General features: G+C 40.2%; 1 protein-coding gene across 1 annotated transcript; it reads left to right on the forward strand.

Annotated features, from left to right (window-relative positions):
• Positions 1–36,492: 36,492 nt before the first annotated feature.
• Positions 36,493–45,657, forward strand: meox1 (mesenchyme homeobox 1). The gene is made up of 3 exons (XM_038736207.1): positions 36,493–37,452; positions 42,166–42,338; positions 44,872–45,657. The coding sequence occupies exons 1-3, from the start codon at positions 36,951–36,953 to the stop codon at positions 44,992–44,994; spliced, it is 798 nt and encodes a 265-aa protein (XP_038592135.1). The 5' UTR covers positions 36,493–36,950; the 3' UTR covers positions 44,995–45,657.
• Positions 45,658–72,089: the final 26,432 nt, after the last annotated feature.

Raw genomic sequence — 72,089 nt, forward strand, 5'->3', positions numbered from 1 at the left:
TAATGAACTTACACACTATATAGCCGTATGATATGTGAATTAATTTTACGACATAAAAGAACTCTCACACTAACTAATTTGTATGTCACTTTAAGTACATCATCAAATCACTGTCACTGTCAATGAGAAAAGTGGTGAGCCATTATGCCAAACAAAGACAGTCCACCATGTTGATAAAAACTAAAGCTATTTTAACAAAAAATTTCAGCTTTAAGAATAAGCCTTTGCTTTGGGAAGTTTGCACACAAGCAGCGTGGAGCCTGTATCAACCTCTAAGGACCTTGCACTAAACCACCTGGCTCAGAACAGATCTCTCACCACCAGAAGAGAAAATCTGGTCCAGTGTGGTCAGGTCTGGCTTGGACTGGGCTGGACTAGAAAGAAGTAGGTGCAGGTAACATGGATAATGGTCCTGTCTTCTGGACAATGATGTGCAAAACATTAATGGGTCTGCCCATTCAGATCACACTCAATCATTCAGCCCTTAGTGGTTGATCAGCATCCAAGAGGGTACGTCCAGCGGGATGCCCTGGAGGAAATTAGGTCATTGAAACAGATCATGTGAAGTAAATGAAGTAAACCATGCCAATCCAACTCTTTCGCCTCTGCATTTGACCTGTTATTCCTTTCAACTGGAACTCAATTTTTACTGTTAGAGATGACTTCATTGATATACCTCCTGGTTGTCTCTGAACGCCTACGCCACCATAGACGTGCTCGCCAGAGGTCTCATGCTCAAACAAAGCTCCTACACATATGTCCATTTTAAGACTCTCTAAGGTCTGGTGAGCACGCTCCCATCGTCCTTACTCCTGTCCAGCTTCCAAACAACAAACTCAGCAAAGAGGGGTGGCTAGGAGAAAAGAAGACCAAGGAGGTTATTTGTTTTTTTATTACTCTGTTTACAAAGGAGAGCATCAGGGAAGATGACTGAGAAAGAGAAAAGTAAGAAAAAAAGCTAATGAGCCGAGGTCCAACATTTGACACTAACACAGTTTGCACCTTAGCCTGTTGATCCTCTAGCGCACCCCTAAGTGAGGGAATTTGGAGGAAGGGTAAAAAGAGCTTGTGTCTTTGTGCCAAGCATTACATCTTGCCTTAGTCACCATCCCTTGAGCCTTCAGTCTCGGCTACATTTGGCCACATGGCCCAAAGGAGGACAGCCACTTAAACACATGATTTTTGTTTTCAACACAACCACAAAAACTGGAGGGGGAAAAAACAACAACTTTCAAATGGCATGAGGATGTCAGATTTTAGATCAAAAACTGCTGAAAGAACCCACATATACAAGGATTTCCTGTTTTATCATTTATTTGTGTGTTTGTTTTCCAAGTCACCATCAACAGTATTCTCTCACTATCATTGGGCTTTGATGTTTTTTTTTCAATATGCATTATGAACTGGCGATGAGTACGGCTGAATGTTGGCACAATGAAAACATTTTTGAAACAGAAATGTTTTTTCTTCAATTAGAACTGGCAGTGAAAGCTGGTGGGTTGTACCGTCTCACAGAAAGAAAATGTTATGCATAAATGTCCCCCATTTAAGGGCAAGGGTCTTTTGGTCTTTATTGGGCATGATGAAGATACAGCAAAAAAAGACTATTTTTGGTTACAAGTTTTACCACTTTATTATTGCATTAGGGAGGATTTGACCACTACAAAGGCAGATTAACACATGGCAATGGAGCCTTTATATACAATTAAGTTATCAAATTCTTAGTGGGAACATGTTGACAACAATCGACTATTTACTGTTCCATGATAACCGACAGCACTAGAAATCCATTCCCATTGCAGGGACTGATTCAGTTTAAACACATCAGTTTTAAAGAATACACACTCGATCAATAAAATGTATAAAAATGATTGATGTAGATGTAATGCAGATACACTGCATGATACAGATATAACGCTTAAATAGAGAGTTCTAGAGAATGTATAGCAGGCTGCTCATAACATATGTTTTGCAGAGTCCCTCATTGGCTTTGTAGAAGTAACAGAGCAAAATTGCTCTTGACATAGATAGGGCCCACTTTGGAGTGCGTTCAAAACATGCTATATCTAACAAATATGTTTGCTTGCAGTGTGTGAGTGTGTGAGTGGTATGGGAACAATTGCTCTGAGAAAAGCCCAGCAATATGCTTACCATCATGCAAGGCAAGCTAGATTGAGATAACAAAACTCCCTAAATTACTCTAACCCCAGCATGTAAGATTTTAGTTTTCTTGGAGTAAATGACAAACCAAAGTAATGATGATAGCAGGGCACATGTGCTGTTAAAGTACTGTAGCTCCAAGCGAGGATAACTGTTTAGACACAGTGTGACTGCCTCAAGTAAAATATATATAGAGAAAGAGTTTCTTTAAAGGGTTCTGTGTCTGTAGGAAGTGCACAAGTATACTTTAGCTCCTTTTTATATGCATAGGCACAAAGAAAAGCCATCATTTCGTAAAAATATGTCATGAAACGGAAGGTCCCACCCATGCTTTACCTGAGTCCCATTGAAAGAAAGTGTGCAGAACAGGATATCATACTATTAAAGAGGAAACAAGGCTTAACCAGTGCCAACAACCTGCTATTAAAAATGTGAATACCTTATTGTGTTGGTGGTCTACGGCTGAATCTTAAAATAACAGGGGTTTACATGGTTCTCACTCCCCTAGGCGGTGAGTTGTAGCCACACTTGTCTTTCAAAGGCTTTCACTTTGCTTGTAATCGACGCCCTCATTCATATGCTTCCTCACAGAAACCCCAAAAAAAAGATATAAAAAAGAGGGTTGGCACCCTTACTCCTCGATTAGTATTCTGAGAATCACACAAAGAGGACTGCTGCAGAATTAATAGCCTTTGACACTTTCAACTTCCTTTCCAGAATCCAGTTTGATTGGTGGGGAGGTTTTGTGTGGGTGATGATAAGAATGCCGGAAGGCAGGCTGACATTGCAAGTCCCCAGACAACCGATTTCATTAGTAATGTCTGGCAAGATAGGTTTTAACCTGAGTCCTCTTCTTGTAAAGCTCGCTTTCTCTCTCTCTGGGGCAGAAGAGTACAAATTCCAGCGCATTTATCACCTAAAAGCAAAAGCCAAGAAAAGAAATTGGGGAAAAGGAGGTTTTGGTAAAGAGGGCCAAGCTTGATGAATAAAGCGCTTTTTTGTTCTCTATGTATCAGGTTGGTTATTTCTCCAGGCTGTCTGAACTGTGAACATGATCTTATCCCTACGGATGTTGTATGTGACTTACAGTATTTCATCACAGTCTGGTCTGCGAAATGATCGAGGCTGATCAGTAGTGATGTATGAGAAAGATACGCAGGCAAGATGACTTGTTGTACTCCCATTTACTGATAAATAACAGCTGCAGAGAAAAACAAAAACGAATTGTTTCAACCATTTCTGTGCTCACAAGAAAGTTTGACACTGGACATATAACAACTCATATGTAGTGAGTATTTTGTTGGCTGATTCCACACTTTACGCACAATATTTAAATTTTTATGCCAACAAAATGAACTGCACAGCTGTTATCAATGACTATAACACCACTTTGAATGTTATGATTAATTTTAACCATTATTTGTCAAATAGGTATGTTGCTGATGTAATCTCCCTAAATGTTTTAGAAATGTTTACTTATGTTTGACTGCTATGCATCTTTTCACTGACCCCATGGTGTACCAAAAATAAGCAACTGCATCTCATGATTGTTTTCATGTAGAATTACTTTGGTAATTATGTTAAAATATGATAAAAATGTACCCTTTTTAATCTCATGTAGATGACAAAGAGAGACCAATACGAAATAAAAGAAAAAAGACAACTTAATTTTAAATTCAAACCTTTTGATTTCAGTCAGCCCTTAAATTATTCGGCTCTTGTAAGTAAAATATGAAAAATCATGATTGATTGACTTGATTACAATTAAACTTTCTGCGGCATAGGATGCATTGAGAAGTTTGGCACTAAGGAGATTTCCCAAATTCTGGCCACAGCCCTGCACATGATGGAAGCATTGATTTTCCATTGTTTTTGCTGACATTTCAAATTTGCTTAGAACCTAAATCATGATTTTAATGGAAACATAATATAATAATAATATTGTCTGCTTAGGTGGCCTGCTTGCAGACTTTTCCACCTGCCCAGCCTGCTTCACTGTTTGTCACACAGACACCCTTTACTCTCACAGGCAACAAATGGCCTCGCCAAGTTTGTCTCCTCTCCTCCAGACTTCTCACACCCTTCCCTCTCCATTGTGCCAGCCATTAATAAACACTCCCCCTGCTTAGCCAACGAATGCAGCCCAAGACAAATCATGCCACATATAAACAGGAAAGTCAGTGAATAGACCTCCCTCCGTTTTAATTGCCAACCAGCATTCTGTCTATCAGTCAAGTCCTGCTGGCCCATAAAGAGCTTTTCGTATGCGTGTGATGTTTATAGCGTTATATTCCTGTGTTTGATCTTAACATGTCCTGGCTTTTACTTTTTTTCCTTCATAATATTTTCTCCCACTGCATTTGCGAGGCGACGAGTCATGTGAGAATGCCTGTATGAGAGTGTAATAGTTCTTGACAGAGGAATATCTGTCATAAGGGAATAACAGCCCTGTGGTCAGATTTACACTGAGAGGAAAGTTGTCTATGTTAGATGGAACGATTTGCATGGGAGTTTGGAGTTTCCACCGAACATGCTGACTTTGAGGGTACACATCCAGCACAGTGAGATTCATCCTTTAATTCTAGGCATTATTTTCACTGCCAAACACTCTGGCCAAAAAAAATGATCAGAATTTCCATACTTATACTGAAAACACAACAAACATGGACAGAGTCTTCAATACATTATTGAAGATTTAAACAGCATTACCGAATTTCATATCATTCCCACAATGTAATAATTTTCCAAAAGAATGTGTGGCTGCACTTATGTAAGGGTGGATCCCCTTAATGGTGCACATAAATGTGAGGTAATGTTCACCATGAAGGGTGTGTGCGCAGACAAATTTTCATCATATCCACAAAACACAATTGTTTTGCCTATTTCCTTATTTATTATATATTTGTTATATTTTCATGTGATTAGTCATATTTCTGTTGTTGCAAGGAAATGGATTATTATTATTTAGGCCAAATATTTAATGTTCCCATTATTTGAGCACGTATAAACAAATGCGTCATCAGCAATTCATTGCGCGTACAATAACACAGAGGCTGTTTCCCACAGTGGGGCCAGGTCTGGCAGCGGGGCTCGTCTCTGCCTTGGAACTGCTGGGAAGGAGCCAGCTCTGGGTTCAGACCACCACATCACTGACACATACACAGACCGCCACTGCAGAGTCATACTCTGCACTACAATACACATGCACACAGCAATACATATGAAGCTCAGCGTCAGTTCAACCAGGACAACTATCTTTATGCTTCATTAATTTACAGCTCTTCACAATTGTGTCTTTCTGTCAATCTTTATATATGTTGTCCTCTCTGCTGCTGTCAGCTGTCATTTCAGTGCAATATTGCTGCGGCTCGCCTTCACCCCATTCACCTCCAGTTCATCATATCCAGGCCAGCGTCAAGCTCATCAGAATCCACTTCTCATCATATCCAGATCTTCATCCCATCAACACCACCACCTTCACCAGTATGTAGCCTCTATTGAGGGGAGTAGGGGGGTCTTTAAATACCCCCTTTAAATACCATGATGTCACAATGGGGTCTAATTGCCAAAAACTATTCACATTTTCCATATTTATTGTGCACACGTCGATAAATTTATTAGTTCACTCAGATGAAGTCTTTCCCGATTGAATTGTGGTCACTGAAGACACACACACACACACACCACCACTGCTTTGCATCAATAATAAATATTCATTTGTAGAGGAGATAGTAATGACGTAATGTAGTAATAGGTCAAATAGTGTGATGATGATGGCTTGAGAACAATGTTTCTTTTTAGCTTTTCTGTAATTCAGTTAAGACTGGGAACATCTTGAAAATCAAATGGAGAAAAAAAAGGAGTTTTTGACTTGCAACAGTATTCAGTGTGGACAGTGAGATCTGAAAGCCAGACATTAAATGTTTTTTTTAAGAAGTCTCTGGTGTTGATCAATATACTGCCTATATTGGTTATTTTGCACTATGGGAAACATGGCCCCACTTGTGCGTCATTCATCTCCACTGGTTAAAAACACTGGTTTAAACTTTTAGCTCTCTATTGACAGACCAAAAGGTCACTACCAGAATGGGTCTTGGTCATCATTACAGCTCCAGGGAGTCATGCAGAGGATGGTGATATCACCATATGGGGCCTCCTACACATTCCTGGATCAGACCAAAACCTCCAGCAAGTAAAATGACATACGACTGCACTCTCAATGCACGCAAATGTCACTGGCTACATTTTCACATTCAGCATAAACCTGACATGTTACCCATAGGACTCAGGCTGCATTGACACGGTAACACATCTGTTTTTAAGCATTTGTGGTACAAATGCGGCCTCTTAATAACATCCTAACCTAGGGGGGAAAAATATTTTCACGTGGTTTCCCATTTATTTTTTCAGTGAAGAGAAGCTCACACATAAATATCTTAAAATTTTATGTCAAATAATAATAATAAAAACTCTTTCAGCATGGGTGCACATCTGATCTGCGCAATTAAAGAAATGCATGAAATTTGTTGTTTAGACAACTTGATTTCTAGAGATAAAACCACTCTACATTTATTTCTCAGAGTTAACCAACAGAGTTAAACATCTAAGTTTTGACCTGTGTAAATAAACCCTAGCTAAGACAACAAATAAAATATCAGATGCGTGTCACCTAAATTGAGGGAAGAAAAAGAGATTTGAGTCAGCAGTGCAGCCATAGCGGAGCCATTGTATCCTGTATCATCAAGATTAACAGCTACACTGTAGTCTGGATGTAGCCTCTGGGACTGGGGAAAGTGTGTTGTGAAGTTATCGTAGGATCTCAGTTCATGTCGTGGGAGCCTTTCCAGAGTGTAGAGACTACAGCGAGACCCTGCTGATCACTTCTTCATTCTTATGTTCTGACATTTTACGCTCGCATAGAGGAAAATCTGTAATCTGAGCGAGACATATTGACCAAGGGGAATACAGAGCAGTGCCACAGCACTGGTCATCTAGTGTAGAATCTAAATCAAAAGTGTGAATGGGACACGTCAAGAGAGACCGCAGTGATTCTCCTTTACTGGCAATATAGTAGTGCGGGAAAAATTAGATTAGATGTACTTAGTTGCTTGTTAACATGATCCTAGCAAAGGTGTAGCTGAGTCATCATCTCAGCAGAAGACAAGGTAGGCATAAAAAAAAACTTATGTCTGTAATGTGTTTGTGCATGGACAGTATTCATGTAGTGTGTGTGTGTTCTGATTTGATCTGAGATATTTCCTTTAGCAGCATTTCTATTTACAGAACTGCTGTAATGACTCAGGGTGAAAATGCAAGCAAGCATGCCGATACCCATCACCAAAGCCTGGCACACAGCCAAGTCTGAGCATTTGACCGGGTGCACAGACATGCAGCATGATCTCCAAATAACAGTATTATTGTCTGGGTTACAAGGCAATAGGAAGGAAAACAATAAGAATTTGTTTGTTAGTGTTTAATACTTTTTGCAGTGTACAATGCTTAGGTGAATTATGCTTCTGTGCTAGTCCACATATGCTGGCTAATTCATCCTTAAATGAATAGTTCAATATTTTGGAAAACTTGTCTCTTCTGAAAGGTAGTTTTGTTCAAAACTTACAATATCCACCTACCAGCACCTGTAAAGCTCACTTATTAACGCATCATTTCTTATTTGTTAAATGCGTGCACAACCCAAAGTGTAAAAGATAAGTTGTGGTTTTATTGGGGGGTGGTTATGTGCCAGACTTCTTGGCCTGTAGAAGTGACTTTCCTGGAGGTTTGAGGTGGAAGTTCCCTATGGGGTTGTCAGGCAATCAGTGGAGCTGGGTGAAGGGCGGGGTTACCAGTATGTAGCCTAACATTTACCGTACAGACAGAGTGATATCAATCTTCATTCTATCTATCTATCAATCTATCATTTAACTCTCAGCAAGAAAGATTTCCTTAAATGTCAAACTATTCCTTTACTGCTTAGTCCACCCACTCATATTTTTTGTTTGATGTTTCTTGAAGGAACCACAGCTACCACAGCACTTTATAGTGCACAGGAGTTTTTAGATCAAGTCTTCCTAGTGCTCCCTAAAAATAGCATCCAACTATCCCACACACACACACACACACACACACACACACACACACACACACACACACACACACACACACACACACACACACACACCTTACTTTGTGCTCATCAATCATCCTTTTTCCACAGGAGTGTCCTCCAGGATTGAGTCTTAATGTCTCTTATGAAATCTGGACCATGTGTTGTAAACCAATATTAGTTTACAGTCCCTGGGCCTTTCAGCCTAGTTTGGTCCTGTGCCTAAGTACTTCTCAAAATCAAATCCATTTATAATGCAGTGGTGCATGAACATTTGCTTTCCCTTAAAGGCCCAAGCTGGAATTGAAACGGCATCATTAAAATCACCCTGCCGGCTTTGTTAGAGCATGCGTCATTGTGCTGAAGACATTCTTTGACTGACTGACTGACCCACACATTGGGATTAACAGGCATTTTGGAACTGTTTACAAACACAGGAGTAAAATATATATATATTTGTTTTTAGTTGCGACTTAAAGCTGAAAGTTGTAGAGAGCTAATTTTCCACCATAAAATCATCCCTCATAAAATGTTTGTGCCTTTCTTCGACCCATGATGTGGCTTTAATGCAAGAAATATTTACATGAAGATGCAATCTATTTTTCTCACCCTTCCCTTCGTCTTTCTGTACTAGCGGTACCTTCCCTCTAACCAAAATCCAGAAACTGTGACAGCGATGAGGGAAAAGGTGTGGGAGACATGAGGGCCTTCAATGGGGGTGAAGTTGCAGTCAACTGGGCTGACGAGAGGAAGACTTTTCCCTCAAATTTGCATTATTTAGCTGACTGTCTGTATCATTAACAGATACTCTAGCAGCTGTCTTGTGTATAACAAGTTTTTTTAGTTAGAGATCACTACATCCCCTATGTTACCATGATTTTCCTACATACAGTATATACGTTTACATGAGACATAATAGTGAACAAAAATGAAAGAAAGAAGGCAGAATAGAAGAGACAATGCACGAAGAGAGAACGTGATGGAAATCAGACAGATATATCCGTGTAATCATTCATTTGAAAGCATGCCAGAGATTTGATCTACACATGCAACAAGAAAGGGTGTCATGATTTTGCTTACAGGTATGCATATGCAAGAATAAGAATAAACATATGCACATACTGTCTGTTTGAGTGCTTCTACCCCACTTCGAGGCCATGTTCGTATCCACCCTGTGGGGTTTTCATGCATGGACCCCTCCCTGACGCCGCACCGGGAGAGAAGACAAGAGAGCAAAGGAGGGTCCCTGCCTGACTGCACCAGTGAATGACTCCCTCCAAATGCTATGCAGGGTGACATCTGCAAACCATAACAACCCCTTAAAACCCCCCCGAAAATGTGATACAAAGAACAGGGCCACGGCCTCTTTCTGCTCACATAATGAGGCCACGGGATAAGCATCTTCACAGAGAGAAGAGGAGAACGAAGTTCAGCTTTGTTTTACGTAGTTGAATTAATAAGATGTCACTTTTTTGCTAAACATTTATATTAAAACTCATTGCATGTAATTACAATGCATGACATAAACTATAAGCATCATCGTGTTGAGTGATTCAGTATGGTTGGTCCTGAATTATCCCAATTGTCACCTTTAACGGGATGATATTTATCAAAATTATTTATTATTAGTTTTTCACTCTTGCTGAGCTCCACTCAAAACTTCACCCTGCTGTATGGTGGCACCGACTCCACTAGCTGCATCCAGCCATCCCCCACCCCACTACCCACGCAATTGTACCCATTGTGTGGGTGAGTCGAGTCATGGTAGATTTGGGGCCAGGGCAGTCCTTAAATAGAGGCTGGCTTCTTCAAGGATCAACTCCATCAGACGCCAAAGCAGCCTGAGGGCTTACTGGTTCACTGCCACAACATTTGAACATGGAGACCACTTTTACCCAGTTGTTAAACAACTGATACAATCCACTGGACCTGGTTTCATCTGACATAAAACGTTATCTGAGTACCTGAATATTGAGAATTATATGTAGTGAAAAAATTTAGAGGTCTGGCTAATATTCCAAGCTGCTGGGATGCTTGGTATCAACTTGCAGAAAGTGTTAAAAGATCTAGAATATCTGATGCAGACCTCAAATCTGTGCAAACTAACCCTGCATATCAAGGTTTATAAAATCAGATGAGGCATCATTCCCTGTCAAAGACAAAGTGACATTCAATCAGACTGAACTTGGATAAAGTTTGCTCATCTGATCCAGAAAGGGAGTCGACCAGAGTTCTTATCTCTGTTTAGTCAGTTGAGGATCAGTGTCAGAAATGCCAGCACCCTCCACCAAAGCCCCTTAGCGATTCCCGATGCAACCCTACCTCGATGGCCGACTTACAGACAGCTGAGGAGAAGCTTCGCTGCTCAGACTTCACCTTGGCTTCCTCTCTCATTTCCTCCTTAGTTGCCATTTTTGTTGAACACATGTAATTGCGGTGTACTTTTCCCCTTTTCCTTCTTTGGCAAACAGGGAAAACCCTGTGGATTCATAGGCACTGAACCCTAATTGGGCTAATGGAGGCGGTATATCTAAATTGCCTCCCTCCATCCGTGAGGGTTGCTGTGTTTATGTCTGCTGCCTTGGGTAAACCCCCACCCTGTCCTGTCATTTATCGGGGCACTTGTTTGTTGAAGAATGCAGCTCCACAGCAGATCTTTATCAGCTTGGCCAACTGACCCGTCTGGTCCATGCAGTACTGACTTTTTTTAAGCCTGTATTTTATAACCACTGTTTAACCAGAGACGTCTTTCCCTGAGAAGTTATATTTTGAAAGGTTTAAAAAAAAAACAAAAAAATGCAGCCATTCAACATCATTTTGACTGTGGATGTTATTTATTATACATATATACAACCTGGAACTCTTTAACTATGAAAATACATAACGAGCAAATTATGAAATTAAAGCTATGATAATTTAAAGGAATAGTTAAACATTGTGGGAAATTAACTTACTTCTGAGAGTGAGATGAGAAGATTAATACCAATTCCATGTTTGTGCATTTAGTATGGAGCTGGAAGCAGTAGGCGATTAACTTAGCTTAGCATAAACACAGGAAGCGGGGAGAAACTGGTCACCTGGCTTGCTCCAAAGTAAAAAAAAATAAATCCAAATTCCAGATCTTACAGATATCACAAATGAACACAATTAATAATTTTTGTTTAAATTTAGTTTGGACATTAACATTCCTTTCAGTGGTATTGTATTAACTATGTTGACATTTAAAATAGATATATATTTTTTTATTTGTCTACTGCTTATGACCTTAAAAAAACTAGCAACATTCCCATCAGCCTCAGCTATACTTTGTGTTTAGTGATAATTGCCAAATGTTGGCATACTAACACACTAAAATAAGATATGGTAAACATTAAACCTGACAATCATCACCAATAATGTGATGAATGAGCTTGTTGCCACACACACCCACAGATGCTTGGAGCTACACAAGATCAACTTCACACACGTCTCACCTCAAAGTGTTAATGCAGCGCAAGCTGAGCTGCAGTCTGAATGTTACAGCTAACAATGAAACAAGAGAAAGCTGACCCCTGATGAAGCTCCAGCTGAATGTATTTATATCATGGATTTATTAAAGAGAACCATAGACATATTTATGACCCTTCGCCACCTCTTCAGACAAGAATGCAATTGAAAATGTCTATACTGGGGTCATGGAAACGCTCTGATTGGCTTTGTATCGCCACTGTCATTTGCCTCCATTTCCCTCCACTGGTGCACAATAGCGAATATTGAGTATGTTCACCAGGGCTGTGCGTTTCTGCCAGCTGGGCCAGGCGTAGTGATTTGATTACGTCCTTGCATGGACCACTTTTTTTTTGCGTTGTTCTTGCAGTCCCAGATCACAGTAATTAACTTGGTGCAGTGTTATTACCAACAGAAACAATGGCCAAAGCCATGAAAATAAGATCCAAACTGTAAAATAGTTTGTTTTTTTTCTTCAATATGAGCTTACTTGGTTATTTGTCTTGAGGCAAATGTATATATTAAAAAAAGTTCACACCTGGCAAGAATGACTGCAGTTTATGTGATTTATTATTTCTTTTATGCAGAGCTGCTTTTCCCAAGTGTGATTAGATCATATTTGTTAAACTGAAAGCCAAATGACAAAGACAAACTCAATGCCAAAATCTTTTACAGTAAAAAGCAAGCAGCACAGGCAGTCATGGTACATTATTTATCTACTCTGACATCCACTGTACATTTAATGACATGTTATTGTTCTCCCACAGTGAATTAAGCAGAAATAAACAGTGAAAAGGGCAAAAATGTGTCTTCCAGACTTCTAGTTCCCATCGAACAGAAGTCATGTTTATAAACCCTGCACTTGAATACTAACCCAAATAATACTTGTGACCCCAACAAGAATGAAAACATAAGAAAAAGGAATCACAGCCATGTTCCTCTTTGGCCATCACACCGTTTTCTTCCCTCAGGAAACAACCACCACTGCTTTTCCCTCATAACTTCACTGTTGCATGTAGTTTACTCCTGCCAGTGAGGAGGAGTAGTTGCACTGACAGATGAGATGTGTAGGCCCGCATCAGCAAAGCCTTGTTAGGCTGCAGAATCACATCCTCCTGCAGTGCCTGCCGGTGACCTGAGGCAACCCCTGGCTACCCCTCCTCTCCACGGGATCCATGTGAACACACTCTGCCTCCATGAATCCTTCAGTTGACACCAAGAGTTGTGTTGAGGGAAATCCTTCAAATAGAGCATGCTCCAGCAAATTGACAAGAGGAGAAAAGGCTGTTTTGTTTAAATTTTGTTTCAGTGCTTTTTTTTCCACCAGCACAAGCCTACTTCCTCTGTCATGGCTACTTTGGGAAGACAAAGAAAACATACAAGGACTGGTGTCCCTTTTCCTGCCCTTGTCCCGTCTAGAAAGTGAGTTTGGAACAGTCTGCCCTAAACATTAAAGATTCAATTTGACAGTGAATGCCACTTGGATAATGCATGTGATTTTGCTCTGCAATCCACTACAGCAATGAAAGAGTGAAAGAGGAACAGAAGATGCATGTGATTATATAACCCGAAAAAGAGGAGAGAATAGAAGTTGAGACAAAAGGATACAAGACAACAGGAGACAAGGCAAGAAGATAGCAGAGAGGAGGAGAGAAGAAGAGTAGAGATGAAACAAGATAAGACGAGACAACGGGAAAGGAGACAAGCTATGGGAGATGAGAGCAGACAAGATGAGAAGAGACGAAAGGAGGAGAAGAAAGGGCGAGAGAAGATACAAGACGATGATGACATTAATAAAAAGGAGACAGGAGAGAACAAAAGCAGACAAGCGTAAAAGCATTAAAGAAGAAAAGGAAGACACGGCAGAAGAAAAGGAGACAAGAGGACATGGGAGGAAAGGAGACAAGACTACAGAAAAGGAGACAAAAAGACATGAGGAGATAAGATGAGACAAAATGACATGAGACAAGAGAGTAAAAGAGAAGAGGAGACAATGACACTGGACAAGACTAGAAAAGAGAATAGCATATGAGAAAAGAAAAAAGGAGACAAGACTAGAAGCGACATGAAGAGATGAGAGGAGAATAGACAAGAGCAGACGAGGAGGTTACATGGGAGTAGATGAGAGGAAAGGATAGGAGATGAGATGAGACAAAAAGAGACAAGACTCAGGCTAGATGAGAGGAGAGGAAACGGGGTGTGAAAACAAATTTTTGTCCTCTTACTCCCTCCTCGCTTCTTCCTTTGCCTTCTTTTCTTCATTACCAGTCGTTTCCTTGCTCCCCAGTGCCTGGCCTGGTCCAGGTTGAGGAGTCCTGGAGCGAAGATCTGCCTCAAGACCTGCAAGGTCTGCAGGAAAAGGTGATTGAAACCATGTGAGGTGAAGCAAGCTCTGGAATCAACTTTCCATGTGAGCTAACCTCCGAAACCTTAGCTGACAAAAATCTGGAGAGGATGAAGCATAAATAGAGACACAAACAAAAAAAGACATAATTATCCTATACTTACACTGCCGGAGTAAATTTACTTGTATACTGAACCCAGGTGCCAGTACACAAACTATATACACAGACACTTGACACAGATAAGTTGATTACAGGGAAATTTGATCAAAGTGACATTAACTAACAAACTCTGGTATCAATTGTACACCCTCGTGTACAGTCACACACCCTTCCCTTGGCGACTTTGTACCTGGGTTTCCAAAACATAGCAGACACACATCAGATGCTGAATTTGCATCACAGCCAGTAGAAACGGTGACACGTGACGTTCAGTGTTAGGAATGTGATGAACGAGTATCCATGAGATTCCCAACGAACTGAAACACTGCAAGATTTCTCTAAGCCCTGTGTCATTGATACCTTAGGCGGAAAAATCCATCCCTGAGAAGTATGTGTCATTACAGATGAGCGTGTGTGTTTGTGTGTGTGTGCACACGTGAGACAGTGAGATTCACTGAGGTTTCGGAGATCTCACTCACACACACGCGCTGCCCAAACTCCTTTGTTTATTTGTTTTGGGTGTAACTCTGAAACCATGGTGCCAGGCCACACATCACTTCAGTTTCAAATGGCAGGCATACCAATCTGGTATAGTTGTCTTACAGTATCTACTTCGTCTTTTTCCCTGTTCTTATTGTCTCTGAGTCTGAAGCTCTTCTCCTCTCTTTCACTCTCTCCCACCCACACACACACACACACAAACACACACACTGACAGATGAGAACTGGCTTCAGTGGAGCTGGCGAATCGCCACTGCAGCTCAGCTAATCACGCTCAGGCACCGTTTTCTGTGAACTCAACTGTTCCAGTGGTGTGGCCAAACTCCCATCTACATCGCCACCTTTTTTCTTCTTCCGCGTCATGCAAACAAATGCCCTGCCATCGATACCAAGAGTTGGGGCAAAGCAGGAAAAAAAATTCCAGCAGGGAGTAATGGTGTCATCTCTAGCAACTTTGCTGAGCATTTAATGTTGTCTAGTAATTAGTCATTTGTCGCATTACTCATTACGTTACTTTTTGTTATTCAGCTCAGCTCTCTCAATGGTGCCTTCTAACAACTCCAAACTTGCCACAGAAGAATTTTATGTTTGATCACTTGAAAAACATCACCGTGTCACATGACATTAAAACCTCGTGGGAGCAAGGTGGCTGCAGTTTTCTAGGTCTGGCGACCACAGTTGCTTCTCTGCGGCTGCACCTGGTGGGGACCACTTCTTGACTGATTTCCCTTTGTAAATGTCGTGATATCGGCCATTGTTCTTAGCTCACGCACTAGTAGACAGCTGTGTTTTATACTCCACCCTTGCTAAACGCTTGAATGAGTTCATCAGCTAGTCACTAACTTTGTTTGTCTGCCATTTAGTACTGGGCAGGTAGTGTACAGGGGGCTTTTCAAAGATTTATTGTGCTGAAAATAACTTCCAGAAAATCTAAACAATTAGTGTAGCATTAACAAATATAGACAAAGAAAATTAGATCTTGTGGATTACCAAGCAGCCAGCGTACGGTTTGGAGGTAACTGACAATCAACAGCTAGCTTAGCCCCAGTGACACGGAAACACAGTGGCACAAAGCGCTTCAGGAGTCCAAACATCACAGTGAAGCTGTGATTCCAAAATGCTTACCAGGGGCTGGCTAGAGACAGACAGAAAGAGTTACTGGCAGGGATATTGTCCCCACCCCAGCCCGGCCCCTGTGCCATCCTGAACCAGTCTCTCCACTCTTACTCTTTACTGTAACTCATAATACACTGTAACTCATAATACACATAATACACTCATAATGTATTACTGTTCCACACTGGTGTGTGATAACTCAAACAACTGGGCAGTGTGGTTAAGCACACTGCACACAGATTTCTTGATCTTCAAGTGCATTTGTTTGGCCTTCATTGTCAAGTCTGCCTCTTCTAACAGAGCAAAGTTGTCAGTAACCAATCACTTCCAACGGATACTCGAGTGGTGTCTGATCATTGTGGCCTACCGCCATGTAACCAGCCCAGGTTATACAGCTCATATTTGTGGTCAAGTAATCAATCCACCAGGTTATCCCCCCTCACTCATCATCAACCAGAGGATTAGTTCAAGATGGGTTGCATCAATTTAAACTCTTTTAAAGTGGTCAGCCCTTGGTTGACCGCGACACAACATGTGGTGCAGTCCCCCTTCAACTCAGGAAAGCCAAATACCGCAGGGCTGTGGCTGTGTATTCCTGGGAGGAAGAAGAGAAAATTAAATTTTGACATATTGGCTGATGTTTCACAGAGGGTTTGTGTGTGGTGTTTTCTTTATCAAGGTCATGGTAAGCAAACAAAGTCATGTGCTAAGTATGAGGAATTCCTTTTAAGATGTAACATGTAAATATACACTTGTATTCCAGTTCTAAAATAACTCTAAATATCAGTGTTACAGTGTCAAACACATGTCTTTCAAGAACATCACTGCTATTTGTTTGCATCACCATTAGGCTTTAACCAAAGCTGAAGCTGAACTATTCCACTATCCCAGATTACATCACCTTAATGATGTTTTGTATGTAGGAAACATAATGGAGCAAGCCTCCTGCCGATACTGTGTGCTACATGTGAAAAGTATTGTATATTTCAGGGTATAATGAGCATACTACAGTCTCCGAGGGACTGTAGTATGCTCATGTGTTCAGTAGAAGTCAATGATTTCCCCCTCGGTTTTGGCATGAACGGGAATGTGTCTGCCTGTGTCTGTCTATGCGTGTTCATGTACTCCTTTGGGTTTTTCTTGTGTGTCAGTGTGGAGGTGGGGCCGTTCTAAATTTGGAAGGGAAGTCAGAGCAAACTCACTGCTAAGAAGGAAAAGTCTCCCTATCAGAGGAAAACAAGCGTGATTGGAAGTCAGCAATTACCATGTTGGAGATAACAAAATGGGAGAGATAAGAGTGCCACGATTTAGCTCAATAGGCAAATCCCCCGTAGGCTTCTGTGAATGCAGCTCCACACGCACAGCACACGCAGACTGAATAAAGAGACACAAGTCCTTTCTCTAACATTCATTTACTATCTAGCAAGAGATATCATGCTGGATGAACATATGTCCTAATTAGCATGCCTTATTCAATAGGAACTCATGTTAACATGACCTCAGACTAAGAAGAACGGCATCTTCCAATTTGGTGATGTGGTCCAACAAACAGAATTAGTTTGTGGCTGGGAAGCCGGTGAGGGATCATGTCCATTTTGCTGCACTGCTGATTCTTGGTTGGTCAGGGCGGATGAGATTGGGATTTGAAGGGATAGCAGGTGATGGCACGGATAGAAATGAGAAATAGAAATGGTGACACTATGTGTTTTATTATATTGCTATTTATGTTGATTATAGAATACAATAAATTGCGATATTAGGTTTAGCAATTGCAAACATTTGGCAAAAATGTGCTAGTGTGGGTGTATAAACTCCACCCTCTCAAAGCTAGAGTAACATAACTTTTAGTTGGCTACCTTTAATGGGAATCAAACTTTGGGAATTAAATGACAGCCATAGTGCACATGTGTCATCCAGTAAGAAGTATTTAAGGTAAAGAGTTGATGGACAAATACACATAAATGAATAATTTATGGGTCTCTCTCTCTCACACACACTCTCTCTTTTGTCAGCTGCAGTGCAGTCATAAAAACACTGTTGCTGTTGTGCGTCGAAAAAAACTTTTCCGTGACATGCCTTTTTTTTTTTTTTTTTGCTGTGTTGTGTTTGCTGTACAAATACAGACATATTCAGAAGGACTGTTTCAATAGCAAACTTAACTCTAATGTGAAATATGATTTTAATCTTGAAGCTTGTTTTAAATGTCTCCTCAATTGTTCAAACATTATTTTTGATATTAATCACTTCATAACATAATATTGTTAAGCCTGGTGAAACTACATCACAGATTGTGCAACACTGTTAGTTTTGAAAAGGTGCCATATAGATTTTTCCAAATATTTAGGCCCGTGTATTAAATTGTTTGTATAGTGCATTGTGTATTTTTCAATAAAACATTTAATCGAACAAACACAAGGCCAGTTATCCAATTAGAGAGCAAATTGCGCGTGTTTGTGCGTGCGTGCATGTGTGCATATGGTGTGTTTTTATAAATATAATCTTTAGCTGTGTTTCTATATATTCTGAATCTGTGCCTAGATGTCAGTTTCTTTACATACATCTGTGTATGCTGTTTTGCTTTTGCATGTGTGCACATGTGTACTTTGTGTATCTGTTTCCCAAAAAAAACAGTGTCTGTTGGCATCCTGCCTTTGCTCTCTGCCAGAATAACCACACACTTAATCTCTCGCTCTTCTTCTTCTGTGCTGCCTCTCTCCTTTCTTCTTTTTGTCTCTCTTCCTCGAATGCCAATCCCTTCATCAAAAACAAGACCGTCTCCAAGTCCTATGTAAAAGAAGACTCTTGCTCTTCGACAGCACATAAACAAACAGGAGTTGTTGTCATTATATTCACTGTCCTGGCCCGAAAGTCACAAAGTTGCTTCTTCACTAATCCATGATTGTATTGTTTCTTTTCATGTTTACGTCTTCACTGGGGTCAAGCTTCTGGTGAAGGTTCTGATCAGCTTTTTATGATGAGCTCTGTCCTTGCATTTTGGCCAGAAAGTGTGCTAGTGAGGAACGCAGACAAGCTTTGAAACAGTTTGCCATTTTCCTCCAAGCAATGACATAGCTGACAAGCAAAGCATATTTCAAAACACAATAAATCAATGCAGATTTCAATGGGATAACGATAAGAGGAAAAAAATGACTAAAGGCACTTTGACTTATGGACTGTCTGGTTTCACCAAGAGCAACGGTCTCAAACCTGAATCTGTATAAATAATCATCGGGAAAATTAGGATTGCTTAAGCATATAAGGTATCGGTCAAGGCTGTGAGCACCATATGTTTTCAAGCGATGCTGAATAGCAGCGGTGTTACGACCCGAGTCACAATGTAAAGTGTTCTTTTGACATGACGCAGCTGCAACAGATTCACAAAACAGACAAACACCTGTTAATATCTTCCGTGAGCCAGCGGAGGCTATTCAATGCACACACATAGCAATAAAGGGATTCACTGCCTTACAAAATCATGACGCATGTCAAGCTGACATTTGAGTATCTGAAACATGATTGGGCCATAATTTCTTTACAGCCAGGAGAGGCTGTTACTATATTCAGACACCTTCTGCTGCTTTTCTGCAGATCCATGAGGGCTTGCTCCTACATCACTGTGATGGATTTCAATCCGCACTCTATAATGGTAATCCAAGCTGATCTGGCCAGCAGTGAGAGAGGTACTGTGAGGTACACCTGCCTCTCAAAATGATGAATATGATTTTAGTGGAGAAATCTATAGAAATATTAAGGGGCCGAGACATTAATATCAGAGAAAGCTCGGTGTGTTCCCAGCTGATGTCTCTTTTTTTCCCCTTCATTTTATCTTTATCTTTACATCTATGAGCAGTGGGTTACATGAGGATTAACAAGGAGGGATCACAAGCCCTGATCTTTCCAAACACTGCAAACCAAACAAGCACATCAAAGCCTGCAAAAAGCTTTTGACATGAGGACTCTCTCTATGTAAAAAAATAAATAAATAGCAACTAAGAGCAGTAAGTTTCCACTAAATCCAGAAAAAAAACATACATAAAGGCAGCTAGAAGTAGAGTGATAGAAGACCTTTATCTATTGTGTACAGTACATGTACAGTACGTTCAACACCACTACACATGATATCACATGATAAAAGTTATAACTAACTACATTTTCTCCTACTTGCTCCATTTGTGGAGCAAATTAGTGAATACTGTATGATCACCCCATACTTGACTCCTCTCTTTCTTTGTATGACTATATACACGGACAATAACATAAACCCCCCAACACACACAGGAAATAGAGGGCATCCGCCTGACAACTAATCACCCTTAATTGTGTGCTAATAGTGAAAGCAATGCATGTGGAAGGGAAAGGAGGAACACAGCAGGAGGGGAAAAAAAGAAAATAAACAACAGTAATAGGAAGGGGAAAGGGGCAATTTTAACCAAAAAAATATTAATGTAATCAGGGTAAATTAGTAGGTTTGGGATAACATTCCTGTGGCGCAGTGTGTTTATTTTGCAACCAAGTAATGGAAAGTAGGTAGGGTAGAGCGAAGGCAAGGGCATAGCTACACTCACCTACCAAACTGTAAGAATGCTTGCACTATAATTGTCACTTTATAGTCCTTTTCCTGTTCATTGGAGTAAACTAAAGCTGTATATTATGTAATAACTGGCAAGAAGATTATACCAATTAATGTGCATGTTTGAGGCTTGTGATTCTAACATGTATACAATTGTTCCTTTTCAGTCAATCACATCACACATCTGGGCAAAAAGTGGATATGCGTCATAGAGAATTGTAAAGTTACTCTGATTGTCATGTACTTTCAAATTCAATTGTGAAGAGGATGGTGATTTAGCTAGGGGAGCTGTTATTTATGATCGACTTTGAGTACATCCTGTTTTGTTTGTGTATGTGCCTGTGTGTGTGCACATGCATAAACGTTACGGCGTTAAATGCATTACGGGGGGGGGTCTCAGTCAGTTTTATTTCTCCCCTGTTAGCAGGGGCTGAGTGATGAGCAGGGGGGAGGGAGGGTCAAGACAGCAGCACAGCAACACTGTGATGCTTAACTAAACAAGATGTGCTTTAGGGCTTGAACTGTGCACCGTCCCCCGTCTGAAACACAAGTGCACAAGGCTGTCAGACACACACATAACCCACACTTCCCACTCCTCAATTACATATGCACTTCTGCGCACACGTGCAAACACACCAGTGACTCCCGTTTATTGAGTCGGATGTTAAATTGTCCTCCAGCGAGGAGTGCAGAGGTTCCCGAGTGATAAAGCAGACTGTGCCTTGTGTGAAAGATATCCAAACACACGTCCAAGTTCGCTCTGGAGACCTCAGAGGTCCTCTCAGAGCAATTGTAAGAGCTTGACCAGGCCATATCACAGTCCTTTTTCTAGATCGATTCAAGCTTCTTGTCCAAGAGCTACAACAACCCATCTGTGAACTGTGTGATGTGAAAAAAGACACTGGCCTCTAGACTCTGAAGTCCTCTATGAAATTCAATGTATTTATATTTGTCCAAGAAGTACATGTGGAGCAGGCTTGTTTCCCACATACCAAAAAATATTCATTCTGTGTCTTTAACATGGCTGGATTCTCTAAATACACTTAGTTGTCTTTGGCATCTGTGAAAATGCATGATTGACGAGCTGGATTTCAGCAGAAAATATCGTTTCTATTTTCTCTGTAGGTAGGAGTGAAGGTGGTTCGGGTTAGATAGCTGAACATGAAGTTGAGTATGCAGTCATACAGCTCCCACTTGTGGTTGGACAAAATACAACCTCCCCTGTCCAGATTACATGGGCCCTAACTCAAGAGGTGCACTTTAAACTCTGTTGTCCCTCATCACAACAAACTCCAAAACAAATGACAGTGATCTAACAAAATCACACTTGCCACTACTCTTTGTAAATCAGGACAACCTAAATCAAGAGGGAGTCCGTTTTGGGAAATAAAACCAAGTGTTTCACAATGTGTCCTTTTCAGTCGGCAGGGGCTCGTCGTCAAACAGCATAAACAAATATGACGTCACTCGCCTGGTGTAAAGCACGAAAGTTACTTGTCTATGAATAATGACTGGTCATGGTCTCGGTTGGTTTGCCGTCAATTGGAGGCAGATGTGGGAGAGACAGCAACACATGGGTGGCGTAATCTTGGTCAACCTCACATGGGGAGAGACAAGCAAATCCAAACAGAGGGGTCCTCTCTGAGCATCGCGTGACCTTGCTCTGGTGGATGTTGAGTCATAGTTAAGCTGTAAAGAACACATCGAGGTAAAGACTGCGACTATATTTAGACAGTTTCTCACATCTTCAGAATGGTATACAACGTACCTCAGATTAACTAAATTCTATGGTGTGCCAGATTGCCACATGGCCAAAATCTATTTTATCCAAATCTGGCTTGATGTGTTCCACCATTTGGCCTGTGAAGGTGTTAAAAGATAATGTTTTTATGATGAATGAAAAGGGTGGTTATTACTGTTAATGCCCATATTACCAGTTTTTCTCTCACCAAAGGTTTGATGAGGGTATGATTCCCTGTATGTAAACTGTCTTGTTATTTTATCATTTTTATTGGATACTGCAAGAAGTTCCGGGCTCCATTCATACTGGAGAGTATCTCAAAAAGTGATGCATGATTACCTCTGCCAGGTTCCATTACAATCAGAATGATGTTTCAACATCCAGCTGTGGAATGAGCGTTGGAGATCCACAATCGAGAGCATTTCATTTGGCCTATGATAATTGTCAGTAGTTTTTCTTGTTTCTTTTCGTTCTCTGCTTTGCTTGAAATGCTCTTTTGGAAAAACGTTCATGGGTCGCTGTTCTCGGGGTCAGTAAAAAGATCCTTAAATTTTTCTATTGGCATGGCCAAGCATGTCAACAGGAGTTTGGCTGAATCAGAAGCCTGCACAATTCATGCTCAACCTATGAATCTACATACCCCAGGCTCCACGGTGCACCTGACCTGCAGGAGTTGGAAACAGAGGAGGAGAAGGAGTTCTAGGTTTGACTGCTTTTTTTTCTCTTTTTGTCATCTAGCCATCACTCTCGCTCCCTGCGGGGAGTCTAAAGGTCATAGCGAAGGCTTTTTTTCTGGCTCAGGTTTAGCAACACAAGGTTCTGGCCTCTAGAAGAACTCCTATTCTCTCTGGCACATGTTAAGGTGCTCTATCATCTCTCTCTTTCTTAAACTCTCTTGTGCTCTCTCTTCCCCTTTCTGTCCTGTCAGATCTGTCTTCACAGAGGCTTGTAAAATTACCTGGCAAGAACAACTGAAAGCACTGGACAGGACCACTGTCCCCAGTGTCCCACAAACTTTTACAAACTTTTTTGTTTCATTAAAATGAAAAGGTCACTGAAAAGAGGTCCACTTTTTTTGTGCCAAAGGGTCAATTATTACTGAATTTGCTGCAATGTTACAAGGTGATTCAATATAAATTTATCCAGTTCCAAACTTTTCTGAACAATGGGTATAAAATTTAATTTATTAAACATGTTGAAGCTATTGTGGCCCAACGGGTGTGCATTTTTATTTCCTGTTCTTGGACAGAACTGCTGCTTCACCATGGATTCTAAAAAAACAGGTTTGCACTGTTTGGGTAATTGCTTTTACAATGTTCCTTGTGAAGACGTAAAAGGATGATCAGGGGTTCATGCTTCAATAAAACAGTTTCAGCTATTACATTAGTAGGAATTAAATTAATCTGTAATGTATGCAGTCTCTGCTTACAGTACAATACTGTGTATACACTGTGTACTGTATATTGCATAACAATGAACACAGAAAAACATTATTAAATGGGATGACCATCAAAGGCCTACTGATACCATTCATGCAGTCTTTCTTCAGAACCGTTCACTCCATCACAGATGACTGTTATAATCCACCTTTGTCTTCACATTGTTATTTTAATTTAATACATTGTTATTATAAAATGTCTTATAGCCACTGTAAGCAGTTAATTTTACATATGGTGAGAATTTTTTTTATTTCTGGTTCAAAACGTGTGACTTGTGACTTGTACATTTCATTGGATCTGGTGGATTAAAACTACCGTATACTATTAAGAGCATAAAATGAAAATTATTTCTCAGCAGTCACACAAATGTGTCCAAGGCTTCCACCTGAAAATTATCCTACATTAATGTAGTGTTATGTCCCCGCTCTCTAGGGGTAGGAGAGACGTAAACATAAACCAGATGGTTTTGGTATGGGTGGAAAGATTATTTATTAAACAGTCTGGTACACACAAAAAGGTCAAACAGAAAATGGGCAAGTGGGTGTTGCGTAAAACAAAGAACCAAATATAACAAAAAGAGATCCCTCCTAAATGAGGGATTACTAAACTACTTGCAAAAGAACAAACAAAACCTCTCTAGCCGTTGTTCAAAAGCAAAACACATGGAGCGCAGCACCCCTAAACCTAGTGTATCTAAGTATTTGCTAACAGGTGTGTTTGTATATTAGGTTACATCTAAATTTGTTAAAGTATTTATTATAAATACTGTAAACTAAAACATAGTGTGCTGAGTGAGAGCAAAGCCAGAGCTTCTCTCCTATTTATCCGTGAAGCTGCTTCAACAGTAGGTAGAGGGCAGTGTTGTATAAAATCTTGAAATGATGAAGCACTCCTCTGTTTAAATGTGTTGGTATTCTAGTCCGCTGATCCTTAAGCTGTCATCAGGTTCAAACAGGCCTAACGCAGGTTTATATTTATATACAACAGAGTGTCTTTCCTGGACTGTGGAATTAGCCATTAGTTAGGTCCATTTGACCAATAACATCAATAGATTCTGGTGAATAAGACAACATGCAGAAAACAGGCTATGAAACTAAAGTTCCATGACAACACTTGTTATGCCTGTGTGTTAAATCTACAACAAATAAGCTGGAATCTAAGAGGAATGTGAAAGTAAACCTGTAATATTGAGAAAGAAAAAGGAAAACAACAAATTACATTCAAATGCATCTGTCAGGGTAAACTTGAAAGGTAAGGTAAACTGTGTTGTGAACTTGTTCAGATATTACAGACCAGACAATATTCTGACTTGAAGTCTGAACTGTGACCAAAGACAATCTCTTTTTACTTTACAGCATGGTCTATGAAAGATGAATTTCCCAAGGTGGCTTGACTGCTTTCTTCCCCTAAATAACTGTAACAAAAAAGGGAGTGACATCCATGATTTTAGCAGAAACTATAAAATGCTTTACACACAAAGGGCTAAGAAATCACAAAAAAATCACTTTGTTTAATGTCACTTTTGTTATACAGGCCCATCCTTTAAAATGCACTTTTTTTTTAAAGATGAAAACAGTTCCATTTCATTACCATCATTTGATTGTTGTAACTTTTCAATTAATTCATCATTTTGTTACTTGCCAACACAACTTATTTTATATTATACTCATACATTTTAACGCTAGCACTTTTAAAAATGGTTTTATTTAAGAGGCATCATAAGAGTGTCATAAAATGTTTTATTACAGTATTTGGTGTTTTTTATTTAAAAGCAGTATTTAAAATGTCGTGTCTTTTGCGTTGTAAAATTTTCACCTTTCCACTACAAAAATCTATTAGAAACATTCATGGTATATCATTAGGTAACATTCTGAAATCCATGCTCAATGGTGAGTTTAAAGAAACAGTAAATGATAAGATGATTACCACTAATGTCTTTGGCAGTCAGTGCTGTAACAAGCTATGTATGCAGCATCATATTTCCTCTTGTTTGGCAGTTGTCTCTCATTTTGTGGTTGCAAAAGATCTCTGAGAGAGCCCCCAAGGGAGCCCATGGTTGGATTAGATACATGCGAGAGCCACCCAGTCTTCATCATCACATTATACAACACTCAGCGAGCAATGTCTGGTTCAGCTCAATTCAAAGTGAAAGTGATGGAGACCATTTTCCCCTGTCCAGAAGGGATGTTGCATGGAGGAGAAGGGGTGGTGCTAGTGGGAGGGGGGTTTGATTTTGATTGTGGTTAAAGCACGGCCATGGGAAGAAGAACATGGAAAAATCTTGGAAATGAAGCATGTCCATCCACAGGGGTGACAAGCAAACTAAACAGGACTTTGGAGGACAGGATGATGATTTTGGAAACCACAATCTGACCTCCCCTCCAATCTTTTATTCATGACAGCCACACACATACAAAGAAAAATAACATGCAGCAAGCGCGCACATACACACACACATACACAAACAGATAAATATAAGTAGGCAGGCACACAAGCCAAATCCATGGTTTTCCCAGATTGATGTGGAAGAACTCGACTGGCCTGTGCAGAACCCTGACCTCAACCCCATCCAACACCTTTGGGAGGAACTGAAGTCCGACCGTATCACCAAACATAAAGGCCAACCTCTCTAATGTTCTTGTGGCTGAATGGTAGCAAATCCCCGCAGCCAGGTTCCAAAATCTGGTGGAAAGCCTGAAAAGGGTGTTATAGCAGCAGGTTAATGACCTTGATAAATACTTTGGTCCATATGGTATAATGTAAAAGCTCATCAAATGGTTCAGGGTAAAATTTTAATCTGCATTTAGTGCTAGTAGTCATAACCATCAAATAATTGTAGTTAAGTAAAAGGTACAGTATTTTTAATTAAATGTAGTTGAGAGAGGGCAAAGATGTGTGTAATGGAAATTCTCAAGTAAAGTGCCTCAATTTTGGACCATAGCACAAGTAAACTTTTCACCGCTGCATCTTATGTACTCACATACACACATGCAACAACCACACACTCTTTACTTATCTGAGGAGGTAGGGGACATGCTCAAATATTACACAATGCAACAGCATCAGGGCACACACCTTCATCTTCTACCTCATTTCCACCCTGTCAAATTAACAGTGTGTTCTTAGGAGAGGGAGCAGCAACAGTGGCCGAGAGCTTGATTGAAGGGCTTCCGAGAATTCTCTGGCTTTGTTGTGCAGCTTCCCCCCGTGCAGCAGCCAGAGGTAATGGCTTTAGCAGGGGCAGGTACACAAAGCTCCAGTGGCCACAAACCAGAGCTGGACAGACTTTACTGTTGACATCTGGAATTTCTTCCCTCCCTTTCCCTTTTATTTTCTTCCTCCTCTTCTTCCTTTTTCCCCCTTTTTTGATTGAGGGCTGACTCACTCGGTACAGTATCCATCATCGTAAAAGCGTCAGCCAGCTAAATATAGACATTTGTTTTCTTGTGCCTGTTCTGGCACTGCATATTTTAACACACATGATATAGTGCCCTCCACTGCTGCTGGCTTCACTGAACCCCTAAATTGTTTCACTGGTATATGTACAAACCAGGTAATTATAATAATAATGGAGTTTGTCACTGACAATTTATCTCACATCACAGATACTTTGTGTCTTATCATACACTTGTCTGCTGTGGCTTTGACAGGGCAGACAGTGCCCTAACATTACTCTCACTGAAACCCCAAATTTTTAATGCTCACACATTGTCATTATATAGTAAATAATATCAATGGCAATCCATAACATGCCTTGGCCTATCTCAGCCAAATGTTCTGCTCTTTTCTTTTCTCTTATTTACACTGCAGTGTAAATAAGCTTTAATTCAGCACATTTCATATCCCAGAAACTGTAAACTAATGTATCCTGCTGTTGTGGGTTGGTGTTTGACTTAAGGTTGTTTTGTCTTATTGTTTACTCTTTCTTGTTTTTTTAGCACCCATTCCCATACTATTTATTGCACAAGATACTGGTACCAGTGTTAACTTTCAGTGAGAAGATGTGGAGCCAATCAGCTCAAAGGCCCCCAGCTATTTAAAATATATGATAAGGGTGTAATTAAAGATAAGGTTATGTGAGTAATGTTCAAGGCTAGACAAGAGTCAGTAATACAGATTATGTGTAAAAGGATAACAGTTAGTTGCTTGTCATTTTTGCCATAACAGACATGAGATATGACACTGAAGCATACTCCAAGTAGACCCCAACTCACTAGCTTTTTCTGGAGCTTTCAATTATCAGACATTTGTCAGCAGATGGAGTTTGCTCAGTTGTTATGGAGATTAATCTGGTAAATATTAAGCCAACTACTGAATGAACTACTGATGTTGAGGCATCCATCTTTTGATGAAGACCGTTATTAGACCGCAACTATGAAAGCAATCGTAAGTGCAACCCTTAGTTGGGATTGCTTTGTCAAATCAATTAAAAAATAATCCCAATTACAAGTAATTTAATAAAAAATTACTTTACAATACTTTTTGGTTGGTATTGGTCACAGATTAATAATTAATATTTTCACAACAAAGGTGAATGTTGTTGTGAATTACGTTGTCATAAAACTGACATACTTTAACATGGTGATCAATAATCTGGAAAGATTGATTTGCATAATTTATTTGGTCTTCTGTGTTTGAACTAATGCAAACAATTCATATGTATGTGTATAGTGTACATAGTGTATAAAACCAATTCTTGCCTGGTATCCTGGTGACCCTGGGCCTTAAGTCACTGATTGCAACGTTCCTGGTTAAAATCTGTCCGAGGACCTTTGCTGCATGTAATCCTCCTTCTTGCTCCCCTCATTTCCTTTCATATATGCTGTCAAAATAAAGACTAAAATGCCCAAAATGTACATATTTTTTAGGATTTACGTTTCCTTATCAGCTTTGTCACAAAGATACCAAAGCATTATATCCTTTCTTTCAGTAAAAATTAATAATACAAAAAAGTCCTGCATTAAAGTATATATGCACCCCACTAATAATGAAAAAATGCATGTGGTCATTAATGGGATGCACAAACATAAAACCCAGAGACACAGCCATATACAAATATAACAAACAAACTTGAGAATGTTGTACACGGTAGTTTACCTGCAGTGTCAATCATCTGCACACGCATACACACAGTTACATACAATACTGTACCACACATAACCAAATAACTCACAGAAAGTCAAACAGGATGCTACTGTTAGGACAGGATTTCCTCTTGTTCATCTTCCCGCCTCCCTCCCTGCATCCCTCCTTTTAGTGGAATTACAGAAGGAAACATTTTTTTAAATGTAAACACAAATCACTTTCTTTAGTGACACCACTGCTGATAAAATACATCACTTCCACTAACACCATGTCCATCCACAAGATGAAGTTCCTTTCCTTTTTTGTGTTAATATCTAGGGATGTTTATTACCTGCATGTGGGTGTGTGTTTGGAGGATGGTTCCATTGTGTGTGTGTCTTTGACATGAGAATGTCCATGCTACAAGGTGTATGTGCACACATGTGTTCTTGCTGTCGTTTTCCTTGCGTGTGAACAGCTACTCCTCAACTCCCACATTGAGCATTTGGGAGTCGGTGCGCCTGTGCCTTGGGAGTGTAAAACCCAAAGAGTCTGTTCAGTGATTGAGGAAATGTTTGGCCCAGTGAGTTTGCTCCCTTTTGAGGTGTTTGTTGGCCAAGGCTGATCCTGACAACTCTCCAGGGAGCACGCTCAGTAGGCCTCTTCAAAGAGTCCCAGCTCCCAAAGCAGGAAGTCCAGCCCTGCGCTGCCTGGAAACAAGATGAGGCAGACAGGAAGGAAGGTAATCCATGAACACGCAATAGTGCTACTGTCCACACAGCAACACACACACGTACAGGCATGTCCGATCAGTCCCTCCTGACACCCACAAAAACAGGGGTATTCCTCGGACCCCACAGACAGAAAGCTTGATTTATCTTGTGTTTTGTGCTGTTAAATAGCCAAGGTGATCACAAGCAGTTTGGTGTAGATGATTCTGGTTTCCTGTAGTGCAGTTTTGGTGTGTGTGTGTGTGCAAGTACACTAAAGGTCACAAAAGAAAGCAATTTCACCGCAATAGCAGCACTCAGCCCTGCGGCCAGATTCTTACTTTCTAAAATAACATGAAATTTGAATCAAATTTGGTATGCACTCTCAAATATGATGGATGGGAGGTTACTATTTGGAGCAAGACTGATTTATTTGTATCTGGCAAAACCACAAAAGCACATCAGTTGCACAACATTGGAAGCAAGTGAAAGTATCTGATTGTTCTTTACGGCAATAACGCTGTATCCTGCTGCTAAGCTGTTCCGCACAACACCTACCCTTCAGAAAAAGATTGATGACAAGCATTTGATGGACTTCTTGAGTAAGACAAACAACCGGTTCAAAGTTTAAAAAAGTTCTTCTGTACTGAATACATGTATATGGAAATTATGACAGCCACTAATCCAATCATTGTCTGAAAAAAAAATTGTACCATTGACAGTTTATCCATAAGGAGATAAACTGACTCCTCCGTGAGTGAAGGTGTGGACTTATTTCAGCTGTTCTAACTGAAAACCACTAGAGAGCAGTCTTCAATTGATTTTCCATGAATGAAGTATTAACTCATGCTGTGGCCCACAGCTGAGTGAGAATGTGGCTGGAGCAAAAGTCTGATGTTGTTGCCAATGATATCAGTAGCCTAGTTTCCTCGGACTCAGCCTGGCGCTGCTCATATTATACTGTATGTGGTAATATTGTGGCAACAGGGAAATTAGTTTTTGTGGTGTAGTGTCGGTGAGTTAAAGATTAGCTGTTTTCTTTGTTGTAACATGACCCAACATGGAAGCTAGAGACCTATAAAATCAGACCAGACAACATGTTTGGGTTCAGTTCATTGAGAATTGAGAAATTTGACTCATTCAGTGCAGTACAAAAATAACAATTTATTCTTAAATCCACCACATTTTGATCAGATCACTCTCAATTCTAGTATTTAATATATTTGTGTTTCATTAAAAAACATTTGCCATTAAAAAAAGTTAATACCTTCCCAGTTATTGTGTGAAAAACATCAGGAGAAAGATTTAAATTTACAATTAATCATACTTTGCACAATTTGGGTGACAGTTTTGCTTGAAGACAGTATCTTCTTTTCTTTTCCCTCATAAAAATCTTTTGATATGAAATCCATTTTTTGGTGTGTCAGTGAAAGGCAAAGTAATTTTTTTACTAATGGATCTGATTATTTTAATTACACTAAAATAAAGCAGATTTCAGTATGATTCATACCCTTTCCCAGAGGCTGAATGTTGCCTATCAAAGGCATGGCAGGACTGTAAACAAAAATAAATCTAAAAGGTGTGGTTTTCATCATTTCCCCCCCTAAACAAAATTGCATAGCAGCTTCTATATGTTGCTATAATCAATATTTTTATATTTGCAGAAAATAAGACTACTTTTATGTGATAGGTGTTTCCCGTAATGATGAACATAAACATCAACTCTGCAGTTCCTCTCACATGCACGTTTTAGTGTCTTTCAGCTCGTTGTTTTCATTTTACAGCCTCTAACTTTACTATTTTGGTTCACTCTCATTGCTCATCATTGGGTCATTTTTAGCCACAGAAGGCAGCTGTTTGCAGGAAAACTTGACTTAACCACCACCAAACAGCAGAAAGACAAAGTTTAGGAGTAGGTGGAGAGCAGAAAGAAGAGTGAATGTGGGACGTGGACACAAACATGACTCCAAATGAACGCAAATATTCATAATCTGCCAGATGTGTGAATAGGCAGCTTCGCCACATGAACTTGAAAGTTGATAGTATTTAATGTTGTGTTTACAACTTGTTCCTACTTCATCCAAGTGACCAAAAAGTCAGTTATTGCAGGTTTAAAGTAAATCTGTGTCAAATAAATGTACTACTTTACTTTCATAAACTGACCACCTGACTGATGTGTTCTTTCTTAGACCTCCACGCTCTCGCTTCAAGAATAATCCAGTGGCTACAATTTCAGACAGATATATTGTGGTATAAACTGGCTTTAACCTGCAAGACAGTCTCTGAAAATCTCTGACTCTGGAAAATGGTAAACAACTTCACAATGGGAGATGATGAGAGGCCAAAGCCTTAGAGAGCTATAATATTCCCTCACAATAGCAAGAAACTGTTGCCAACACCTGATTCCAATCATATGTGATCATATGTGATTATTAGCACCTGTGGGTGTCCCCCCTCCCTTCCACCTCCCACCCTCCCACACACACACACACACACACACACGCACACGTATAAATGTTGTAATACTTTCAGACAAAAGGTTTTCAAGAACAATCAGCAGATAGTTTGCAGATTATTCCCAGTATTAGTTTAATATTGGCACAAAAATTGTTTCTATGATGGATTGGTCAGTCAGTCAGACAGACATCCAGACATTTTATATAAGTATCTGAGCCTAATCTTTGAAACAGAACCATTAGTAAAAATGCTGAGAGCTGTACTGTTGTGGCCAGGCAAACATTTTGCTCAATATTGAAAGAGAATGCAATGGATCAAAGTGGTTCCTCATAGTGATGAACCCTAAGCTGTTTAGCATATTTTATCTCATTGTATTAGTTTTACCCCAGTTTTACTGTTTTTATTCAGTCTCACCACTCTGTTGTTTCCAGTCAGCTGTTTTCAATGTATGCTAACTTCCCAGAACCAAACAGCAAACAAAGTAAAGAGTAGCTAGTGAACTGGTTAACAAAGAAGAGTGGATATTGGACATTTGCCAAGTGGCCAGAAACACTACTTCAAATAAATGCTAGTGGTGTTCTCTGTCTGTTAGATGTGTAAATAAGACACGTTCAATGGATCAACTTTATAAGGTCATGATATGTCAGTGTTGTGTAGGCTATACATCTTGTTGCACTTCCCCGAAATGGCCCAAAAAATAAAAAAATCAATTAATTTGGTTTTAATTGTGAAACTCTTTTTCATGCAGAGGACCTAAACACTATTATACTTTTATTTATTATACTCTTTTTTTACTATTATACTAAGCAACCTCCATAATCCACTTCATTTGTCATCACTTAGCCAACATATCTAATGACTTTAGGTAATACTGTTGGCAAACTAAAGAATAAAAAACACACCATCCATCTCACCCACATCTCTCAATGCCTAAAGCAGTTTATACAGTCTATTGTGTGTTATAAATTGTTAAAAATAATATAAAGCAATATGGTTAATTTAAGCTTTAAAACAGTATACATTTCATTGTACTATATAATTACAAATTGGATGATGATATTTTAGCATTTTTAATAATACATTCTGTGGTTCAAATGCACAATACTATTTACTTTGCAGAATAAGGTTTTACATGCCAAACCTACAATGAGCTCATAAAATATGATGCAGTGAGTTTGAACGAGCCAACAGGACAGAAAGAAACCAGTAGTCTTGTTTATTGGCTCCTATCTGTCTGTCAGCTGGGCAGCAGATACTATCTCAGTGGCTCTGAGGTTCCACAGTTGTGGAGTGAATTAACTTGACATGAGGCTACAGAGACCCTCGAATGATTCACTGAATCTTGAATGTTAACATTTGCATATTATGTTGCATTAAATTAAACAAGCCTCTTTCCTTCTCCGTCCTCCTTCTGCTTCCCTTTTCCTTTTATTTTCTTACCATCCCTCCTTCTTATATTTATCCCCCGCTCATCCCCAGACAGTAGCAGAGATAAGGGGCTCCCACAGTCCAGTAAGGCCCAGGTGAACGTGGGGTCACGGGGGGTCATGCTGTCAGGCACAAGAGAGTGATGGAGGGCCTTAATCCTGCCAGTGTCACGAAGATGGATCAGATGAAAACACACACACACTTAAACTCACACATGGTCACAAACATTCATGCACAAAGATATTTTGCATGAGAACATGCACATATGACAACCAAGCAACAGCTTACAAAACTTATGAGTGCAATATGTGTATTACACAATTTTTCTTTGCTTCAAATTCTCACTTTCTCTCACACACAAACACAGAATTGCACACACACACACACACACACACACACACACATACAGTGCTAGACTGACAGAAACAGGTTGCTGGCAGGGTGAGGGGAGATGTGACTCATGTCCAGCTCATTTATCTGCAATCCCATGGTGTGTATGACTGACTTAGAGTCCACATACTCCCGAGTTTCTCAAACAAACACGGGTAGCAGAAATGCACTCTCTTAGACACCCACACACAACTTCTACTGTGTGAAACGTTTTGCAATGTACTAAATGAGATGTGGTTCATCAAAAAAGTAATTGAGTCACTGAAAGGCTGGTGTTGTTCTGCATTTTTCTTATTCTAAACAAATCCCATGAGGAGACCAAAACAAGTTATTCTGTCTCTCGACTTCTCTACCCTGTTTCTGGTACTCAGCCCAAGCCCATTTGTTACTACTGATAATGTAATTCCTGAAGAAAGTTTCATTTTCATAAAATGCTCGATAGTTTCCTTAAACAGCTGGAGTAAACAGTCTATTTGTTGGGGACTAATTTTCATCTGCTGGTGAATATACATTTGGCGCATTGTTGAGTAGTTCATTTTGACCTATGAATTTGCACCACTGACCTATACTAAGTCATCTTGACAATGCTGAACTTTGGGAGAATGGCAAACCAGAGAGTCCTAAATGGAGGAAGCTATCATAGCTTGCTAGCTGTGTTGCATTATAAACTTTTATAAAACCTCCTCTGTTGGAGTAGAAAATAGAAGAATGGTTTGTAGAAACTTATGAGACAGTGGTCGATGGTACAAATACATATTTTGAATTAACTGAGTAAACTTATTGTCCTATTAGTGACAAAGCTCATTTGGGAACTGTCTGTTTGACTACCTTGTGTTGGCGGTTATCCTGCCAGCTACAGTAGTTCACCAACTAGCCTGCAAGTAGTCACTACCTCACCATGCCTCTATAGAACCAAATATTTCACAGGACCTGTGCCAATTTCTGGTGTCACCAGGCCTTTATCCTCTAATGTCAAAAACCCTTTTGGGACTTTCTTTCACATTCACAAAAATACAAACAAACCCTCTTTATCTCTGTCTTTGAGACACATATACACAGTCTCTCACTGACACATATTTTCACAGCACACACACACTCACACACAAACACACACACTCACACTCTAATTTATACTGACACACAGATGGCCCCTGCTTTGACCACAAATGCAGTGTAACCCCTGCTCCCTGCGGTGCGGCCAGGTCTCAGACTGCCAGTAAAAGCGAGGGATGCTTCATGGCTCAACAATTCGCTGGGTAAATGGAAAGGGTTTGGTGTGTGACCTCAAACACTCTCCTTTCTGTCTCTCTTTCTACATCTGACATTTTGTCCACTCCTAGTTTTGTCGGCTTAAACTTAATCCGATTTTTCTCTTGGCCACTCTTCATGTTTTGTGTTACTTTCTTTCATTCACGTTAGGGGCAGTGGATGTTCAGACCTTCATTTGTTGTTTGTCTCTGTCTCTGAGTGTTTTTCCTCCTCTCTTTCCACGAATTATTTTGTGGCAACTGAATGCAGTTTAGAAAGAGGATCAGAGTATGTTATAGCATCCAGAGAGCAATACAGAGTCATTTTAGCTATTTTTCAGCACATTCTCCTTTCTCTTTTTCTGGCTGTGAAATAGTTACCAGCAGAGGTACAAAACAGGTTCTTCCTTTCTCTAGGCTTTTTTAAAATCTCAATTCTTATTCCCTTTTTCTGCTTGTTTCTTCAATAAAAGCCACTATCTCTAAGTCTTGCCTTCTCTCTTTCTATTTTCTCTCAGTGGAGGTGTGATCCACCTCCCCTGAGAGGTCAGGAGCAAAGTGAGGACACGCTAGGACGGAAAACTTCAGCTCACAAATATGAGGAGTATGAAGAAAAACTGTGCATTTCTGTAAAATGTGGTTCAGTGGGTTTATTGGGTAACGGATATGTTGAAATTCTGTCCAATCTTTGGTTTAGCCAAAAAGGTTTTAATGGTATTAGAGACATTACTTCATGGGGAAGTGGCTTCCATCGTGAGTAGCCTGAGATTAAAAATCAGTGATCAGAAAATTGAATAATTACATCTTTGTTCATCCAAGTGTGGTTAATCTACATGTGACTGGTTTCACACACAATTGCTGCTGCTTCTTAATATCTCGTAATATGCAAGGGCTCCACAAAAAATCACAAAACACAAAAAAATGGCACAATCCCTCAGTCACAGTGTTTGCTTAGTGTTTTTGAAATATGGCTCTGAAATTTCATATTGTGTCTCACTAAAGTGAGAAAACCTCAAGAGGTGTGAGAGCCTGCATAGCCAATATCAAATCCAGTCGTCCTATCACCTCAAAGTTAAAGAAAGCCCAGCCAGGTGGATTTGGGTGTGTAGCATTAATGTGCACAAGTACTTACACGCACACACACACAGTCATAAAAACAGAGAAAGAAAAAAGGACTTTTCAGATCGGAGAGGACAGGCTGGGATCAGGGGTACAGCGGGAAATGGTTAGGGTTAACTTTCCTCTAAAGGGTGTCAAAAAAGGAACTAAATTGGGTGTCGGAAAGCGCTAAGGAGCCGAATAAGTTGGGGTCCCCAGCTCTAATGTGAGTGGGTGCTCACTTTATATTTTACACACAATGTCCCTTTAAAAAGCCCCACGTCTGGAAAGCCCATTAGATGTGCATATAAAATTTCCCCCGTGATTAATAGTTGATGAGGCAGGGTTGGTTGGAGGGTACTACCAACATGTGGCCGGCAGGGCTCCTCCTCTGCAATCTCACGTTACACTCCATAAACTTGCCACTCTTTCCCACCTATATGTTTAAAAAGGAGGAGGGCTCACTTGTCAAGAATGCCTTAGAAGAGTTGTGAAAACAGCCAGCCCGAGAAGGGGAGTCATGCAGTTGCAGATGCAGCTCACCCGCCGAGCCACAAGTCAGTCAGATCAGTCAGGGAGAGAGGGTGTGTGAGAGTAAGACAGAGGGAAAGTGTGTGAGAGTGTGTCAGGACCAGAGGCTCCAAAGGACGTCACACACAAGATCCCAGAGAGAGGGGGAAGCACGCTGTCACAGGAAGGCGTCTATCCTCACGCGTTCTGGGCTGCGGAAGAGTCAACAGCCTCTGACAGTAGTGAGTATTCCTGATGTGGATGCAGTAAGACGATGATGTGCATTTAGCCAGCAGAAGTGGATTTTTCTCAAGACTGACAAAGATACAGACTTCGTAACTTACTTTCCGGGAGGGGGTTTCAACTCATCTGCAAGGACTTGTAATAAGACACTAATAAAGATTGTGTGAAGTGTTATTGCATCACCATGGATCAGCCAGCCAGCAGCTGCATGCGGAGCTCCCACCCCAGCAGCCCGATCTGGGGTTGCATGAGGAATCCTCACTCAGGGGTCCCAGGAGCCAATCTGCAATCACCCTACCAGCAGGCCCCTTTCTCCCTCCACCAGAAGCCCGAGTTCCTGGCCTACACAGACTTCACCAGCTCCTGCCTGTTGCCAACTGCGCCACACGCAGCCTACCCCCGTGACGAAAGACTGTACCAAGAGAACCAGGGGGGGTACCAGAGAGCGGATTGGCAGTTCAACCCCTGTGAGACACGGGTGAGAGCGCCTGAGGCATGCCCACCCGTCGTCGCCCCTGTAGTAGTAGGTGGTGGTGGAGTTGGAGGGCCTGAGCTGGACAGTGTAGGGGGAGACAGGCTGCCAGGGACGGTGCCTGGGTGCCTGGAGGGAGAATACTCACCACAGAGCGTGGCGTCGGCCGACTCAGACAAGAAGAGCTCCAATAAGAGGAAGCGAGATGTCACAGGTGAGTTAGGGTGTACTGGGACAGATGGGAGTCCACTTGGGTGTGTTGGTTCATGGGGAAAGAAGAGCATTCCAAAAACACTTCACAGTATGCTTAGAAAAGGAAAACATACAGCGATAAAAAGCACATTTGGTTGGATTAAAAATGATAGTGGACATTCCTCTTTTCGTACTGTACACCGGTGTTTATAATGGTGGAAATATCAATAAAAAATGAGGAGGAAACATGCAAAACTGCCATGGAAGCAGTACAACTTTTGACAAGGAATAAAAAATAAAGATTGATAGTAATGCCATGAGGGTTTTTTTATTTGCCAAACCTCTGCACACAGGTGTAAAAAAATGCTATGCCATTGTTGCTCCATTTAAAGTTTAGAAATGTGATGTGAATGTCAAGGTTAGGAATTTCTTCCCTGACCTGTATCACAGCTGGAAACGACACAAATTCTCTCTCTATTTCCTCACCAAATTGATCTAAAAGCAGCACTCTCACCAGATTGCTATGTGAAAGGTGAGTAGGTGACAAGACTTTTGTGTTCAAGTCACACACTTTAAGTAGCAGTTGCATCCTCTTATTGTTCAAGGGCTTTCAAAAGGCTGAAATGATTTATAGGACATGTGAAAATTTCATTGAGCTCCTGTATCCGTTGGAAATAGACTATTGTTTTAAACAGCATGGCCACATTCAAGATGATGGTAAAAAATGACATCAGGCTTCTGTGGGGAAACGTGGTTTAAGATATCACAGGTGCTTCAGACTGTGTTTATTATGTGTTTATAGATTAAGTCTAAAAATTGAATTAATGAAATTAATTTATTCACGGTCTTGCTATAGTTAACAGTGAATCAGGAAATTATTGCTCATTTCAGAATTTTTTCACTTAAAACTATTGAAGTGTAAAAAAAGAGACCATGTAAAACTTTTCAGCTTTTATTTTAAATTTTTTCAGCCACTTCACCAAACGCCAGTGAGCCAAAATAAGATGATAACATTCATATTAAACTCTATTTCCAGTAACACCCTCTGCTAAAAGAACTTTTCACCACAAAAGAATGAGTTCATGTGTCCTTACGTATGCGTATATGTGCTTAGAGCTGTGATGTAAGCACTGAAATAGTATGATTGTATGCTTTTGGATTATGGTGCAATTTATTCCCCTGATCATATTTCACACTTGCTAATAGGGAGCAAAAGTAACTGATATCCATGACAAACTACTTTCTAAAAGTTTCACACGTAACGTTAACAACGAGAGCAACAGACTTAAGGACATGTTTACATTTAAACTGAATCTAAAGGTGTAAAAGATTTAATGTGCAGAATCTCACCCTGGCAGAATGAAAATAAAACCACGTCCAGCACATCTGGAGCGTTCACATTTCATCTGTGGAAACCGTTTTCTAAACTGAGGAAAATGTCAGCCTGTTGACTTTGTTTCCCTCACAAAGATGATGATTTATGCAGTGAGACCGGCATTTGCACTTCTACACTTAAAAAGAAAGAAAAAGTTTGCAATAAATACTGGACATTTGTACTGTGGGGAAATTCATCTAGCCCAGGGTTAAACTATAAATATAGGTTATAGAGAGAAAAGTTGTTGCTCACTGTTTACAAATTTATCCTAAAATTAAACTTTAATCTACACTGAGCGCTGGATGGGTGGAGTTTGCTCCATCATACAGTAACACTTCAGATATTATCTTCTTTTATACAGGCGTATTCTATATTTTTCAAGTGCTTCATTGTGATCATCTGTTTGTCCAAGTGTAGCAAGGCATATGTAATTATAAAGAGCATGAATAATTATTTGGAAAAACAACATGACCAATGTCTTCAACAGCCAAATTGAAGAGGATGGTGGGGGAGTACAGACGCCCCCTCCCTCCATTTCTTACCTTATTGTAACCTCCACTCACTACACTGAAAACATGCCAGACCACGTCTGGTAAAATCACTTTGCCTCTGAGCCCACTTTTTACATTCTTATCCATTGACATTTTCCTGTCGTTAAGCCGTAACACAATCTCCCACTGAGTGCATGCAACATGTCTGACCACTACATCAGTTCTTGGTTTCAGAAAAGAGCCATTCAGTCTTGTATTGACTAGCTGGTAGAAGAGCATATATTAGGAAAATGTCCTGAAGGCATTCACATTACAGGCAGGGCTGCTGTACAGTCTGCTTGTGTCTGTGTGTATTTATACAGATATGAAAATGTGGTGCACGGGAAGTGATGTTTCCAAAACCCTAAACTCTAACTGGTATCTGATATTGGCTTTAATCCAAAGTATGATCTATAATTCTGTCAACAGAACAATATGTGACAATGAAATAACCATTCTACTATTAGCAAATCTAACATTATTAGTATTTTCTATTATTATCAAACTCCATTATACAACACATTGTAAAATGACAAATAGATATACCTCGTATTATTTCTGATAAATTGACGAAGAAAACAACCATTAAACATTTTTTGTTATAAAATTAAACAGTAACACTTTTACCCCCTACTTAACATTTATTGGTTTATAACACATACAAAAATCTAACAAATGGCTTTTTAAAATATTTTTAAAATTGTTTATCAATGGATTTGTCAGTAATTATAACTCCTTATGAAGCATCTAATGGCATAAACAGTTAATGAGTGCAAAATAACACATGATTCCACAAATGAGCAAATCTTTAGTGTGTTATAAAGCATTTATTTGTTTGTACACATGGACAAATGATTCACACGTGGATTTAAAAGGTTTAATAAATGTGTTCAAAACAACTCATTATACATTGTTTATGTTATCATGCTGACCTACATTACCTGCCTATGCAAAAAAAAAAAAAACACTAAAAATTAAACCTGCTTACAACTACATTACAAAGTGTTATAGTGTGTTATAATCCATTTATTAATTCATTACTGCTTACGGATGATGCATAATGAGGTTAAAATTAAGTGTTATCAATAAAACATCCTAACTCCTTGTGAAATCCTGGCTTTTACACACACAAATTATGTGATCAATCACACATGTAATTTTCGCCTGGGGTTTTTTGTTTTAACAACAACAATCACTAATGTGGCACAGCTTTAATTCAGTCCTGATGAAGAAAACTACTTTTGCTGCAACCACCCAAAAAGGCACCAAATGTTGTTTGTCTTTGGGACCCTGCTGGGTGCAGAAGCCTTCTCCCAGCAAGTTTACAGTCTCTGGCTGTGTTGGATATTTATTGGGGGCCTGTTTAGTGAGAACCAGTACTTGCCCTGCCAGGTGTTCAGTCTAACTAAACCTGCCTGACACAGGACACAGGCCAGGCAGTGCCGGCACACTCAGGGCAGCGCGTCATTAATGACACTTAGACAATAAGAAGTTTTTCTGGCATGACACATGGTTATCCAGCACACACATCAGGTCTTTGCACACATGAGCTACACGCGTGCACAAATACACACACATGTCCTGGTCTGCCCAGTCACATCTGGCCCAGGTACTGCAGTCCATTTCACATTCTGGCCCACTGCTCTGGCAGGCACCAAGAAAAACTTCTCACTTTGACAAATTAGAACCATTTTCTAGAGATTACATCAGCTGCTAGTGTCGCTACCAATGCACAATTATTACACAAACTCTTTCCCGTTAATACACAAGAGAAGTTTTACTGAAAGTTAAATGAAGCTTTCATTTATATTTATCCTGGTAAATGAGGTTTAAATTCCACCATTTCCTAGGAAATACGAAGGCAGAGGAATCTATAAATCTTGCAATAAACTGCAACTCTAGTCTCATGGGAGACTGGATAATGATGATGTGTTTGTTCACAGTTTTAATACTGAAACTGATGTCAGTGTAGTTCAAACCGCAGTCACTGTCGACCCTAACGACATTCATAGAGATATCTCAGTTTTTTTCCTGATGTATTTGCTGTCATGTAGATGAGTTAATGTGAATCTCCCCAGAGTGCTCCGGAGGGAAATCTTCTAACACACACGTAGCACTCGAACCTGGACACATCCGCACCTTTGTTCTTTTGTTAGAGGCTTTAACGATGTTCCGCTGCATTCCTCTCCTAACTCAGTCCCTCTGTGGCTGGCTTGGTGGCCCCTACCCTGTGCTGATATGCTATCACACACACCATGAATGAATGTTCAAATGCATGAATTTGTTCTTAAATTTGCATACACATAAACAAAGAAAGACAAATAAAGGCAGAAGGTAGTCTAAAATACATGCTTCACTGCAAGTGAACAGAGCTCATAAGCACGGGTCAGGGTGGTCTCTTTTTAAAGTGCTCGTTTTGGTGTTTACTATATGAGGGGCCTCTCACTAAAGAGTCTTTGGAGTTGTGGTTTGTTGGTTTGAAAGGTCCTCAAGGTCTGTTTAATAGTCAACTAGAGGATGGTCACAATATGGCTGGAGAGCTAATTCAAATTCAGATTAGCTGTGAATAATGTAATGAATGGTTTGTTGGTCAAGTGGTAAAACCATCATGTAAGACAAACTGGGTCCATAACCCCTTATATTCATAGAATAGAGGAGTTCACTAGGATGAAAATGTATCTATTATATATATTTTCCCCCTATTTAAAACAAGTGTGATGAGAAAAGTACAAAAAATATATGCATACATTCCTCTAAAATCATACAAACAGCCTTGAGGAAAGTAGCTGAGAATTTGCATGAAATACATTTTCTCTCTGTTTCTCTCAAGATATCCAGGAGTCCAGTTTTAAGGTGGACTCCAGCTGCAAGGCCCGAAAAGAGCGCACAGCGTTCACCAAGGAGCAGCTGCGAGAGCTGGAAGCTGAGTTCACCCACCATAACTACCTGACCAGGCTCCGCCGCTACGAGATCGCCGTCAACCTGGACCTCACAGAGAGACAGGTACACCACCTTTCCCTCACGTCTGATTCCCAGTACAACGTGGGGAAATGCTTGTATTATTATCACTCCATGTTAACCGCTCATCTAGTAATGTTTCAAATATTTTAAATATGAAAAAAAAATTGTTTTTAGTCGAAATGTGACTCACAAAAAAGGTTTCTGATTTTACAACCAACTTTTCATTTAAGTCTGGTAGAAAGGTTGATGTTACAAATACTTTATACTAAAAAATGAAAGGAAATGTGTAATATCACCACAAACACCTTAATAACTCAAATGGTTAGATTTCCAACAAGGTAATGATCATGTATATAAAGTGGACAGTATCCACAGTATTCCAGATAATAATAATAATAATCATAATAATAATAATCCTAAAAAGAAGAAGAAGAATCCATACATACATACATACACACAGTTGCATTTAAATACAATGAACCATTTTTTCCACACTATTTTTCATCCTGTGGTTCTAGCAGAATGACATGCAGCTTTAATGAGTGGGCGGCAGCTCCAGACTTGATGAAATCGGGCGAACATGTGTCGATGCTGCTGGATAAAACCCCAGTCTGCCTGTCAGGCCCAGTGTCCCAGCTCCTCCTAATGAGGCCGTGGTGCCACAGTGACCACACATACTGCCGTCTGCTCCTAAATCTATTTCCCAGACCTCTGGAACACACACACACACACACTCTTACAGACAGACACACACAGCCAGGTTCCATCTTCACTCAGAGCTCCCACTGCAACTTGTCTGCTTTTTCGAACTCATCCTACATGCTTTGGCGTTATGCCGTCCTTTCAATCAGTCACGATGAGCAGAAAAACGCGGAGACGAAGAGACTACAGTATCTGGGAACAGATTCATCTGAATCCCAGAGTTGCAAGGGGGAATGCTGAGTGGGATGTGCAGAGGTCACCCAAAACATCCTTGACTTGAAATTCTCAGCTGATGGAGCAATGAGCTGCTACAGTCTGAATTAAGTTTAACACTTATCGACACTTAAACAGTTGTCAGTGTCTTGTGAAAATCGTGACTCTCCAAAATATCAACTTTTCATGAACTAAGACAAAGAGCTTGGAGCTTTGCCAACAGGTTTTAATGAGTTGTATTAGCTTAGAGGATGATTCCGGGGATATTCATAATATCCTTTGGTCAACAAGTCCTATTAAAAGACCAAACCAACAACATCATGCTAGCTATTAGCAACCAAAGCCTGATTTTTATTATTCCTCTGAGCTCGATTGTTGTCCAAAAACTATTAAAAACACACAAACCAGCCTATCTGTTCAACTGGAACATGTTCCTTCACTATGATGAATATTGGTTGTTAATTTTGAGTCAGTCCCACATTCATCATCCTGCTGCTGTTAACACTCTCCAGTGCACCAAATGTGTATTAATCTGCAACTAAAAATAGTCCCGGACAAATACACAATTTACTCCTGTTCAGTAACTGTAGCGAAAAACTACAGTTCATGCACCTGTTACCCTATTTTATAAGCTTTTTAAATATTAAGTAAATATTCTCAATCACAGACTTAATTAATGTTCACCCCTCAGTTGTTTTTCTGCTGCATCTTCCTGGTCATTTTCTCGAGTCTCAGGAAGTGTTTGTTTTTACTTCTATTCTTGGCCGTATGAAATGGTCTAATGTCTCTAAATTCAGAACAGTGCGATGACACGGATGAGCATTATCCACACTGCGAGTAAACTCATGTCCTGTGTAGGCTGACACGCTGATAGTTGACTCTTTTGGCCTACTGTCTATACGATACACTCTGCCTGCATTTGCAGAGATTTTTGAGCCAGAGCCGAGCACTTTGTGAAGACAATTCATACTCCTTACAAGGCCAACGCAAATCGAGCCAATTTATATACTGTCCTGGGAGATTTGTGGGGGATTATTTGTCTATTTTTCTGCTGACCATGTTGTAAGTTTTGCTAAAAATTGAAAAAAATGAAAAAAAGCCACAGTGATCCTATTACAAGTTCAAAATCGGTGAATGAAAATACATTCATGGTACCATACACATATGGTTTTAACTCCTTATGCTGATTCTCAATTTGCAGTATTAATTGTTATATACTCGTAGTAATTTAAGTTATTGATGAATCTGCTGATTACTTTCTCAATTAATTGCTTAAAGGTTTGCTCTATAAAATGTCAGAAAACAGAGAAAAATGTTCATCAATTTTTTTTCAAAATCCAAAATGATGTCTGCAAATTGCTTCTTTTGTCTGACCAATAGCCCCAAACCCAAAGATATTCAGTTTACTATCACAGCAAACCAGCAAATATTCGTATTTGTAAGGCTAGAACCCATGGATTTTTGCTGATACACTAATCAATTAATAAATAACATTAATCTTAAATTATTGCAAAGGGAGGATACCAAGAGGCAATCTGTCTGAGGCAAATTTAGCTCAACAATTTTGTCCATATATGGTGATGACTGATGATGCGTTAATTTGGCTATATTGCATTAATGAACATTCTAATGTAGCATGTCCTTTATTTCTCTACAAAAGGTGAAAGTGTGGTTTCAGAACAGGAGGATGAAGTGGAAGAGAGTGAAGGGAGGACAGTCATCCTCGCCCAATGACCTGGAAAATGACGACATAGACTCCGCTGCCTCGCCCAGCTCTGAATGAACAAAAGGGTCGGCATTATGAAAAGGAGATGCGACACAGACCTTGTGACACAGAGAGACTGGGGTCAACTGGACACACAATGCAAACTTTTTTGGAAAGCTGCAGGAACAACTCTAGAGACTCCTTTTAATTCCCAGGAAGAAATCACTGAGCATCTCCTTTGTTGTTTTCTGTTGTAAATAATTGATTTATGTCCATAATGAACTGCATTTTGATACATTATTGATAAATAATCTGTTTAAGAGGCCACCTCTTGTTGTATTGACTGTTTAAATATTAGAGATGATACTTGTGGTCATTGTAGATCAGTGACAAAGTCCGGACAGCAGCTTTAAGGCCAGTGATGACATATCAGACCGTGATGTGATTGTGTTTGAGTGCATCCCCTTTGGTTCCAGTATTGTAATCATGGCCTTTGACGCTTGACTTGAACCACCTGGGAAAACTCAGACTGCACGAGTGTTGCCAAGCCATAAGTGCCTCAGAATCAAATCTTTTTTTTTTTCATTTTGTCAGTTCTTTTTCCTAGAATATAAGGGTTTTTTTCTGTCAAGCATTTCTTTTACTATTCTTTTTTATACATGTTGAATGTTATTGATAAAACACAGATGTTGCCTGTTTCTGCAAATAGAATAAATCATCTGCTGCAAAATGGGGAAAATATCTTGATAATTTCTTCCACCCGCAACAATCAACAGTAGGTCAATCTGTATTCTTGGCTGACGGTTTTATCACGTGTGGATCTTTTGTTCAGATTTGACAATTGCTAAGATTTGAGAGCAAAATGATAACTGAGGAAAAGTTCGCTTTTGAGGTTGGCAGCTGATGTGTGTGTGTGTGTGTGTGTGTGTGTGTGTGTGTGTGTACTTGCATCTCCCTTTAAGCATGCAAAAGTATTTTGGCCTAGTTCCAGAGATATGCTGCTCGCCCATATCTCAGATTTTTTTTGAATGACTTAAACAGGTCTGGTATTGTGCTCATTGATTACATTGAACCAACCAGTTTAGAGCTTTGAAGGTGTAATTTACCACTGTTAAATTTCTTTGATCGTGTGAAACGTTAAAACTGCACTAATGAATATTTTTAGATAAATAGTGGATCAAAGGACTATGTATAATGTTAAAGGGTCATTACCCACAGAGAATTATTACCTGACTCCGCAGATCCCCTCGGCTGTAATGAGTGTTTTAGTGTCTTTCAACTCATTGTTTTGGTTTTGCGACCCGCAACTTGTTCTCGTCCACCTTGTTTTTAGCAGAAGCAAGCAACTGTTTTCAGTGAAAAAGCACCAAACAGCACACAGATAAAGTTAGAAACTAGATGGTGAACATAGTTGGCAGCTAGCAAGTACGCACTAAAGACCCAGATATTTTCCTCAAGGTTTAGTGAAGACCAAAACAGAACTAAAAGGTGGTAAAAATTGTACTTAAATTCATCGGGTCACTGGAGACACAACGCAAAATGAATGCCGATGTTGATGTGTCTGCTGGGTATGTAATTAGGCAACTGTTTGTTAACATGTTTGCAATATCAACTTCATAAATGCATAATATGTCAGTGTTGTGTTTACAGTTTGTTCAGCTGCCTCCAAATTGCCAAACAAATCAATGAATAATTCTTTAAGTTAACTGCCCTAACAGCTGCTACCAGCTTCTGTGTTGACTGAAAATAAGACGAGGCAGGCATGGGTATGTCACTCACTACTGATTTGTCAGGGCAAAACTTTTGACCCCCTCCAAACAAACACAGACATAAACATTAACATGTCAGACTGAATTATCATGTCGAAACAAAATGGCAATTCTGTTTGTTTAGACTAAAAGCATTTATGCTCATGTGCATATCTGTGCACCTGAAAGGCATCAGTTACATTGTCCCAGGTCACACACTTAAGTGAAATCTTGCTGTATGGGGGTCACTGCACCTAAAGCTTATCTAGAGGGATTATGCAGCCCTAATGTGTAAAATGGGAGTTTAGTTGAGAGCCCCTGCAACAGAGAAAGCTTTACATAAAATGTCTTCCGATGATGGAATGATTATCCTCATTAATATCTCACATGGAGGTCGGAATCAGCTCTCATCAATGGCCACCTAGATCCTGTCTGTAGCACCATAATCCTTAAGAATGTTTTCATAGGGGCAAGTGGTCTCCTACAGACCCAATGCAGATCACTCTGATTGGTCTGAAGTGACCAGACAAGCACTGACAGAGCTATAAGTAGATCTGAGTGTGTGTACGTGTGTGTGTGCTTGAATGGGAACATTCATTTTTGCACACCATCACTGTCACTCCAGTCGGCTCACAAAGGGCCATTAACCTGACAAGGTGGAGTCAGGCTCCAAAAGCTAAAGTATTTGGCCCCCGTAGACTATTTTCAACGGAAGCATCTGGATGGGGCCAATTTGATCTCAACCTGAGTGGAACCTAGACAAACCCACGCACGGGGCCCCCAGGACCAGAGGTAAAAAAAGAAAAGAAAAGGGCTTGCTGGCTGACCACTTGCGTATGATGGAAAAGGGAAATAATAGGTGGGTATGGGTGAAAAGACGGCTTCTCAAGTACAGGATGTTGTTGTAGCAGGTAGCCAGTCATCCAATTTCCTGCTTCCCAAAGAAAACAAGAGCTCAAGCATAGGAGTCCCCAGACTTACAATGGTGGGCCTATGCTCAGACTCCGGCCAACCAAACAAAGCCTTTAGAGGTTACTGCCCTTTCTGCTGGTCTGCAGGGACTGGAGTTGGCGGGAGGGTGGGATGGTTGTTCCATACACACACACGGAGTTGGGGTCAAGTGTTACTGTACGTCTGACCCTTCTGGGCCCCTGCTGCAGCTGCTGGGGGTGGAATAACTCCAAGTCAATCCTGTGCCCGTTTCCCCCCTCACTCAGCCTCTATTAGGGTCTATTATTGTATTAGTGGTAATAGTAGTCAAAATAAACCATGTCGAATTGTAATGATAGTATTAATATCAGCAGTGTAAACTAATGAAACTGGAATGTTATTCTTTCACCATAGAGGTTCCTTATAAAGGCACAGGGGTGGCCAAATGTATGGATTAGATTTAATTGGTGGTATCGTGATTGTGGGATGTTCAACCTTGCCGAAACACCCATGAAGGAAGAACATGTTTCCCTTTCACTTCACCCACCAATGGCTTTGGACACTTTGTTCTATTTTTATTGATTTAGGATCATTTGAATTGCTGTAGAAGTACAGAAGTTGAGGCAGCACATTTCTAAGAATATCAATAGCTGAATCTAAACTGACAGTCACGCAGAATTTAAGACTGTGGCAGCAACCAAAAATAAGGATAGATTCAGTCCCAGCAATATCTCCTGACCTGTGATTATAAAAGCAGATTCAGCTGCAGGAAACATTCTTGAAATAACTCCTCTTCTTTGAATACAACCGTCTCTGTGGGCAAAGAGCAATAAGAAAACATTCGTCAGAGTTTAAAGCAGCCAGTGACTTCACCCTCAGCTTTCAACAGGAATATTCTCATAACAGGCTTTCAACGTACGGGAGGTATTGCCACTAAAAGCACAGATTACCAGAGAATTCAGCCAAAAGCTCAATTTAAAGTGAGCAGGCACTCAAGTAGACCACATCACCAGCACAATGCTAAAAATGTTGTGGTTACATGAGCAGCTGCGCTACACTATTTCCATTTTTAAAACATTTCCAGTTGTACATCATTTATCTGGATGGAACAGTATTAATGCAAAAGTGGCATGCCAAAAGTTAACATCAAAGCATTCAAAAATATTAAAATATTGTACTTGACACCATATTCTATATACGGGTAGTTACTGGAGCAAACTATGATTAATTTCACTTTATATAATCCCCCATCATCCAAATGCATCAGTATCAAAAATGATGTTAAATTTGTTTTTAAACATTACATGTAACATTGTATTTTCAGCATGTATTTGTAGTCACATTAACGTCATTAAACACTCATTTATGTGTGTAGTATTATAAATATTCTACGTATAAATATGCTGCAGTTGTCTATTTTAAATTGTTTGTGTTTTTGCATGTCTTGCATATCTTGAGGTTTTCAAAACATATAAATTAATGTAATATTAGTGTGTTTATGGACTATAAGAGCTATGTTGATGGGACACTCAGTACAGTCAACAACAACCGAAAAAGTAAATTTCCATGTATTTGTCACTTTTCTTTTTTTATTTCCATTTGTGATGAACCTGTTTTGAGTTACTGTGTCTTTGAGTTAGTTAATGGAACATTTGACTATATTTTAGTCTTTATTTCTTTATTTTTTGGTGAAACAGCACTATGAAAAGTTAATAGTGAAGAGCAGCAGTTCCTGTTTGCATCACATATATAATGGATTGAGTTATGACTATGGAAAGAAGGTGTGGAAATGTTGATGTTTGGTTAAACTGAATGTGGACATCCCAACTAGTGCAAGGTATTTAGTGTCTTTATTTATTTTTCAATAAAATATACTTTTAACTAAATCTAAGTGCATCATATATACTCTCTTGACACATTCAGAACCATTTCATTGCTTGTAATCATTAGTTTAAATTGCACTTTATGAGTTTACTCCACAGTCTTAGAAAATTAGAACCTTAGTTTGTGCACCTCAATTTTTATTTTAGAAGATACGTACATTATTTGTAAAAAAAAACAGAATTATTTGGACTTTATTTTTAACATGTTTTAGCATGTTTAAATTTTATGTTTGTGTGTCAAGAGTGTGGTGACTGAAAGGAACATGGTAAAAAGAACCTAATGAGGTGACATGCAAAGTATCATCAGCTTTGCTGTGCACCTTCACTTGCTTTCCCACCAACACAGTCCACCATACATTTATTTTGAAAACCCAGTCCTCTGCTTCGGCTCTAGCATCTCTTGGCGGGAATGTTCTTGATTAATCGCCGGAGGTGTGAAGGTCAACTCTACAAGAGGTGACCGTAGAAATTAAAGCATGTCCTTCTCCTACTGGGCCCTGTGCTCAGCTCTGTGAGCTCCATCTGCACATTGTTATTGTGTACTGAGACGGCAGCTCGTTGGTCACATCAAAGACTCTTTCTACAAATTCTGACAGGCTGATATGGAAGGACACCGCTGTGAAAACATGCAATAGTGAGAGTTAAGATAACATCATAATGGCATAATATTGTAGGATAGGGGTGTGTGTCTGAAGGAGGAAGGTGAGCACTTGTGAATTCGAGTCAGTGTGTGTGTTTGTGAGAACTTATTGTATCTAACTTTGTAAGTAGGTACATTCATCTTACAAAGATGAATAATGAAAATAATATTATTAAAAATAATATTAAAATTAAGTTAATTTACATTTATATTTTGGACACTGTTGATGTGGTGGATTATTGTCTCCGACCTGACTTTGGAAATGCTCGACAGAAAAGCCTATAGACTCTGCCTCTTGTTAATTCTCATCTCTTTAAATCTGACAGTTAGTGTCTGTCATGAACATGTCTGTCTCACCTTGCCGCTGGCTGCAAAAGACCAAAGTACACTGGGTTTTGTCAAATGAAATGGACCCATGAGAAGATTAATGTAACAAGACTTTTCTCCTGTCTTCCGGGCCCTCTGCTCTCTCTGTGATCCTTCATCCACTTACTTGCAAAGCGGCTGGGAGCTGTGGATACACATCCTCTCTTTCTTTTCATCCTTATTGTTATTTTAGGCCACCTGCAAATCTATTTCTCTGTTTTCAGCCTCTCGCGCATGCAAGACAGAAACCGCCAAACAGTAAGAAAGGGAGGAGGAAATATGCAATCTCTTCCACACATCCTCCCAAGACAGCCGTTGTGTTGAAGGAGGTATACGTGTGTTGCATGTGTGTCATGTCAGAGTGAGCATGTTTGCATGTGTGTGAGCTTGCGTGTCAGTCTGTGTACCTGTGGGGCAAACCTGGCGGGTAAGCCTGAGTGTAGTCAGTCAGAGGTAGTCAGTGCTGGACACTCATGCAGCCCACCTCTGCTCATCCTTCCACCCCCCAAGCCTCTCGTCTCCGGTGATTAGCGACTCCTGTAGGAGTTATAAATCTTCAAATTCCATTGCACAATCAGTCAAGACGGGCCAAAGTTGAGGAGCTGCACCACATTAAATTATCTGAGACTTCCTACAAAGGCTCCTTTGGACATTTCATTTTAAGCAAAGTGGATACCAGAACTTCAGGCATGGTTCTGACTCTGGTCTATGGCTCCCTCTGGTTGGTACTTGTGACCTGCTGTGTCCTGCCTGGTGTGGAGCCAGGAAATCCAGCAGCAGTTTGACTCTGCAAATCATCACACAGAGGACCACTCAATCACACTGTTTGCTGTGCAAAGTGAACATAGAGGGCCTTGTTCACCAGAAAGCACACAGCAAGTACACACAGCATGAAAGTTGGAGAGTAGGCTTCACTGTCTGACTCAAACACATCATCAGAACCAGTTTAAAACAATCATACATCATGCACACAAGTCATCGTGACCATGACACTGCAGGACCTGATCAGAGGTCTTCAGTGTTGAAGTCACACACTTTGTTTGGCCTGGGATTCTTCACTAATTTGTGTTCAGACTTAATGCAAAGCTAATTTTAGAGGCAACATCAGAACTGCATACAGAGTGAGTGCAAAGATGAGTGTGGGCTCTAAGAGACACACATTTGTAGTGAGGTGTAAATTAAAACAAAGACGTATCCACATTAGATGAAATTTTTTCAATTCATGTGAAAGCATGTATCTTGAGGTTGTATGACTCAACTTGAATCATTGTACAGAGACAAGAAAAAAGGAGTATGAAGGACATCGAAAGACCTGGAGATCCTGGGGTGTCTGAGCTGTCACGTCAACAACATGGACACTCCACACAAACAGTCAGTGTATTTATTGCTAGCTAGCTACAACTAACGTCTGCAAAAGTCAGTTCAATGGGTGGCTATTAGGGGTGTGACGAGACACTTAACCCACGAGACGAGACGAGATTCATGATTGGGTTCACAAGATCAAGATGAGACGAGATTTTAACACTATTTTTAAGAAATCTTTAATGCTGAATTACATGAAAATATTTAGTAGTAAACACATTATTTGCTGCAGTCTGATACATACAATTTTTTTTTTTAACTTTATGCATATTCAGAATCTCTCCCACATATATCTGACATGTTCAGAGAAAAGTCATAATATTACCAGACTAACGTCATCATTTAAAGAGAAGTCTACCTGCTCTATACTTATACTTATACTCTACTGTGCATTACGTTTTTGATCCACTGTTAGTAACATTATCCCCTTCACAGCGTTTGACCAACACGGGTTTGGGACTGTATGTTAAGTAAGTGAAATGGAAAGTAAACTAAACACTTTTGATCAGGCAGAAATCTCACCTCAAATCCACACAAGTTAACTTCCAGTGCAGATCACAGTTCCAAACACAGCAGGCTGTGCTTCAGTTTTTAGATGTTTATGTTGCAAAACTCTACCAGCTACGTTACCACTTGTCACAGCTGTCTGGACCATTGACTGTATATAAAAAGGTCTGGACTCACAGCGCGAGGGTTCAGCTGACGACTATCACAGTGTACGCCGGTGTCTGACATCTGGGTGGAGTAGATTCGCTCCGGGAGTCTTATCAGTTATTCATTTGTATTTCACTGCGTGAGATAATTAATGAGTGGCTTGACAGCGTGTGAAAAATGTCATGTGGCGCAAGATCTTGTCACACCCCTAGTGGCTATCCAGAGCATGAAGGATGTTTTAAAGGAGAAATACCTAGTTTTCAGCAGCCGCTAACGGTGCATTTTTCAGGTTGCAACCTTGTGTGTGCTCGCACACGTGCTCAAACTCACGAGCCAACACATTTGGACACACAGAGACCTCAGACCCCTTATTTATTTTTTCTAGCATCCTTTGCACTATGCTCCATCACACTGTGTACATGTGTACATGTATGCATGCATGTGTATGTGTACCTGTATATAATATCCACCTTCAACATGTACATAATGAGAATAATAGTTTACTCTTGCATCCTTTGCACTCTGATCACTGCACTATTTGTCAATATGTCTATATTGTTTTGTTCATAGTGTGTATATTAGTGTTGTCTATACTGTAGTTTGTGTCTGATTTTATTTTATTATTATTTTATTATTGTGCTATGGTATTTTTGTATGAGCAAGCACATCATGAGCAATGTACAATCCTGAGTCAAATTCCTCGTATGTGTACACATACCTGGCAATAAAGCTGATTCTGATTCTGAAACACTGGGAGACAGCTTCACACAACATGTTGGAAGCTCATGTAAACTCCCACTTTAATGTTACAGCAACATTTTTATCAGCTTGAAGTTGAACTTATCCATGCTCGTTGCATGATAACATTACATTGACTGCATTTAGCAGACGTGATACATCTGAGTTAGCTCCTCTTCAATAACTATTTGTGTATCTTTCACCGGAGGCTCAGCAATGTCAGCACAGTTAAATTTGTTGGATGATAACGAAATTAGTGAGCTAGACTGAATATTATGAATGAGAATGTTACCACACTTTCTAACAGCTACACCGCTCTAATTAATGTTAATGTAGTGATTGGTCTTCCACTGTGTTGTTGTCCTGTACCATTATGTTGCATTATTGTGTGTGGGTCACGTAAGTTAAAGCAACTGAGACAGATGAATTATTTTGCGCTGAATAACGTTAGCAACGGCTCGGCGTTGGTCTTCAACCTATCCAACTTGAGCCAACTAAAGCATAATATATCTCATATGCGTTGCAGTAATGTTAGTTTTTTTTGTCAGTTTCAAACAAAGCAGAGGTATCTCTGTAACTCAAGCCTTTCTGATGTTAACTGTGTTTTCAGCCAAAGTCGATTTCATTCTCGTTTGGTTTGACGGGCTCCAGCACATAAAATTTTGTTGTTGGTTTTTATCCTTACGTGGAGTTTGTGTTGGAGTCTGTGTTGTGCTGGGAGCTGGTCGTTTATTGGTTTTAGCAGACTCCATGTTGTTAGCTGTGGTGTGTGTGCGGTACAGAATCAGAAGGCAAGAGACTCTGGAGCACTCATGCAGTCACAAACAATGGATTTCCTGGAAAATCTGACCCAGAGTGTTCACATAGGTTTACAGGTAACAGAAAATCCCGGCGAGTGGACCGTTTTTATGTAAGGTCACAACCCCTTCACACACAGGCAATAAAAAAGTGATTAATTTCATTTGAAAAAAATACATACAGCCCCTTTAAGAAAACTCATTGCCACATTCCAACACGGTGCCCATTTAATTCCCATGAGAGTTGCTGAATCAAATTCTGATTTCATAAATGGTTATTGTGGGGTCACTGTGACGCTCAGATAAACATATTCAATGTTTTAAAGTCATTACTTTTGTACGATTGTTGTCCTGTGTGACACGTGATCCTGCAATACCAAAAATTGCCACAAGTCTCACAGCTCAGAGCTGTTCCACGGAGCTTGGATTGGGGCAAATAGACATGCTTTGCAAACAACACTACAACAGTCAAATGTGTGTGTAACATGATAAATTAGCTTAATTCATTAATATTACACTACTTCTGCCTTTGCTACTGAGGTAGTAGCATTATAATTCACCACAAGAGATTACTTGTCACCTTGAGTTTTCAAGGTTTAAATAAATGACCAATTCTGTCAATAACACACGACAATAAAACCAGTGCTATTTGAAGAATCTTTTTATCCCACTCACCCTTCACATTCACATTTTAAAAACTTGTTTTACCTGTATTCTGCTAGTTATCGTCATCATTATGAACTTTAGTCTGGGTACTTGGTCAAAAAACAGGTGTCCATCTATCTAAAATCTTCCTAAAAGTCAATAGAGTGTGATGTTAATAAACCAAAGTTAACAGGCAGAATACATAAAGGATTCAGATTCCCCAGGACATCCTAGCTTCCCAGAACCTGGACTGGAACATTTTGTGAAGGTTAAGGTTTCAGAAGGTTTTTAGAATTGCTTCTTATATCAACGTGACATCCAAGAATCTGCAATTTAGTCTTATTTACAGTAGTCACAGCATTTCAACAATGTCCTTACCTGAATCTGCATCTCAGGAAAACATATCTGTAGAAAAATATATCAATCAAATACATCAGCAGCTTCTAACTCTATCTAGTAGACTTTGTCCTCAGGGTAAGATGATACCACATCTAGAACCTTTAACCATCTGATGCAACCAGCAAGCCAAGTCTCCATACATTCTCCTAACTTGCAGGTCCCCTATCCAAATAGCCCTGGCTTGAGAAGCACTGGGGAAATGGTCATGGAAGCCATGGCATCAGGCAGCAGAGGAATCATCCATCAACACGAGGGCTACGAGGGAGTGCACTGGGATCAGGCTGCTGTCATAAAGGTGTCATGGTTGCCAGACAGCCGAACCTAGAGCAACAAAGACACCCATGTCTCTTGAGTATAAGGATCAAATGTGAGTTTGACTTCTGGAGACTGGTTTCATAGAAGCATCTGAAGATTAAGGCTTCTGGAAAATGCAGATGCAAGACCCAGGCAGGCTGTACTAAGTAGCTGTAGATCATACAAAATCTAATTTTCTCTCTCTAACTTTCTCTATGTACACAAAAGGCCATACACCTGTAAGGTGGATGGATTATCTCAGCAAAGGAGAAGTGCTCACTAACACAGATTTTGACAGGTTTGTGAACAATATTTGAGAAAAATAGGCTTTTTGTGTAGATAGAGAGAGTCTTAGATCTTTGAGTTCAGTTCGTGATGAATGGGGCAAAAACAAAAGTGTTGCGTTTATAATTTTGTTCAGTATATAATGTTGCTTGTAGTGATGAATGGTGGAGAATTATATTATTGAGTCTGTAGTTGCCCTTAACTCTACAGAGGGCTCATCGTTTTGGTTTTCTGGCCTGTAACCTTTGTTTTGGTTTAGTCTTACCGTTCTTATCTTAACCTTATTTTGAGATGAAAATATCTAGACCTATACTGTACCCCACCAGCACCAAAGAGCAGAGAGACACATTTGGCAACTAGTAATGAAAGTCAAACATTGAGCAGCTAAAGAGCCAGATATTTCCCTCAGGAGTTGGTGAAGACCAAAAGCAGAGCTAATAGGAGAGTGAATATTGGACACCAACACAACTCCAAATGATTTCCTAAGTGTCTGCTAGATGTAAAAACTGTTTGCCAACACATTTACCACAACAACTTTATAAGGAGACAATATGCAACATTGTGTATTGCACTTGTTCTACTGCCTCCAAGTAGCAGCTTTAATGTCGGGATTGTCTCTTGTTTTAAAACAAGCAGATATTGCTTGTTTGCTTGTTACTTTTTTTTCTGAATGGTCTCTAGAGTTTAGACTGTAAATTTGCCTTTGATTAATGGGAAGAATATCAAAGATATTGTGAAACTGTTTGGAAATGACTGCTCTAATGTTACAATATGCATGCATGCAGATGAACAATACTGTTATTGTCATGATGAGATATGGGATTTTTCACATTGTTCATATTGTTCATATTTTATGTCAGACAGGACTTGATATCCAAAGAGCCTTTTGCGTTAGCATGAAAGGGTAGAAGTTTAACACTCACTGGCTGATCAATAAATAGGGTTACTGACCATCAGCCGCACGTTTACTACCCTCAATAAATTCCAGGGATTTGGGTTTCCATACAAAGTTTTAGGCAGAAGATGGCAGAGGTTTTCAAGTACAGGTGTTGTCATAAAAATGATGACCCAGATCCAACAATGGGGAGCCTGTATGAGCTATTGCCATCAAAAAAGTGCATGGTAACAGCAACACCAGTAGGTCACATTTTGTGTTTGAACAAGGTGTTATTTTTGAAGTGTTTGAGGTAAAACGCTAGGCTGTGCTTCTGAGTTTCCATGTATAGTAAACACGCTTTAGTCATGGGAACAATTTTGGGAAAAAAGGTCCCAGTTTCACACATGACTGCTTGATAATGCAGTAAACTGTATTGACATTTTGGCCTGTTTCTTAATAAATAACAGTGCTGTGAAGTTTTTAAAATATAAATAAATGTTAAAGCTGTACTTGGTCTACAGTTGCAGAAAACATCTGTTAGCATCAGTTACATTGGTGACCACATGTTAATGCTAAATTCATTTTCTAAATAGTGTAAAATTTCCCAACCATCTGGGGCTCAAGCAGAGTAAGAAAAAAATCTACACAAATATTTGCAAATAGTATTTCATCCAGGTCTGCAGATGATTTCAATAAATGCAGATGCAGCCACACAATGAGCCCAGCTCCACTTGAAAATATACAGACTCCCCAGTTCTGTCCTCTCTATATTTTAATGATCTGTGGCGGGACTGTGAGCCAAGCGTGTGACTGTGTTCACCTGTGCCAGCACACTTAGCCTGGCCTGCATCCAAACCAGCTTTGAGCAGAACCAGAAATGGGCTCAGTCATCGTGATCCAGGATTCTTTAAATCTCCCCATCCACCCAATCCACCACTACCCATCCATCTATCCTGCTACCCATCTCTCCACCCACCCCCACATTCCCATTGGCCCTTAAGTCTGGGCTGTACGAGCCTGTAGCATGACAATGTGTGTATGTGTTTGTCTACCTTGTGTGTGTGAACCTGCATGGATATCTGTGTGTGGGTGTGTGTGCCTGCAATGCATCTCTGCAGGTACGTGTGTGCGCGTGTGTGTGTGTGTGTGTGTGGTGCACGGTGTCTAGGAGCCTGGCGTTTGTTATTCTCTCTACAGTCACACTGTCTTTCATCAGGTCCCGTCCTGCAGCCCACAGACTCTCAGTATACAGTTTCATAGTCTAGGGCCCCTGTCTGCTGTAGCACGTGGGTGGATGATTTCTAACACATGGGAACCTTGGGAGCCCACGCAATGCTGGAACAATAGAGGACCTGTCAGTATCAGGGCACTGGAAGAGGACGAGACGGCAGGCGGTGATGATGTCAGAATCATTCACACCCACCCACGCTTTATCCGCCTTTCTTGCCTCTCAGTCACAGGGATGCATACACACATACAGACATCCAAAAAAAGTGCAAAAAATATATTGCATGACAGGACATACAAATCTCCCATATGCATGAAAATATACAGGAAAAGACCCATGAACCTCATCCCAAGTCCCAATTAAAAGAAAATTCTAGCTTTAATAGAACTTGGGTGTTGTTTTTAGCCATGCTAGCCATGGCTCTATGGATGGCAATGTATACCACTTTGGTCCAAAGTGATATATCTCAATAACTATTGCATGGGTGAGCACAACATTTGGTATACACATTTATGGTTCCCAAGAGATGTATCCTAATGACTTCAACAATCCCTTGACTTATTGACATTAATGATTTGAGTAAAATCTCTCAACTGCTATCAGATTTATTGGCATGCAATGTGAATAAATTTAGACAACTTTAGTGATCCCTCAACTTTTCAACATTTGTGAAACTAATGAAATACCCATCAGCTTTTGGTTCTGTCTAATGCTTATTTGCCATTTTTAGCAAGCTGACACGTAGTCTAAGGTGGTGGGCATGGTAAACATGATACCCACTAAACAGTCAGCATGTTAGCATTGTACATTATAAGCATGTTAGAATGCTGATTTTAGGATTCACCACTGTGCCTAAATACATCTTCACAGAGCTGCTAGCTTTTAGTTTTTTTTAGTTCCGATAAAACTGTACCCACCAAAGAAATTGCAGATATCTGGAAAAATATTGCTTCAACAAACTCCCATGAGAAAAAAAAACATAGTCAGGAGTAGTCAGACTTTTCTTCCATGATGGTGTTTGTTAAAGGCTGTTAAAAACAACACTAGATTGTATTTAAAACATTTACTATTCTAGATAGATGGAGTGAACTACGCAACATACTGTTGAGTAAGCACTGTGTGACTTTGAATGAGCTTTTCTCACTTTTGCTTGCACTGTGTCTGTTACTGTGTTCCCAAATTTCAGTAACTCCAAAATCCAAGTAACTCGTTAACTACAATGTCATTATTACTAATTGAAATGCCTTCCAAAACTAGTTGTATGATGTCAGATTTCCCTTAAAATCCATTTTCAGGGTCTTCTGAGTCTGCCAGAATGATTTGTGTTAATGCCTGTATACAGGCCTAAGTGTATGCACTCAAATGTATGTGGGTATGTATGTGCACCCTGTATGTACAAAATCCCACTCAAAGCCCTGAGGATTAGCCAGCTCAGAGCAGCCGTTCTCCAGCTGTAGACCTCTTGCACGCCCAGTCGATAGCAATCTGACTTCCTGTGACACCTCCGCCTCCCCTGAAAGTGAGAACCAGCAGTGGATAGTCTGCATGTTAGCAAGTTGGCAGAATGAGCTCCACCAGGCTGGCAAATGTCCACAGGATTATGTTGGTTTTATCTTGGACATTATTTGTAGTCTTGCTTGGCTGGATGTGTGTTTGTGTAGTGTGCAGGCACATACAGTATGTGTGGTGTATCTGCAGAACATGAGAAGGTTTTTGTTGGACAAAGAGCAAGATGAAAGCCAGTTACTGTATACCGCTCCATTTCTTGAACAGGAACCAAAGACATTGGCTTAATTTCTATGTATTGTCTGGAAGCAGATTCAGAAGCAGAACAGGATCCACTATACACATCTGCCAGTGTTGGAAAAAACAGGCAACATAGTATGGAAGAAGTGCAAGGAGGTGGGTAGCTTAGGTAATGAGTGGAGTTGCTGACTGTTTGGAGGTTTAGAGTCAGGGAGAGGGAAAACAGGGCAGCTCCCAGTGGTCTGCTGGACTCCAGCGAGGCCACTGCACACGCCAAGCACCGAGAGTGAGGAAAGCAATCCATCAGTAGAGGTCCACAGCAGGAAGAGAAGGGGGAGACGTAACACTGGGCCAAACCAGAACAGTATGTGTGTGTGGCCATTGTTAGCTGTCCAGGGTCATTGTGTGTTACTGGTAGCCTCCACACCCTATGATTTCAGTGGGAGTCAATACCTTCAGATACTCCCAAGAGGGGGGCAGCTAGTGGGCCCTGTGGGAATGTACAGCAGAGTAGCCTTTCCATTCTGCACACAAACATGACAAGCAATGGGAATGCCCTATTAAAAGTGAAAGGAAAAACAATGTGTTAAAAGGGATTCTTATTCTTGACTTTTGTTTTCCTAGCATTTCCTTTCTTTGTCCTTTAGAAGTAAGTGCTGTCTCTAACCCCACTGAAAACAAAATTGTCATCCACCATCTTGAACAGTGTGTAGACCTCTGTGTGTAACAATTCTGGATACATACTGTATATGTATATTTTGGAATTCCTCAAGGCAGCATCCTTGGCCCCCTCCTTTTTCCCTTATACATTTAAAATGATATATATTGGCTGATAAATTATTTACTATGTCTTAATCTAATAGTTTTACATGCAGTCCTACTCTCATAATATTCTTTATTTAATTGTTTTGTTGTTTTTTGTTCAACTTATTTGCTTGATTTGAATGTTTTGTTTGATTTATTTGTATGGAAAATATTGTATGAACAAAAATAATGCCACTGATGACGATTAAACATGGATTGATCAAGTAAAACAACAGGAAGTGATGTACTCTGATACATCATATGATTCTTGTGTTGGTAAACTGACAGGCTGTTATGCCAGCCTGTAGGCTATAACCTAAACAACCCTGGGATTACCTTTATGTTTATTTGACTGTTTACTCTGGGCCAGGTTTGCTCCCTCCCGACTGACAGCAACACGAGCCATTACTCCAGACCATCTGTGGACACGGGTCAATGTTGACCTACCACTCTCCAAACACCATTCAGCCCCCTCCAGAGGGAATCAGTAAGACCAGCAGCAACACAAACATGGTCAATAAGGAATATGGGGCCTGTCTGTACTGTTTACACTTGAGTACCCTCTAGGCTTGTGCTTCTACCAAGCTACATTTGAATACTATTAATACTATTTAAAAGATCGAGATACCATGATTATATTTATACATAAATACATACAGTATGTAATATATATAGCGATAACATTAACTAAATATATCTGTAAGTAATGCTCTAGATGGTGTTGGGATATAGTGGAACTGTTTTGTTGAGAATTTAAACTCTGCACAGGTAAAAAGATTTTTAAATGAGGCTATCTGATCACTGTCTAACAACAACATTTTCAGTTGCATCACTGGTTGGTCAAATAAAGTTTGTTTGCATTCTGCAAACACTTTTTTTTAATTATTCATTCATTATTCATTTAATTATTCAAGTGTGTATTCAGACTGAAAACAGCCCTGCATTAAAAAAATGCAAGGGGCTGCGTTGGTTGGTGCATGTTTTTTAATGTACTGGTGAGACGATGAAGTATGATCCAGGAAGTCCAGTTTGAGTAATAGATCCAGTGTTTGGCTCATCAGATGCCAAAACACTGAACAGCAGTTTATAATATTCTGACACAGGATTTTACCACTATGGAAAGTTATCTTTCAGCAATTGCGGCAATTATTCATCTTTTATTGCAATGACTGCCAGGTAAACAGTAACACAGCATTCATGTTACAAAATAATGTGCATTGCATTGAGTTGTGGCAAAAGTTGAGCTAGGGTTAACTTTTTTGCTGGTCAACCCTGTATTTGCTTGGCAGATCTTCTTGAGTCGGCACCCTGTCAATGCAGTGGTCCCATTGAAATGAATGAGGGGCCTGCATTTTCTCACACAGTGCTGTTGTCTGTGTCTGCAGTCTAGTCTGCCCCAGAGGATCATTTTTTTAAGAAACCAGGGAGTAGACAATCATAGCTTTGAAGAAAATCTGTTGTGGATGTGAGCACTGGAAATAAGAAATGTATCTGAGGAGGTCTTCAGGAAAATATGTCGATTTTGTAGTTATGGCTTGGAATTAATCTCTTTCGGACTCAACACTTCCTACTGTCAGACTGCACGATTATTACAGCCATTTAACACCACATCAAAAAGAGTGGCAAATACAGGCTAGAATCTTGGGCACCAGCAGGTGTGAAACCAGCGGCCTATATCCTAGTCTTTAATCCCATCCCATAGAGGACAGGAACTCGCACAGAGAACGTCCAAAACCCTCGGCTTTCTACAAAACACCTGGTTAAACCAATGGCGAAAAATGCCATCTCCCTGATACACATCATCATCACCAGATTTCTTAACCCCATAGTTAGTCTTCATCACTCTGTCCTCTTCCATCATCTAGTTTCCATTGCATGACTCGCCGCAGGTCTGTACACACAAACATTCATAGTCAGGAAAGCTAGTCTTACACCGATTACATTCAAGTTTGCCTCTGTCTGAGGGGGAAGTCTCAGCATCCACAAGTGTCGGCTGCCTTGGCTGTAAACCAATTCCTGCCAGGCTATCACCTTTCAGCCCCCCAGTCCCTGAGTTATTACAGCGCGGCTGTTTGCTAGCCCAGCGTGGTGTGGTCTGGTCCGACCCGACACTGAGCTCTGCAGTCCGTCACCTCACCGCTCAGCTTCACCCCGCCCCTTGTCTCTAACCAAACAGTGTGTTGAGGGCTTCCGCCACAGGTGTCTGAAACTTTCTTCTTCTGCTCCTGTCAATCCCTCTCCTCTTTGACGAGAGCTTTAATTCCCTGTCCTCTCACTGCTGCCCTCCCTCCTACGCTCCTTCTCTCACTCTCTGTTTCTTTCTGGGTTAGTCGGCTCACACAGGCAGTCCAGATTGTTCTCATTTAGTCTGATGAGTTCAGGGCTCACTATCTCACTGCAGACCCAGAGATTGCATGCTGTCCATCTCTCTGTGTCACACACACACACACACATACACTCCTTTCTTCGTCATCCTTCTCTTAGTTTTACAAGTCCGAGCAGCTGGTTTGGCTACTAAATCTCTGCAGATTTGGGACGGTTAAAAAGATAAAGCTTGAGGAAGGTGACAGAGGGAAAGTTCAAGGCTCAACACCAAAGGCACATTACAAAGGTTTGGTTATGGTGTGGTGGTGTTGGACTCTCTCCTCCTTTAACACTGAGTCTGTGCCCTGTTTACGTGTGATGACTATATGCTTCTGCATTGCGTTTCCAAGCCAAATGTCTTTTTTAAATTCAAATTCTTAGCTGTTCATGTGGAAAAATGCCCCAAAACACAACCTACTCAAGTTTTCTCACAATGCAATGCAATACAATCATAGACTGTATAAAAGAAGTGGATGTAGTCATCGTGACGTCACCCGTTGGTTAGTGGACTGCCGTTTTGAAGCCTCGAGATTGGCCGATAGGGCCATGTGTATTTTTTTGCAACCAGGAAGTGACCATATTTGGACGAGACGGTGGAGCTAATGGCCATGTGTGGAGCTAGTTAGCTTGCTTTGCTAGGTGCATCTGTAATTCACCTTAACTGTCATTTTAACAGGGCTGACAATTTTGTCCAGCGAACAACAGTCTTAAAACTAAATGTACTCACCAGAGAAAGTGAACAGCCTACTCTTAATATGCTATTTCAACGGTGCTGGTTAAATTCACACAGTGCCGTGGGTACGAGTCACTCTGGCCTGATTGACAGGTCACCATGGTAACGACTTGTCAATCACAGATAATCCCACCATGAAGCATACTCTGCTTTATGGTCTATTTTCCTCTAAATGGGACCAAAATTTTCTAAATGAACATTATGTTGTATTGAAGAAGACTAGCGATTGAGACCATAAACTTATCAGGAGAGTGTTTTGTTACAGAGGTAATGAATCAGCTGAGAAGCAGGGTCATTTTACCATTATTTCTAATGGAACCGGACTTCTTTTTGTAACAAAAAAAAAAACAAACAAAAAAAAACTTCTTTTGTAACCAGAAGAGTCGCCCCCTGCTGGCCATTCAATAGAATGCAGTTTATGGGACTCCCGCATTGGATTCAAGTCTCAGACCGGGAGCTTCCTGCTTGAATGCAATGCAATATCATCTTCCAACACATGAGAACGACCAGTCAAATACATGCAAGCACACATTTCTGGTAGATTACTTTATGACAGCTTAATTCTACTAGATACTAGCTTCTACTAGATAAAACAATTGTTGCCATCAACTTCCCAGAGTTGAAAAATCCTTTCTCTGTGGATCATATCCCAGCGTTTCATGAGTATCTGAAGCCACATGCTCTCATCAATCCCATGTGTTTCAATACAGCCTCATTTACAGTTTTTCCATTTATGTTGTAAAACTATTGAACAAGCATTAAATAATGACTTGACTGCGGCTTATCAATGCTACCATTTCTTTCTGCAGTGGGCATTAAATGTTTTTACATTTAGTAATTACCTCACTATGGAGTAGTTTTTATTCCGATTGTGATGGATTCAGATTTCTTACCTAAGCATGATGGATTCACAGGAAACGATTCTTCCCCTTCTCCGGTGGAATATTACTTTATTAATGGCCGCATTACTGTTTACTTTTCACTCAATTCGGTTCAATTCAATCTAGCTTTATTGGCATGAATGTAAAACAACAATACTGCCAAAGTTACAAATAAATTACAAAAGAACAATTCAATTTATACAGTTCATTAATCACTATAAAAAATATCAGACCTGTTAACTGTTCATACAGTTAATACAAACTGAATGTCGCACTGCTGCCACTTCACATTAAAAGCTAAGTACAGGGTGTCTTTTAAAGTGAAGCAACCCAAGTTGTGTGCCCTACAGCAAGAAAGAAAGTAAGCATGTGAAGTACACATCCTGTCACTGATTAACAAATAATGCTCACTTTTTAACTGTAACCACAACCTTTCCAGACTTAAACTTAAAGTATTTAGTTGCCAAAGTTGCAAGCTTGTACATTGGTGAAAGGAATCATTCTAGGATTGAACACATTTTTTTTTTTTACTTAAAATGTGTAAATTGTCCTATGTCAACCTTTTTGGCCAGGTATAAGCTTGGGACTCTCAGCTTGACAGCAAAGGTCTTTACTTCACAGTTGTGGTTTGCATGATATGCCATTTTGCAATATGACAGGTCAATAAAATACCTTAAAGTGTCAAATAATTTTTTATGTGTGTGCAGTTTTGATGCCAGTTTCTTTTTTATTTCCTAAACACCAGCTGTGGCACTGCATGGCCATAAAGTCCCTTAAGCTCTGTGTAATTTTCCTCCAGCTCAATCCCCAGAAAGTGAGAAAGTGAGAAGCTGTCCAACACGGTAGCACCACCTCTCCCTCAGCTGTCCTGCTGAGTGGGAGGCCATGTTGTTTGTATTGTGTAACTACCACTGTTGAACCAAAGCAACATCGGTAATAAAGCCCAAAAATCACAGCCTCTAGTTGAATATTTACCTTAGACTAATCTGACCATGGTTTATATCATCCGAGCTCTGTGTGTGGATGGAAACAGACATGTCAAAATGGGGGGGGACTGCCGCGCCCAGGCACCTCATCTTGACCCTTTGCGAAAACCAGTAGACACTTTTGAGGAAACCTGATCACCAACGAAAACAAGTATGAAGTCAGATCTTTATTTAAGGTAGTCAGCAGGAGCACAGATCTGTGATATCCAGAGGAGAGGACACAAGAGGGGGCGAAGGGTGTGTGGGAGGGTGGAGCCCCCCACCCCCCCATCCTTCTCTCCTCTGAGTTGTTTTCTGAATGCCTGCCAGGAAAGTTTAATGGCTGTGGAATTTGGACAGGAAAAAAGCGGCGCTGGAAGTTTCAGAGGAAGTGGGGATTTGTGCCTCACGAAGGCAGCACCTCTGTTTGTGTTCTCCCAGCCTGAGAGAAAGACAGACAGAGAGAATGAAAGACAGAGGAAGAGCGTCAGCGAGCGTTTCCAATGAACAGCACAGGCCTCTTGGGGAGGCAGACCTCAGACAGGCCATGATCATTTAACCTCACAAATACATGGCCATGCATAGAACAATACAGACGGAGACGAGACAGACTGCCACACACACACACACACACACACACACAGCCATGCACACACAAATATTTTCCCAAACCAAGATGCTGAATACAAACACATGCACACATAAAAATATTCAGATGCACATCCTATCTGCAAACGTGACACACACCACTACCACCGCAAACATACACATTACACATGGCCACATACACCATCACACACCATTTACATCTCCTCCTGAATTGAAACAAGATCTGCAGTTCAACACACACTCACATCTAACCTCAGCCCAGCTGTTTCTCACTGCCACTTCAGGCAGTAGTAGACTGCACCCGCTCATCCTTTCAGTTTCAAGATATTTAGATTTACGAATGAACAACAGAAAGATTCTGTTTGAATTGTTTGAAAATGTGTTTCCCTTTTTTGGGGGGGAATGATTGAGTTGGAAGTTTAACCCAAAAAACACATTTTCTCTCTTACACCTACAAGCACAAATAGTATTTTGGGTTTTATTTGCCCAGGTTTTGAGATATACAGTTTGTTTCTGAGATTTCTGCCTCTATCCCAATGCAACAGCGGTAAATGGCCTTGTGATGGCACTGAAAAAAATATGTATAATTATAAAAAAAAATTAACCTACCTGCCAGGATCATGTTAAAGTAAAGACATGATCAATCTTTGCTTTTTGAATACTATAATAATATAGATACATTAAGACATCCATAAATATGTATAGAATAAATGTATAAATAAAAATGTGGGGTCTTGTGTAGTGTTTTACATTGTTGTCCTGCAGGTTTACTAACTCTGTGTAATCCATGGTTCTGCCTTCCCACAGGTTCTTAGACCCAAGACTCTCACCCATGTCACCACTTAATGGCTGTACATCTGCCTGGCTCCCCATCCTTCACCCCACACCTCTCAAGGCTCAGCCCAGAGACAGATGGGTAGACATGGGGACAGACATGCCAGGCGCCCCCATCCAGCCAGCCAACCAGTCAGTCATTCATTCGGTCCTGGAAAGCCGGCCCTGATGCTGGATACCACTGTATCCATTACAGACACACGAATACAGAAAAACACTCATCCTTGAGCTCGCTCCATGGCATTAGCTACCAGGGGATTCCTTGACACTCACATGGATACACAAGCACTCACACACACTCGCACATGTGCATCTAGTACACTGAACACACCCATGAAACAGTGTAAGAATTGATGAGGACTCATCCACCTCTCATCACTCTGAGACGTTTTCAAAAAGCTACCAGGCAGTGCATGTAAAGACCTTTTATCACACGTCGTTCATAAAGGTGGTTTAATGGCCTTCTGTTTTCATCCTATAAAAGTCTGTATTTAAAGGGGCTCTCCTCCGTTTCTACACATAAAGTTCAGTTTACTCATCATGGAGAGTACCACTGAGCCTGAGAAAATAGTTGTATAATTTCCTCTGTGTCTTCGAAGGGAGCGTTATGAAGTCTGAAAAATGAAATCATGATGTCATCAAGGTTATTTTCTGAAAGCCTGCATTACAAACTGGGGCCTGGACTATGATAGTGCTTAATCGCAGGACCACCCCTTTAAAGGACCTTATTTTCTCCGTTCTGGCCCTTCCTTTCAGTAATAATAATATGGTACCAAGTTAATAACAGAGGTCTGGGAACAGGGCACCATTGGGAAACATGAGCAGTGAGTCAAACTTATTTAGAGGAGAAAATGAAGGCAAACCGTAAAAATATTTTCCAAACTGTTGTAAACATCCATTACACTTTACAGACAGATGTCCTTCCCATCATTCATAGCCGGCGCTATATCCCCAGCAAGAGATTGCCAGATTTTTGACAAATAAAATTCTGTCTGACATCCTGCTGTTGTGTCTCCTATTCTCCAGTTCATAGAGTCCCCGATTACCATACAACCTTCTATGTACTGGTATTGGGCAAGCTCACCTTGCTGATGTCATGTGAGATGTATTAAAGTGTTCAGTTTCCTTTGGTTCGCTAGCAGCGTCATTAAAAAACTTCGTCAAGATGAACCAGAAAATAGTGAAATGGAGAAAGTGAAGGCGGGCATCTAGAGAGAGAGAGCCATAAGGGGAGACCACCTGTGACATGCCACAGCATCTCTGTTGCTGCTGCTCACTCCTGTCATGCTGTTAGTGATGTTAGTTGGCCAAATAAAAGAGCATGAAAGGCAAAGGAGCTTCGCCGGAGCTGATAGTAGCAGTACGCCTTACCCCGTACTTCTGTCACTGAAGATGCAAGTTTTTGTAGATATTTTCTATGGACGCTGTCTTTGTTCAAAATGAGCTGTGCAGTTACTTACTACTTCTGTATTTACTGCCTTCTGTCTGTACTTGGGATCAGAGTGCTGAATACAGTTTAGATTTTTTAACTTTGATTGTTGTTGATTGATTGTTATTGTACAATTATTTATAAATATATTGTATAAGTCTTTGTAACAGGAGTATAGCATATGGAATTGACTTTCAAATGCCACACATTCTAGCTTTGTATTTACTACACCAATAAGTAATTAACCTCCGAAACATGCAGCAAGAAAAGATCGCTTATGCCATCATTTGATTTTTTCCCTGTGCAATGACCAACATTTTAGGTGCGCTCACTGGCTAAACTGTTGGCTTGTTTACAACCCATCTGACTTATCTCTTGCCCCCTAAGATGTCATTGTAGCCTCCCATAGAAGACATCCAGATTACAGAATTAAATGTTGTCAAAATGTCTAATGAACTTGTTTGTTACACCACTATCCAGCAGCAGCACTGTTGTGGGGTGCTGGGTGTTATGTTCAACCACACCCAAAAGAGGAAATGTTTATCAACAAATGGCCCCAAAAGTGAAGTGACCGCTATATAGCGTGCCCCTGTCACATCACGTGTGAAGAAGTGGACGATGGTGGGCGTTAGAGTTGTTAAATCCAGTTCAGGGCTGTTAGTGGAGAAAGCTCCCCTGCTGGGTCTGGAACATAACATTTGACACTGCAGGATGACATAAGAAACAAACTTTTGGCACCAGGGTCTGTCCTAAGCAAACTGGGAGCTCTGCTGCACACACTTGGAGGCAAATCGTGATAAGTAATAGAAACAGTATACAAGTCAGGAGACATTTGTCATGATTACAGATTGTATTTGACGCATGGCATTCCTAGATGTGGAAAGTATTTTGTGTTCTTGTGTTCTGGTGGTTCTGGGAGCAACTACCGCAAAATAAAGCTGCTCTCAATTCCATACACTGCTGGCAATTATGTTGTTTTCTACCCACAAGTAATGCCTTTGTCGTCTAGGTATCTGTTTTGATTAGCCATCCTGTCAGAATATGGGGATCAACAAATCAATCTTGAAACCTGCTGCCAAAAGAAAATCTTTGCAAGAATCTGGTATTACTCAGGGTGGATATCTTTGCAAATGAGCACACAATATTCATCTCCAAAAAATTCATATGGTTTATATAAACCTCCACATGAATTTTATGAGATATATATTTTTTAAGAGAAAATACTGGTTATTTATGGTTAGAGATTATTACTTGTAATTACATAATATGTTTATGATTGCACTAAACTTGGGTTAGAATAAAGCATGTTTATGTAACTGACTACTTTTAACTGTTACTTATAGTGCTGTGTGCTTACATAGCGCTGTACCACAGCTTTATTTTATATTACTCACCTCATTACATTGTCATCAGATAAAAGCATTCAGATTTTTTTTAACAATGCAGAATGCTCTCTGAAGGTTTCACAGGCCACAATACTTTCTCATCACATACATTTTAAAGAACATGTAAGAAAGTAATAAATCTGCAGCCACTGCATGTTTGTTTTTAAAGCAGTCTCTCATGAACCATTGACCATAAGGAACCAATGTGTGTGCGTGTGTGCCACACATGTTTAGCAAGAGTTTGAGGACACAAGGATGACTTTTTGTTGGATCTCCTACAAAAGTCGGGCAACACAATATATCTAAGACTTTTATTAATACAGGCAGTACCGCAAGGTTCTGACAGATCTCGTGAGTTGCTACCTGTAGTAGGGGGGTTCCCTGTTGTCCCACCTCAGGCCCAGGATCGTGGCAGCAGGGTGGAACAGCGCCTGGGCCTGTTTACTCAGCTGTGGGGCTCCCAAGGTCCAGGGGAAAGAGAGGATGTGTTCAGGGCCTCATTAATCATGGCTGCTTCGGAAGAGATAAACAGGCAAGGCCCAGCAGGGATGCTGCAGCTCCTGCCGCTGATGGGGGGAAGGGGCAGAGGAGAAGAGAGGTAGACGGCATGGAAGGCCAGAAGGGGTGTGGATGGGGGACGGGGAGAAGAGACGGTGGGCTCGCACACCAGGGGATACACCATAACACTTGCTCTTTGGTTCCACATCTGCATGGCTGCACAGGCTTGTAAATCTACATTCCTCGTCTGGCCGGATGCAAACAGCGCGCCCAACGCAAGTGCATGAACCCAAGGCCGTTTCTTTAGACAGATTTGCATTGTGCATTTTAAAAGCGATGCCAAGTGTTACACATTCATGATCATGACTAAGCACATTTCCTCTTGAGAACAAAATACCATCAATCTAAAACTTTTTTGTGCCCAAACTGTCTTCATTAAAATATTTCCAGCCAGAATGCCTTCCCGTTATACAAGAAAGCAAACAGAGCTAATTTCATTCAATGTGCGTCACTGAAAAGCAAGAACGGATAGAAAGATTTGTTCAAGTCTGAGCTCGCTTTAGGAAGGGATCCCATCACAGCCAGTATGAACAGGAGGAACAATTACAGCAACTATTACTCTTCCAATGTACATATGGTAGATATTAGTATTGTTTTAAGATAGAAATATGTGAACTTATCCTTTAATATACTGTACTAACAAAGTGCAAGATCCTGGTCCAATTACGGCCGAGGACCCTTCAAGTCATAATTTCCCTCTCTCTCTCTTATTCTTTCCCCACCTTTTTAAAAAGCAAAACTTGTATTTTTAACTTTTGTATATTTTCATTCTGCTTTTAAACTTACACATGTTAATGTTGGAGCGCATCTACAATCTGGCAAAGTATTCCAGCGGCTAGGACCATAAAAACCAAAAGCCACTTCAGCAGCATTGGATATGGCCCTTAAACAACCAGAAGGTCCAAGCCAGATGACATAAGAGGGTAGATTCATATTTGACAAACAGGACAGAGAGGTACTGAGGACCAAGGCCATGCAGGGCGTTATAGAGAATAAATAAAATACTCTAATCAAATTTGAAACTAACAGGAAGCCAGTGCACAGATCTCAGAACAAGTGTGATCAAATATAATATAATTATATTGAGACCAGTGAGGAGGGCATTGCAGTAGTACCTTAATGGTATCAATACCAAACTTGTACTTTTAATACTAATACTTGTAATAAAATATCATATACTTTCTACATAACTGACACTCAATAGTTTACTCAATAGTGAACACTAAATTTAGATTTCTGACACTTATGGATCATTGTCACACAACTGAAATTTCTGGATCTATGAATTGGGGCGCATTGCATTGTGGGATTGTTTGCAGTGAGTATTGTACGTGCAATGGACACTTCAGCATAAATTTTTCGCTCAGAATTGGGGCACATAAACAAAATGGTGGAGGGTAAATATGCTGCAGTTTACAGCAAATGTGGAGTTATTTCAGGCACAGCTTTATTTGATTAGAGTATTTTATTTATTAAAAGGAAGTTTTTCCTTGCCTCTGTCACCTAGTGCTTGCTCTTGGTGGGAACTGTTGGGCTTCTGTAAATAGCATCATAGAGTACGGTCTAGACCTGCTCTTTTATGAAAAGCGCTGTGAGATAACTGTTGTTGTGATTTGGCGCTATATAAATAAAATTGAATTGAATTGAATGGAATTGAATTATCTGACCATATATTCAATGTCATTATGGTACTCGACAGTTTCCAGTACTTTCAGTACATATATACAATAGTATATGCACATGTTTACATTTATCACAGTCTGCTTAGCAATCACTATTATGATATGTTCCAGACATTTAGTCTGTTTTATGGGGGAAATTCTATGCTCCAAAATTCTAACCACAAATATTGGGCTTATTTGATATGAATAAAATGTTCTCTCCAATGTTCCCTGTCAACTTGACTCTGTTGGCCTGGATCCCACCAGATCTTTCCTTGTCTGTATCCTGTTCCTACTTCTCACTTTCTCATTAAAAGAAAAGAATGCTTGAATTTGTATTCAACTGCAAGAAAAAAGA

This window comes from Micropterus salmoides, unplaced genomic scaffold, assembly GCF_014851395.1.
Source record: "Micropterus salmoides isolate LMB-PRFRI ecotype aquatic unplaced genomic scaffold, ASM1485139v1 Ms_hic_scaffold_21, whole genome shotgun sequence".
Taxonomy (NCBI): Eukaryota; Metazoa; Chordata; class Actinopteri; order Centrarchiformes; family Centrarchidae; genus Micropterus; species Micropterus salmoides.

Coding starts and splice junctions, on each gene's coding strand:
- meox1 (XM_038736207.1), top strand. CDS start 36,951: ATGGATCAGCCAGCCAGCAGCTGCATGCGGAGCTCCCACCCCAGCAGC. Junction 37,453..42,165: donor GAGGAAGCGAGATGTCACAG/GTGAGTTAGGGT, acceptor GTTTCTCTCAAG/ATATCCAGGAGTCCAGTTTT. Junction 42,339..44,871: donor TGGACCTCACAGAGAGACAG/GTACACCACCTT, acceptor TCTCTACAAAAG/GTGAAAGTGTGGTTTCAGAA.